The 72089-nt window shown below is 43.6% G+C and overlaps 1 protein-coding gene across 1 annotated transcript; it reads right to left on the bottom strand.

Moving 5' to 3' along the window:
• Positions 1-21535: 21535 nt before the first annotated feature.
• LOC131904047 (protein argonaute-1) lies at positions 21536-56316 on the bottom strand. Its single transcript, XM_059254968.1, has 19 exons — positions 56092-56316; positions 51248-51431; positions 49010-49130; positions 48412-48593; positions 47874-48010; positions 47504-47638; positions 47283-47370; positions 46535-46682; positions 40152-40271; positions 39665-39787; positions 39397-39530; positions 34631-34815; positions 29171-29330; positions 28900-28990; positions 27825-28019; positions 26030-26164; positions 25327-25428; positions 24842-25041; positions 21536-24634 (listed from the first exon to the last, which is right to left on the bottom strand). The coding sequence occupies exons 1-19, from the start codon at positions 56114-56116 to the stop codon at positions 24526-24528; spliced, it is 2574 nt and encodes an 857-aa protein (XP_059110951.1). The 5' UTR covers positions 56117-56316; the 3' UTR covers positions 21536-24525.
• Positions 56317-72089: the final 15773 nt, after the last annotated feature.

A 72089-nucleotide genomic window follows, 5' to 3' on the forward strand; every position in this document is an offset into this window, starting at 1 on the left:
CTGTCTCAGAAAATAAGGTGGAGGGCTTGGAGAGATGACTCAGTGGCTAAGAGCACTAGTTGGTCTTGTAGCAGACCCGGGTTCGGTTCCCAGCACCCACATGGTGGTTCACAATCATCTATAAATCTAGTTCTAGGGGATCTGACACCTTCTTCTGATCCCCTTGGGCATTAGCCATGCACATGGTGCACATACACACACACACACACACACACACACACACACACACACACTCACTCATACACACACAAAATAATCATTAAAAAAAAATAACCAGAGCTGGGTGGTAGTGGCACACATCTCTAATCCCAGCACTTGGGAGGTAGAGGCAGGTGGATCTCCGTGAGTTCAAGGCCAGCCTGGTCTACAGAGCAAATTCCAGGCTAGGCTCCAAAACTATACAGAGAAACCTTGTCACGAAAAACAAAACAAAACAAAACAAAAAGAGGGGCTAGAGAGATGGCTCAGAGGTTAAGAGCACTGGCTGTTCTTCCAGAGGTCCTGAGTTCAATTCCCAGCAACCACATGGTGGCTCACAACCATCTACAATGAGATATGGTGCCCTCTTCTGGCTTGCAGGCTGAACACTCACTGTATACATGATAAATAAATAAAATCTGGGGCTGGAGAGATGGCTCAGAGGTTAAGAGCACTGACTGCTCTTCCAGAGGTCCTGAGTTCAATTCCCAGCACCCACATGATGGCTCACAACCATCTGTAATGAGATCTGGCGCCCTCTTCTGTATACATAATAAATAAATAAATAGATAGATAGATAGATAGATAGATAGATAGATAGATAGATAAAAATAAAATCTTTATAAGAAAGAAAAAGAAAAAGCCAGGCAATAGTGGTACACGCCTTTAATCTCAGCACTTAAGGGAGAGGCAGGTGGATCTTTGTGAGTTCGAGGCCAGCCTGGTCTACAGAGTGGATTCTAGGACAACCAGGGCTCACAGTGAAAACCTGCCTATAAATAAATAAATAAATAAATAAATAAATAAATAAATAAATAAATAAAAAGGTAGAAAAGATACTGAGGAAAAACTTTCCAACATCAACTATTGGCCTCCACACACATAGGTGTGTTAACCTGCACAAACACATATACACATAAGCATAACATATACACACTAAAATGTAGGCTAGTTGGGGTGGCATATGACTGAAATCCCAACACTTAGGAAATAGAAACAGAAGGATCAGGAGTTCAAGGATCATCTTTGAATACACAGTGAGTTAAGAAGCTAGCTTGGTTTACATAAGAACTTATCTCAAAAAACAAAACAAAACAAAACAAAATGACAGAAAAAAGGAAGGAAATCAATCTATAATAATCAGATAACAAAATGATAAAAAATGAATCATTTGAAAAATCAACTGACAGTTTCTTTTTAAGTTTACTATATGCATGGATTTAGTATATATTAATTTGTATAGTGTGTGAGACAGTGTGAGGGCAAGCATGTGAAGGTCAGGGACAACTTCGTAGGAGTCGGTTGTCTTCTTCCACCACGTGGGTCCCAGGGATTGACTGAGGAGTTCTGGCTTGTCACCAAGCACTTCACTCAATCATTTCACTGACTTACTGCAAGTTCCAAGCATACCGACTTTATTCTAAATAAGAAAAAGACTTAAGTAACCAATGCCAGATTTTTTTTAAGGAATCACTAAAAGACATTACAAATATGACAATAAATTTGACAGAGTGATGAACGAGGCAAACTGCTAGGCAAACACAACTTGCTGACACACGATAGTATCTCAAATGCCAACAGTTCTCCGCTGGTAGGAATACAAAACGGCACAGTACAGTCATTCTGGAAAACAACACAGTGGTTCCTAAAATACCAGTAGAAAAGAGCTGGAGAGGTGGCTGGTTGGTTAAGAGCACTGGCTGCTCTTCCAGGGGACCCAGGTTTGACTCCCAGCAGCCACAAGGCAGCTCATAACTCTCTGTAACTCCTGTTCCAGGGGATCTGACACCCTCTTCTGGCCTCAGCAGGCACTGGGCACACACATGGTGCGCTGACACAGAGGCAAAACATCCATCCACATAAGAACAAACGAACAAGTAAACAGGAGACAAGAACTAGCGAAAGGGTGGGCTGGAGAGATGGCTAAGCTGTTAAGACAGACAGACTGCTCTTGAGCAGGATTCCAGTTCAGTTCCCAGTATGCATGGTATGTTGCTCACAACTCCTATAATCCCAGCTCCAGGGATCTGACGCCTTCTTCTGGCCTCTGTGGACACCTGTATTTACACTGTACATGCTGCCACACAGACATACACATAATTGAAAATAACTCTTAAAAATAACAGAAGTAGCATATGCTACAGTAAGTTTTCAATTTCTGTTTAGTTGAGAATCTTCTTCTATTTTTAGTTTGTATAGGGAAGGATGTACACATACTAGTCATAGGGCATGGGTGAAGGTCAGAGGACAGCTTAAGAGTCAGTTCTCTCCTTCCACCATGTGGGTCCCAGGGATTAAACCCAGATCCCCAGGCTTGCTGCCAAGTGCACATAATCTCACAGGCCCTGAGTCAGGCACTTGCTACAATATATAGCCCAAGTTGGCCTTGACAAGATCTCTTCCATCAACCTTCCAAATATTGGGATTATAAGACCCAGTAATTCTACTTTGGGGTAGGGAGGTGCATGAGTAAGTGTGTATGTGTGTGTGTGTGTGTGTGTGTGTGTGTGTGTGTGTGTGTGTGTTATTTAAAGGAGCCGGGTGGTGGTGGTGCACGTTTTAATCCCAGCACTCGGGAGGCAGAGGCAGGCGAATCTTTGTGAGTTCAAAGCCAGCCTGGTCTACAGAGAGAAATCCAGGAAAGGCGCAAAGCTATACGGAGAAATCGTGTCTCAAAAAAAAAAAAAAAAAGAATTTAAAGGAAAAAAAAAAACTTCAACAAGAGAACAAGAGATAATTTAACACCCATGTTTACAGGAGCATTATTTGCAACAGCAAAAAGATGAAAGCAACTTAAGTGTCTCTGGATGAATAGGTGTGGTAGATATACCTAATGGCAAAGTATTCGACCTTAGAAGAAATTCTTGAAACATGCTACAACCTAGATCAACTTTAAGGACATAATGTTAAATGAAATGGCCAGTTACAAAATGACACCATGTTACCACCTTATATGAGGTATGTAGTGTAAATAACTTCTATAAAGAAAAGGAAAGAGGGCCAGAAAGATGGATCAGTGGGTAAAGGTTCTCACCACTGAGGCTGACATCTGAGTTTGATCTTCAAGACCCACTGGTGGAAGGCCATAATTAACTCTATAAGTTGCCTCTTATGAGTGTCACGCTTACATTCTGCCCTGACACAAAGTAAAGAAATAAATGGTCTTTTGTTTTGTTTTGAAGACAGAAAAAAATACAGTTGTTAGGGGCTGTGGCAGGAGCCACTGGAGAGTTAGATTCCGTTTTCAAAGATGAAAAGAGTTCTAGCAACTGCTTGCACAACACTGTGAATGTATTTTAACACTAGTAACCTGTACATGTAAATGTTCAGATGATAAATGTAATGGCATGTACATTTTACCACAGTTGAAAAAAAAAGTGGTGGTGCACACCTTTGATCCCCACACTTGGGAGACAGAGGCAGGTGGATCTCAGTGAGTTCAAGGACAGCCTGGTCTACAAAGCTAAGTCTAGAACAGCTAAAGCTGTTACACAGTGAAACCCTGTCTCGAAAAACCAACAACCAAAAAAGAAAAGGAAAAAAAGGTCTAGCTGAGGATGGTAATACACATCTTGAATATTGGCATTAAGGTGTCTACCATCATGTGTAGTAATAATTTAATTTAAAATTTTTTCTTTTTGTAATTTAGTTGAATATATTTTGTGTTGTAATAGCATAAAATTTTACTTTTTTGTATTTATTTACTCTTTTCTGTGCATACCATGGCACATTTGTGGAGGTCAGAGACAACGTGTGGGAGTCATTTCTCTCCTTCCACCATGCAGAGTGCTGGAGATTGAACTCCAGCAAGCCCCTTTACCCGCTGAACCGTCTGTGATTGAACTCAGGTCACCGGTTTGTTGGCAAGCCCCTTTACCCACTGAGCCGTCTCACCAGTTTACCTGTGTATGTGTTTATGATTTCACTGATAATTTTTAAGTGTATATTGACAAAAGATACGAAAAAGGCAGGCCAATTATTCCCATTTGATAGATCAGGAAAGATTCAGAAATGTAAATATTGGATGAAGGTCAAAGGTTAGATAAACAGCAGAGCTAGAAATATGATGTCCTCAGAAGAGTATTTTTGTTGTTGTTGTTGTTGTTTTTACTATATGAGGGGGGTAGAGAGGACAATGGAAATTATGAAAATACAAAATACAGTTCTCTTACATGAAATTCTCAAAAACATTTTTAAGTTAAGAAATGACAGCAAATTTAAGACAAATGAATCAGGCAGTCCTTTACTGAAGTTTCATACACACTGAATAAAAATGTTTCTCTTGTGACATATGCAAATAAACAAATAAATAAATAAATGTAATTTGTAAAATACAAAAGCAGAAAAATTAGAAGGGATATGATTATACATAGGTTGAAGTTTGTATAGCTTTGGGTGGTAGGTACATGGGAGTTTATACTACAATTCTGCCTATTTATATTTATCCTAAATTCTCTATGATAAAATGTATTTAAGAACAGGAAGAGAGAAAGGTCATTTCCTTTTTATTCTTAATCTTTTAATTATCCTATTTGCACAAATAAGGAAATCAAGGTTGAAGGAGATTAAACATAAGAGTCCAAAGTCAAAGTTAGCTCTTTTAGTAGACTTTGTTTTTTAAAGCAGTTTTAGGCTCATAACAAAACTGATAGAAGTTTGGAGACTTTCCATATGACATTTGTCAACATATTCTAAGTCTATATTCTAAGTCTATGTTGGAATGTTAATAACCTGCACCTTTGTTACAATTGAACCCATAGTAGTAAGTCATTAAAAAGTCACAGTTAGGGCTGGTGTGGTGGCACACGCCTTTAACTCCAGCACTTAAAGGCAGAGGCAAGAAGATCTCCGAGTTTGAGGCCAGTCTTGTCTACAAAGCGAGTTCTGGGACAACCAGGGCTACACAGAAAAAAGAAAGGAAGGAAGGAAGGAAGGAAGGAAGGAAGGAAGGAAGGAAGGAAGGAAGGAAGGAAGGAAGGAAGGAAGGAAGGGAGAAGAACCAGAATCTTATCTCTAAAATTCATTCTTTTCATAATTTGTCATATTCCCCCAACATCTCCTTTATTTTTATCTTGCCTCATGCTTTTCATTCAATCTGAGAAAAACCAAAATTTTGTTTCCTGAGTAAGTAATTAACAGAATTCTACAGTGATTAGTGGACAAAACAGTTCTGTCAGTATAACAAATTGTACTTCCAATGAAGTATTTATTCACTTTTCTTTTTCTTCTTTTTTTTTTTTTTTTTTTTGGTTTTTCAAGACTCTTATATGTGTTAGGATTATAGGATTCACCACCATGTCAGACTAATAGTTTTATGTGGAGGTTAGGATAACACTATTATAAAATATTATTTTCATATTAATTTATACTTTGGCTTTTAAAAACAGTCAGTATGTACTTATTATTCTATAGTCAAAAAACATGTCTTTGTTTCAGGAAAGTAAATATAATAAGTTCATCTTCAAATTTAACATAATGAAACGCCCGTGACATCATACCTTTGAGCTCATGTGACTGACCAGTGCACATTAGTAAGGAACTTCTAGTAAGATCCTACTTGCTAACTCCAAATTCCATTTATTTATTCAGAAACTTGTCCAGTCAGCAGTTATAGTCATATTGCCTACACCTAAATAATCTCCTATGCGATATTAAACCTGTTAAGGGTTAACTGCCTCAGATGTTAATATAGGGAAGAATCTTTAAGGAATTGTCTCTCTTGAAAATAAAATCAAACATTAAGTAGCCCATTTTGCAATCTATTCATTAACTATTTTTAAAATTCAAACAAATATTATGCATAACTTATGCTATTAGAAGATTTAGAAATCAGTTAGAACAGAGTATCAAAAATAGTATTAAATAAAAATAAAATTGAAAATAGTATACATTTATTGTGAGATTTTTCTTATAAATTTTCTCCTAAAAATAAAATCTAAAAATGTCTTTTATTCATGTTTATATTCTATAAATATCTTCTGAATTCCCAAAAATTTGACAATTATGAAATGAATAAAAAGTGTTTGATATAAAATACTTCCAGATTATTTTATTAAACTGATAATCCAGACAAAAGTGTAAACCAAACCACAAAATCAATATAAATATAAACTAATTATATGTAAAAATAAACTAATATACATCAATACCAACTTATTAAGCAAACTTTGCCCAAAAAAATAAAAGGAAGCAGCACCTATTTATCTTTTCATTCATTTTAACTGTTTGTTAATCAAACTACAAAACTCCACATTTATAACATAAGAGAAAGCATTAATTGTGTGACTCCCAATAGTCTTTTTTTTTAGGCACTAGCTAGCCAAAGAAAGTCATTAATATTAACACAGATAATGCAGAAAACCACAGAAACTCCAAATACAGAAAGGCTGTTCATGTATCCTAACAGCATAATCATTATGGTTAGAAAACACACAATATTCTTTCTCACATCTGTTTTGTTAATGAGCCAAGAATGAGGGTCTATGAGTATCCCAGACAACTGAATAGAAAGTAGGAAGGTCTGGTAAGTGCTGTTTATCCCAACACTCTTTGACTAAACAGGTCTAGAAAAGGAGTCAGTTGCAAATAAATTATCTTTTTAGTTTTACTTTCCTGAAAACAGAACTATCACTCTGGTCTTTTTTCTCTTATATATTAACTACTTAAAATAAATTACCCTTTAAGATTTAAGTGTTGTAAAATAATGTTTTGTTAGATCAGCAAATACACCGACTTCAGTCTGTCTTTCAGGTAGAGTAAGTATTTTAAGAATTCAGAAACCAAATGAAACTAGATATCTATATTATAAAGTAAAATAATGTTCAAGTAGAATCCAAGAGCTAAAGACAATTTGGAAAGAATTTCCTCTGAGCTAGGGTTTTTCCATATACAAAAGAGAACTCTTCCAGGAACTATTCCCTTTACAGGGCCCCAGGCCTCTTCGCATACTGTCAGGCCAGGCCTACAGAAGCAAACAAATGCAGTGTTCCCACTGAAAAACATAGCTAATATATATTAATACCAACTTATTAGGCAAAATTTGCCTAAAGAATAAAAAGAAAAAGTATCTATCTATCTTTTTATTTATTTTAGCTGTTTTTTATTACTACAGCTTTGTTATAGTTGACTAGTTTCTAACTTTTAAAAGTAAAAATTGGTTGTATCATAATGACAGGCTCATGGTTGCTTTTAAATATCTTCATTTGTTTATAAAACTACATTTTAAGGTTAAATTTGTTTTGTTTCGTTTTCACCTGTTCTTTAAAGTCTTTAAAGTTTTTGAGACAGGGCCTCATTATATAGTCCTGGCTGACCTGAAACTCATTATGCAGACTAGGCTGTCGCAAACTCAGACAGCCTTCCTCCACCCTCCCACTGCTGGGGTTAAAGTGGCTTGTCACCACACTGGGCCCTAAATTCTTTCTTTAAGAGGAAAAAGGGGGCCGGGCAGTGGTGGCGCACACCTTTAATCCCAGCACTCGGGAGGCAGAGGCAGGTGGATCTTTGTGAGTTTGAGGCCAGCCTGGTCTACAGAGTGAGATCCAGGAAAGGAGCAAAGCTACAGAGAAACCCTGTCTCAAAAAACCAAAAAAAAAAGAGGAAAAAGGGGTGACCATAATCAAAGTACAGTATATGCATATATAAAAAGTTACAGTATAACCAACTATTTTCCATATTATAAACTTACAACTTCTTTAAAGGAAGAAAAACGATGCTTCTTATCCCTTCCAATATTCTCTCAGGGTCCCTATCATTGGTAGAAAAATTGAATTCTGAAACAATAATCAAAATAACCTTGTGTGTGTTTTGTAATTCAAGCCGCCAGTCTTAAATAGCAAATACTAAGATGTTAGAATAGCCATTTCAGGACAGCACGAACAAAATTTTAAGTGATGACACAGCAGGAAAAAAACTTTTAGTATTTCCAGATTCACAACTGCCACACAGCGGGGCAATATAACATTTTTTCCCTCAAAACAAATCATAAGTATAACCTTTTATATAACAATAAACACTTCCCAAAGTGATAGCTTGTTTTAAATACAAAACTAAGACTCTGATGGCACTGTGTATATTAGTTATTTTGAATCCATAACTCTCAACCTTCTCTTGCAATCCTCCCTTTTACTTTGAGACAGGGTCTCACTATGTTGCCCAGGCTGGCTTCATAGTCACAGTTCTCCTTTCTCAGCCTTCCACAGTGCTGAGATGACAGGAGCACCCCATCATGACAGCCCGAGTCTCAGTCTTGATTCAGTTCTAGCTTCCTTTACATCCAGCTTTTGTTCTTTTGAAATTTAGTCTCAGATGAGTTTTGTTTTTCCTGCACTTTATTTAGTGTGTGTGTGTGTGTGTGTGTGTGCGCGCGCGTGTGCGTGCGTGCGTGCGTGCGTGCGTGCGTGTGTGTGTGTGTGTGTGTGTGTGTGTGCATGTGTGCCGCCATGCCTGTATCTGTGTATGTCTGTATTGATGGGACAACTTTTAGGAATCAGTTCTCTCCTTCCACCATGTGAGACCTGGATCAACCTTGGTGGCAAGTTCTTTTACCTTTACCCAATAAGCCAGCCACCTTGCTGGCTTCCAACTGACTCAAGAAAAATTTTTATTAATAAAGAAATACAGGATTCTAGGACAACTATGTTCAGAGAGGAATTAAAAGTTTAACTTAAGGAGGCTAGAGAGATGGCTCAGCAGTTAGGAGAACTTCCTGCTTTTGCAGAGGACCCAGGTTCAGCTCCCAGCATCCACAAATGGCTGCTCACTACACCTGTAACCCAGTTCCTAGCTTCTGTGAGCACCAGGCACACACATGCTGTACATAATACACACATGCAGTCAAACACTCATAAGGTAAAAGCAAATAACTCTTTAAAAAGAAAGTTTAACTAAGATTTCCTTCCCCTTTTTGCAAGATTATATAAAACTACCAGCCATGACAAATCAACTTACATATTAGTAACTTATGATAAAAATAGATGCCTTCCCTCCATAGGCGTTTTCCCCACCAGTGCTGGGGATGGAATTCAGAGTATGCTAGGAAAGCAATCCACAATGGAAACTTCTAAGCTTCCCAAAGGTTACTAGAGGATATTTACATTTAAGTATAATTTCTTTCTGAACAACAGCTGGGCTTTACCTAAAAATATAAACTAGAGTACTAGATTTCAAAAAATAAGTAGCACTTAAATAATCATTTCCTGATCTTCTTGTTCTTTTTTTTTTTTTTTTTTGGAAACAAAGCACAATTGTTTTAGACTAGAAATTTAGCTCAATTGTAATTAGACCAGAAAAATAGTCTCATCAGAAGTACCCGTAAGGAATTATAAACATGAATGCTAAACTATTACTAAAAAATGAATTATGCCATTTTTTGATTAAATCGACATTTAGATGATATGATAGTTTGAATGAAAATGGCCCCATATGCTCATAGGGACTGGCACTATTGGGAGGTGTGGCCTTGTTGGAGGAAGTGTGTCACTAGGGGCAGCTTTGAGGTTTCAGATGCTGGAGCCACGCCTAGTGTCTCAGTTCTTTTCCTGTTGCCTGCTGATCAAGATGTAGACCTCTTAGCTCCTTCTCCAGCACCATGTCTGGCTGTATGCCACCATGCTTCCTGCCATGATGATAGTGGACTTAACCTTTGAAACTGTAAGCCAGCCCAATTAAGTGTTTTCCTTTATAAAAGGTACCATGGTCATGGTGTCTCGTCACAGCAATAGAAACCCTAACTAAGGCAGATGGTACTAAATTAGTGGGCTACATAAGAAAAACTGAAAAAATCCCCTACAAAGGTAGGCAAGGTGGCACACATTTTTTTTTTAAGATTTACTTATTTATTATGTATACAGTGTTCTATCTGCATGTGTGCCTATAGGCCAGAAGAGGACGCCAGATCTCATTACAGATGATTGTGAACTACCGCGTGGTTGCTGGGAATTGAACTCAGAACCTCTAAAAGAGGAGCCAGTGCTCTTAACTGCTGAGGCATCTCTCCTGCCCCCAGGGGCACACATCTTTAATCTATACAATGAAACCTAGTTTCAAAAATAAAATAAAATAAACCCTTGTAATATTTCATGTGAATAGGAAAGGAAGGATAAATATTTTTAGTGAGGAATGCTCCATCATGAAACCATCACATGATATTTGTATTTAATGTGCTCTATCGCACTAAATAAATTTAAGATTTCTGTGTATCGACATAACAAACAATCCATCAGTGATTCCTGCGAACCTCCATACAAAACAAAAACAGAATCTGAGAGCCAAAATTTTCAGTACTAACCTAATAGACTATTACAGAACGTCTATATCTAAATTTTTTAATATAAGATTTATTTTATTGTTTTATGTATATGAGTGTTTTGCCTGTATGTATGTATGTGCACCATATGAACGCCTGATGCCCTCAGATGTTAGGCGAGGGCATCAGATCCCTTAGAACTGGAGTTACAATTTTAAGCCACCACATAGTGCTAGAAACCAAACCTGGGTCCTCTACAAGAGCAACAAGTGCTCTTAATTGCAGACCCAACTCTCCAGCCCATATATCTAAAAAATTTTAAACCAAAATATGTACCTGTCAAATTCGGTTTTAAAACCTAGTTGTCCATTTTCCTAAGTATGCTTTCAAGGTCACATACCCAACACTTGGGAGGCAGAGCCAGGCGGATCTCTGTGAGTTCAAGGCCAGCCTGGTCTACAGAGCAAGCTCCAGGACAGGCACCAAAACTACACAGAGAAACCCTGTCTCGAAGAAACAAAGTAAGAACAGTACAAATAAAATGTAAAATTTAAGAACAAGGAAAGACAGTCTGGAAATACACAAATTGATAATAGGAGTCTAAAAACTTCACAGTCTAGACAAATTTTGTGCCAGATGGTGGTGGAGCACGGGAGGCAGAGCCAGGCAGATCTCTGTGAGTTCGAGGCCAGCCTGGTCTACAGAGTGAGTTCCAGGACAGGCACCAAAACAACACGGAGAAACCCTGTCTTGAAAAAAAAAAAATTGCTTTTTAAAAAATATGGAGAGGAGAAAAAATGGAACATAGAAGGAAAAAAAATGGTAGAAACTGAGTAGAAAGAAATTCCGTGTAATAAAGGAAATGCCTTTTTATATCCATTTGACAATCATGTCACTAGTTTCTTTTACATTCGTTTTTCTTATATTTGGGGACCTTTCAAATTGGCAAGGGGAGATATGAAATTCAGGACCTGTTATACCGTAGTAATAAGACAATCCCCAAAATATTATGGAAACTCTGTTACTGATCGTGGGGATAAGGAGAACTTTAAATTGAGGGAACAAGGGTGATTACTTGGTAGGCAAGCCGTTATGTAACACCTATTTCATGTTGCTCTATCATTACTTCAGAACCACTGGCTCCTTTTCCCTTTTTAAAGGCGAGTCCTGTCCAGGCTGGCTTCCTTCCTCAAGGCTGCCATTTTTCTCTCAAGAGACAAAACTGTTTTCCTAAATTCCGGCTGCCCGGGTCTATGACAACTGCTGCTGCAGGGGAACAGAAAATCGGGGGAAAGAGTGTCAGCATTCTGTAAGATCTACCTTCTCACAGCAGCAGTGATCCAAACCGAGAGGGCATCTCCCAGCTCCTCAGAAACTACACAGCACACTGCCGCAAACACTGAGAATCTGGGGATGGAAGATATGCCATCGGACGTTGCCCGGACACCAGTTTCAAACTTCATCCCTTCGGTTACCTCAGCATCCTCAAAGTACTTTCAGAGGCACACGAGGATGGCGACTGACTGTCCAGCCTACATGGGACACACGACCCGGTTAAAGGATAAACGCAGCCTTCCTAAGTCCAACTGGAATTACAGAAGCAAGGGCAAACTCCTCCATCTCCTCCGGGGAGAAGCACTCTGGGGGGGATGACATCGCCTAGATCGACCCAAACTTAAACCCTCCTGGTAGTTTTTGCCAACTCGGTGACCCCCAGGAGAGTAGCTGCGGGGCTGTGGAGAAGCCACGGGCGTTGGGCCCGAAAACCAGCTACTCCCTTAACGACGCACACTGACAGCACCTCAAGTGGAAGGAGCAAGGATGCTCAGGGGACAACGGTGGGGTAACGACCGCACCTGTCCGGCCCAGCAGCCCCGACTCACCTGCGGAGCCGATTTCCATTCATGGAGCTGGGGGGAGTGCTGCCCGAGAGAACGGTGCCGCCACCGAGGCGAGGAAGGGACGCCCTCCGACGACAGCTCGGGGGCAGGAGAGCCACTGTCGGGAGAGAGCCCCGCGGCCAGGCGAGAACAGAGAGAGGCGTGAGGCGAGGACGCTGAAGCCCGGTCCGGAACTTGCGTCGCCCACAGCTGCTGACGCGTGCACCGCTCCCCAACCCGCCGGCCGCCGCCGCCGCCCGCGCCGCCGCCCGCCGCCGCTCGCGATCCCTGCTCGCCCCCGGAAGCCCGCCCGCGTCAGTTCCGCTCCCCCGGCTCGTGCCCGGCTCGCAGGGTCCGCAACTCGCCTCCAGCCGGATCCGTGCGGGGACAACATCCATGCAGGCTCGGCCAGCGCGTGGGGGACTCTGGGGAGGTGTAGGCGGGCGGGCGGGCGGGCGGGCGGGCGGGCGGGCGGGCGAGCGGGGGCCCGGCCGGGGCGGAGCCGTGAGCCTGCGGCCGCCCTGCACCCGCTGTGCCTGACGGTGACAATCCCGAGCGAGAGGCCAGCCTCCTCCCCGTGACAGCCTCCCGGGCGGGCGGGGGATCAGCCGGGACAGCTGCCTGAGGCGACATCGCTGCCAGCCCTGAGGAGCTTACCTGAGGGACAGCCTACCTGCGAGTGGCCGGTGACCATCCAAGGATGTCATCCCTCCTAGCTTGGAGCCCGTGCCCTAGGCGGTAACCACGAGGGATTTCGCCAAGTACACAAGGTTGCTTTAACAACCTTTTTTTTTGAGATGGTTAAAAAAAAAAAAAAGTTCAATATAGTTTTAAAATAGATGATTGAGAAACGGGACATTACATGAGTACTATAGGAGGAATTATTTCTATGTGTAAACACTCTCCTAATCCCCTTGACGAACCTAAAACTCCTTTCTGGTGTTAAAACAACCTGGTTAAGGAGCCCGGGTCTTTTTCCTCAGGACTCCTCAAGACTGTTTTACAACTAAACTGGTCCGCTTCCAGTTTCCCCAAACCGGTCAGGTGCTTTTCTGCTGACTTGGGTTCCCTTGGCCAGGAATTCTCCCCTTCCCATCCCATGACAGACCTTCACTTGAGTCATCTCTGGTGGCCTTCCTGGACACCGATCTATGGTGGGCGACCCGGCTAATCTTCCCTAGGTAACCTTTCTCCCCATCTGTAGGTTGTGGACTACTTCATAACCTGCCTCCAACCCATCAGAATGTAATCTCAACTGGAGACTAGATCCAGAACATTATCACGCAAGCAGTATATCCTTAAAAAAATTGCTTGCCGTAGTGAAACCAGATACTGTTTTATGCAGGCTTAGCAATGATTCATTATTTTCCTTGTGTCCCAATGAATCAGTAATGTTTTGACTTTAAATACATAATATATATATATATATAAAGTATTTTTGAAAAGAAATTTAATTTTCACTATCCTTTCCCTCCCCATTATATGGGCTTTTGGACTAGTCACTTTATCTCTTTGGGCTTCAGTTTCCTCATCAGAATTGAAAGACCAACATGTACAATGCACGGTAAGCACAGAAAAACCCTCCTAAATGTTAATAACGAAAATATTTACTAGGGTTACAATTTAGAAGCGCTTGATGGATGTGCTTACTATATAATAAATGGAGGGGACTGACTCCAAGCCCCATCTGATACACCAATTCTGCCTCACTTTCTTCTTCCTGTTGACTGAAAAACACCCTTCCAAATTTTAAAATATCAAATCACCAGATGAATCAGCATATCTTAAAAGTCAATCCATACCTCAATAGCATGATCTAAGCCCGAGGAGTAAATCCCAAACTTGTGAAAGGACCTATCATATCCTCACCTCTTGATTCTGGAACTAGTTCCCTAAATGAATGTAAGCTTATCTAGCTTCTTCCAGAAAACATGATGTGGTCACAAACTGAGTGGTTTTTGTTTGTTTGTTTTATTTTGAATGTGTATGGGTCTTTGGTCTGCATATAACTCTATGCATGTGGGTGTCTGGTGTTCATGGAGGCCAGAAGAGGATGTCAGATCTTTGGGGCTGGACAGCTGTGAGCAGCCATGTGGGTGCTGGTAATCGAACCTGAGCCTTCTGGAACAGTAGCCAGTGCTCTTAACCACTAATCCATCTCTCTAGCACCAAGGTACTGTCTTTTTGAACACTGTAACAAGATTTGGGCCCTTAGATTCAATAAAATCCAATAAATGTCTATGATGTGTTCCTGTCTATTTTCGCTACTCAGATCCACACTTTTTTAGAGTAAGCCCGTGTGAAAGGTTCGTAAATTAAAATTTAAAGCAGGGAGGCAAAAAGGTCTTGGAGGTTCTTGCCAAGGCAAAGGTATATTAGTCTCTGCCCTGACCAAATACCATTTTGAGGTAACATACTTCCAAAGGACACAAAGTTTTGTGTCTCTTGTTAACTGCCACAGCTTCAGTGTCTAGAACAATTCTTATTGTTGTCATATAAGAGCACATTAAGTTTAAAGAAAAAGAAGACTATTTGGATAGATGAGTGGATGATGGATGCAATAGATGGATGGATGGACGGACGAATGGATGGGCTTCAAGGGCAGGGCTCAAGAAGCAGGCTTTATTCCTGATGGCACTGATTGTTCTCAGAAGAACTATAAAATACGAAGTCTCAGATGCAGAGAAGTCAGTGCCCACTGAGCACTGAGCACCTCAGCAGCCACCAGACAATGAAAGTTTTCTTTAACTACTATGCAAAAAGCATGAACTAGAAAAGTAAAAAAGCCAATAAATTTAATTTTAAATTAATAAATTGGACGTGAAAATGGAAAATTTTTCCTATTCAAAATGAAAAAGCAAGCCATGGATTAGGAAAAATTAATTGATATATATATATACTTACATATATATGTATATATGATATATAGACACACATATGTGTATATATGATATACAACAAAGAACTTGAATTTCATAAGCTTTTATAGCTCACTGAGATAATTCAAATTTAAAATGAGTAACATATAAGAACAACTTAAAGCTATCAGGATAGCAAATAGGTACATGGATACATGCTGAAAACCAGAGCAAAGCCCAGTGAAATACCAAATTCTCAGTACACTTAAAGGATAGAGTGCCCAACTACCTACTTTAATAAGTAGTAAGACCTTGTGGCTTACGAGTGAGACTCAGGGACTAAGAGTGCTCACTTTCTCCCCAATTGCCACTATTATTCTACTATCCTTAGCACGTCTATACTCTACTTCCCACGTTAGAGAAGACGCATCACTAGAAGACGACAGCCTCTTCCAGTAGTTTCTGCAGTCATGACTTGGCGCTTGCAGCAATCACAACATAAAGCTTGGGCTTTCGGAGGACACAGAGCCATGACTGAAGGCTGTCTGCTCCTCACCATAAACCAAGGTATCCACCCAATAGTCCTTACCTGCTTCTTCTTGTTAGACATAACTAACCTTCCTAATCCTTATGATTCAAAGGGTAACTCCCATGTAAGTCACATAAGGGATCATTTTTGCTTTGCCAGTGGCATGAGAAAATGAGCCACTGAGTCATGAAGCCTGAATTGCTAGGGCATCCAGGGGAAGAGTTCCTTGTTTTAGAATGAAACACTTGAGAGGGGCGTGGAAATAAGTCCTTCTAACTTCTGTTAGAAATTGTTTTGTCATTATTTCCTTCCTGGAATTACAGAAGCCATCCTTAGACCATTCTATGAGCCAACACTACAAAGGAGAGCAGAGCAAAAAATAAATAAATAAAAAGCAGCCATGTTTGCTGTGGGATGTTCTGTATGGCAAATGTGTTGCTAATTAGTCAATAAATAAAACACTGATTGGCCATTGGCTAGGCAGGAAGTGTAGGCCTAGGAGTGTAGGACAAGGAGGAGAATAAAGCTGGGAAGTGGAAGGCTGAGTCAGAGAGACACTGCCAGCCACCATGATGACAAACAGCATGTGAAGATGCCGGTAAGCCACGAGCCATGTGGCAAAGTATAGATTAATGGAAATGGATTAATTTAAGCTATAAGAACAGTTAGCAAGAAGCCTGCCACGGCCATACAGTTTGTAACCAATATAAGTCTCTGTGTTTACTTGGTCAGGTCTGAGTGGCTGTGGGACTGGCGGGTGACAGAGATTTGTCCTGACTGTGGGTCAGGCAGGAAAACTTAAGCTACACATGTTCTTCGGTGTTATGTAGCCACTTAACCAACCTAAATCAGAACTTCCTGCCATGTGAAGCTATTTTCCTTATCTACGTAATTCAGTTTTGTAAGATGCAGCTGACAGCTGACAGATGAAAATGATTACTATGAAGATGCAGTATATAATACCGTATAAAACGTGTCAAGTGCCGCAAAGTAGCCAAGCCCTCCGTTTGCAGGTCAGTCATATTAACAGTCCACGGAAAGACCTTTCCCCAGACCTCACTAGTTCTGTTTTTCTCTCTTAAGAGAGAAGCTGCCTGCTTTGGGAAGGTAAGAGTTCCTGAGGGCTCTGAAGAACAACCCCTAAAGATTCGCCAGGTCACAGTGAGGCTGCTGCAGTTCAGAACAACGTGACAGTGTGTTCCGAATAGGTAAAGCCACAAAGGCTTAAAAAGCTTTGCTGTTATTTCCTAGGGAAAGCAGTTGCCGGTTATAAGTGAAGAAGTTCCAAATGCACCCCATTCTTCAGCAACCCCACTTTTCCAGCTTCTCCCTCCTGACGTGGCTGCTTTGAAGGATTGCTTCTTTCATATCCTCTGTATATCTTTCCAAACTTATGAGCCTTCCGAAGGCTACAGCCAAGAGGGCCTGAAAAAATGAGGAACCATTTAATATTCTAACTCAACATCATTGAAGTAAGCCAGGAGGTGGTGGCACATGCCTTTAATTCCCGCTCCCAGGAGGCAGAGGCAGGCAGATCTCTGAGTTTGCAGCCAGCCCGATCAGGGTGAGTTCAAGACAGCCAGGGCTACACAGAGAAACCATGCCTCAAACAAAAACCCCAAACATTATTGAAGTAATACAGACAGCAGCCTGGGGACATATGTTGAGGTTTACAACTTCTAAGTACGGTTTTTCACTGTAACCTCCAAACCCATAAGATTCTAGGGTCTAAGGCAAGAGATATCCACAATGTCCATCCTTACTTTGCCTTAGGGTCCATGCTATATCATATTTTTGCTAATAAAGGCAGAGGGAAAGCTGCCCAACCAGTGCTTTAAAAAGGGGGTATCTAAAGATACACGAAAAGCCTTCAATCAAAACGTGGGGCTCCAGGACCAGTTCACGAAAGTTTGATAAGCAACCAACTGCCCAACTGTGAAGTCTTTCAAAATAGAAAAACAAAAAAACAAAAAACAAAACCCCCAAACACCCTTTTGTGTCTTCTTCATGGTCATACATTTATCTTATTTCAACCAGTAATATGTCGTTCAAGCTCAACCAACCTTTAAGCTTTGCGGTAGAAAGGGTCAGCGTGTCGAGGTGGCTGTATCCCACAGGAAGTGACAGGTGGTCACCCCAGGCTTAGTGTTGTAATCTGCAAAGTCGTAACATTTGGCCTCCAGAGGACTGGTAGACCTAGTATATGTACACTGTCTGCCAGTGAGGATTCTCCCTGGGCTCTCTGCCGGAACCCTTCTCTGAACCATCTCCCCCAGTGTTCAGAAACCACAATGCTCTAGTGGTACCAGGGAAGATGCCACACCATACAAGCTTGACAACCACGCCACCAGTGTACAAAACCAAGGAGTGTGTGCAGTTGGGGGTGAAAGTGTTGGGAAAGATAACACCCTGACACGAAGATATCTTTTTCTACTCTGCCTATCTGAAGATGCGGGCTTACCTAAAGGTTCAGGGTTGCTGATTCCATTTATTTTTATTTTTATTTATTTATATTTTTTGAGGCGGGGTCTTACTATGTAGCTCTGACCTGGAGATCACCATGTAGACCAGGCTGGCCTGTGAGCCAGAGGTCACCTGTCTCCCGAATGCTGAGGCTGAAAGTGTGCGCCACCACACCTATCTTAATATCATTTCTTGATTTTCCCCTCCATTCTCATGATCTCTGGCTCATTTCACTCATTCTCAAATATAACTCTCCTGGTATCTGCTATCGTCCAGAGATGACAGAATAGAATGTAGTTTGTTCCTAGAGGTTCACAGTCCTGGAGAAGACAAGTCCAGGAAGCTAGGTTCTGTCTGGTGCACCAGCACACAACCTCTGAAGCTGCTTAGGGACACAGGAAATTTATTTTTCTCCTAGGAACAAGAGGAATCTGAAAGTGATGGCGGTGTTATCTGATGGACAACTTGGAAGTCCTAACCTCAGACTTTATTTTTCCCCCAATAGTCATTTTTTGAGTACTAGAGAATGACCAGTTATATTGTGAGATCTGAGACAAGAGGGGGGGTGGGATGATAACAGGGGCCAGGGTGGCTGGGACTCCTCCTGTCCCTTTCCCCTTTATTAAAGCAGCCTGAAAATGTATCTGCTGGTAACTTGGCTGTCACCTCATTCCTGCCTCCTCCCCCTCCACAAGGCCATTGCTATTTTTCTAGGCTGTCTCCCTTGTGCCTGTGGCTCCACCTTCTACCCAGTGTGACTCCAGTATTTCTAACAGCAGTTTCCTATTTTGCCTAAGCAATCTTAGGGTGTGTCTATGGAAACTTTATTCCTACCTGAAATCTCAAAATCTGAGGCTGGCAGGGTGCTGTGGGCTTCAGATTCCAGTACACAGGAGGTGGAGCTCGGGAGGTTGTGAGGTTGAGGGTCACCAGGGATACAGAACAAGACCCTCAAAGAAAACTCTTTGCATACCAGGCTAATCATCATCTTTCATCAGGAGAAGTACCATATTCCTTCTATAGTCTCACCGATCCCATCTTGATGAGAATGTGTCAGTATACTCATGTTCAAGTAGAAACATAAGCTCTAGATTCTCCTCCTAAATTCTCCCATCAGTCATGATGTCCTACTAATTTTACATCCTGCTTCTCAAATCTGCCCTTACCTTTCCCTCTGCACTGCTACAGCTTTGGGCCAGCCACTTGTAATCGTTTGTACCGGAAGACTTTGTGACCAGTGATCTCCCCAAGAAACTTTTTTTTTTTTTTTTAATTTTTAAAATTTTTTCGAGACAGGGTTTCTCTATGTAGTTTTGGTGCCTGTTCTGGAACTCGTTCTGTAGACCAGGCTGGCCTCGAACTCACAGAGATCCGCCTGGCTCTGCCTCTCGTGCTGGGATTAAAGGCGTGTGCCACCACCGCCTGGCCCAAGAAACTTTAAAGACATCCTGTTTTTATCAGTTTTGAATTGTGCCCATCTTCTTCAACAATACTTCTGGCACAGAGTTTTGCATGTTTGTGAAATGAAGAATACAGAGACCCTGTGAAGTACGATTGCACGACAATCTATTATTCCATCCTAAAGCCTATTGGAGATGTAATTAATCTCAACAAGTTTATTTTGCTGGTAGGGAAAAAAAAAACAAAAACCAGAGACTGAACTTTAGAAATAAAAGCCACTGTTGTCTTTATAAAACACAGAATTGTGCTGCTGCTGTTGCTTGCTTGAGAAGGGACTGTACATTACAGCTGCTGGGGTAATTTCACAATGGACGGGACAAGGGACAGCTCAAAGCAGGACACGAACACAAGTCTCAATGGGAAACATCGCAAACAAGTACAGCCGTGGGGCTCCAGGGACTTCCCCATCCATGCTGGACTCGAGAGGAATAAAAAGTTTAGAAAATAAAGTGAAACCCAGAGTAGTCACACATGCCCACCACATGGCTGCTAAGTACAACATCATACACCAATCAGGCTGGACTGTGTGCACAGGAAGTCATTTCATTCTTCCTTATTGCTATGACACCAGAGGACTCAGTGCATTGAGACACATTGTCTTTACTTACACAATTCTTGGAGACTTTCTGATTTCCCTTTTTAAGGAAGGAAATCTGCCTTCCTTACATTATTCTGTTTTGTTTTGAGCCCATTCTTTCCATTCCCTTTCCTGGGCTATCGTACAGCAGCCAGAGGTTCTAAGTCAGTAGGAGCAGAGTAAGGGGAGAGCACCAACCCAGCCTCTCTCCTGGCTCAGGGAGAAGGCAAGTCCTAGTAAGTGGGTAGAAAGAGAAAACCAGAGAATCCCTCTTTCCCAGTCTGCTTAGAAGGCCAAGTAGCAAAGACTGCCTTGCATATCCCTGCCATGACCCCTGCCCAAGGAAGGCATCTTAACTACCATCCTGGGTTATCCAAAGCCCAGGAAATTAGAAAACAAAACAAAACCTTTCCTGACATAAATTTCCAAAACTGCCTTTTGGCTAGGTGAGAGGTGACTCTTCTACCCTGAAAGGGAAGAAATTTCATCCTCCTTTGTGATGCCTGATGCCAGGTCTACAACATTAAGCAGCCTTGTAGACATTCCATGGGCCAGCAAAGAAAACCGTGTCCCTGGCATCATTTCCACAATTCTGGTTAAAAAAGAAAACTGTCCAAAAACATTGCTGCTCAGCCAACGAGGAGGCCATAGAGAAACTATGCTACAGTTGAGAACTCGATTTTTGGAGTAGTTCCATACTTTTAGGTTAGTTATGTTCAACTGTAGTCATATTCCAAGCATACATTCCCAATCACAGTAGCTCCAGGCCTATCCCAGGTGGCCGGCACTAGCACCTCAACCGATGTTCACACTGGACTGAATACAAAGCAGCGCTCTCCTTTACCACCTCTTATCCAGACTCTCTCCATTCTCTTTTCACTCTCTTCCTCTAAATCCATCCTCTAGCCGGCTACTCTTTAATACCCAAGTAGTTCAACTCTAGGACAATCTCAGCAGAGAGAGGCCCCAGGTAGTGAGAAAAAGCAGCAGCGCTAGAAACGAGAGCAATCGGTTCCACAGAATGGAGAGGTGTTGAAACTGCCAGAAACCCTACTGATTTTGTCGGTTAGACAGGCCTGCTGGTCGGACCTACTGTAAGCTTGAGGACAGTGCAACCCACGGTTAACACCCTTGGGCATGAGAAACAGGTTTTTGGTCTTCTGTAGTCAATGAGCAAAGCCTGACCTTGCCAACTAACAGTGGGATCATTGCAGCCATGCAGAGAATTCATTATCACACAGGCAGACAGGCAGGCAGGCCAGCCAGCAAGCAAGCTGAGTGAAGAGGGAAAAGGAAGCCAGGGAAAGCCAGAAGAGGAAAAGGGAAGCCAACAGAGGGGTGAGGGAAAGGAGAGAGAGATCGAAGGTGAAGGTGGACTGACTCCTCCCAGTGCCTCCGTGGAGCTTGGCACCACGCACCACTCAAACCAAACCCAAACGAGCTGAGCCGTGCGGCCACACCACTTTTAATGTGTGCACACCGCCTCTGAATGAGGAGAACCCACATGGTCCGGAGCAGTTGAATCTGAAGGATTTGTTTTGTTTTGCTTTTTAATCACAGCAAGAAGTTGTATTACCCACGTTACTTTTCTCGATTTTCCTTTTTATTTTTTTCTGAGACATGGTTTTGCTATGTAGTGCACCCTGGCCTGGAATTCACTGAGCAGCCCAGGCTGACCCTGAACTTGCGAATCTTCTGCTTCAGCCTTATTGCTGAGATTATAGAATTACAGACATGGGCCATCATGCCCAGCATCCTCTTGCTTTGATTTCTTGAATGGCACATAAATACCAGAGGACTGAAACTGCTTTCCAATCCCTAGCTTGAAACCCACATGGAGAGAGTGAGGCAAAGAAAAAAGGAGAGAACAAAAACTTGTGGCTGGAGTTGTGACAGTCACCTGTTCCCTATGGGCATCTGCAAATGCTGGTGAATGATTGGACCCTCCAGGAATAGTGCCCTTATCCACGCCCCCAAATGTACCCCAGTTGACAGCACACGTCTGTGGAGAGCTCCCTCCCCTAAGGGTGACGGAACAAGAAGTAGACTGTATGTGAAGGCGATGGACAGGGCAGATGGAGTGTTGGCATCACTCTCTTTAGGCACTTGTGTAAGGAATGTAGGCTCTCCAGTGAGCTGCCTCTTCCCAGAGCCCTCTGTTCTGTTCTTCGGCTGGGATTGTGCCCATGGGGCACTCCATACTGTGCCAGCAGAAAACAAAGTACAGGAGGAACTACTAAACAGTCCTGGGCTTTTTCCACAAGGAATGTTTGTGCTACCTTTTGGGTAGTTACTAAGCCATGTAGCCAGCCACAACTGAACCTGGACTGTTTGCATAGCAAATCTGGGTCTGTACAAGGACTACTGGAGAGAGGTTTTGACTCCACAGGCCAGGATTCAGACCTTCCTTTCTCCAGCTGGCCTCTAAGCCTGGGCTAGATCTAAACTATCATGGCTTCATCCCCAGAGTACGGCAAACCTAAGCTCAGGCTCCTTAGAAGGGGACTCTGTACACCAAAGTTCAAATTCCCCATCCCAAGCAGTAGTGCAGGAAGGAAAGAAGAACAGTCAAGGAAAGAGGGTGCCTTGCTTCACGGTCAGCAAGGACAAAGCTAGAACCCACTTCTTTTCCAGTCCTGCAAGACAGCTGAACCCCAGTATCTCGAGAGAGGAGGAGAAAAAGAAAAGCCTATGCCACCCACTCACATGCCCTAGTGGGAAATAGGAAAAATTCATTTGTGTAAACAGAAGCAATAGGGAGCAGCAAAATTCTCCAGCCTGTCCAGAGGACATGCTAGAACCTCTGTTAGTCAAAGGATCAAAGGACAGTCCAGTCCAGAGACAGGGAAGATTCACTTACAGGAAAGAGTAAAGGGTGGGGCAGTGGAGGTACTGTCTGCAGAGAGGGAGGGCAGAGGCTGAGCCCCGCCTAGGGAGACAACCACCCCCTACTTAGCCAGGCCAGAATACAAGTCAGGGCCACAGTTCCTTCTGATGGCTCCATGCTTCTGGGATGCAAACTCATCCAGTATGAGAGGGATTTCCAGATTTTGGCAATAGACTCAAGTTATGGTATAAAAATAACATTTAGTTTTGTTTTCTTATTTTAGTCCTAAAGATCTTGTGTTATGAGACACCCCAGTTAAGAAATATTGAAACAAAAGAGACTTGATCATTGGGGGAAAGAAGCCAAGCATGAGGAACGCTACCACAGTAACTCTAGACCTGGCAGGGTGGGGGTGGGGCCAAGGAAAAGGGGGAGGAGCTAAAGGGGAAGGCCAAGGGCCAGTCATCTCAGCAGCTCGGAGACTTGTCATGTCTGAAAGTGCAAATGTCAATGGATTTTAACCATCTGAGGTTGTGACCTTTTCTTAAAAGCTCAATGAATATGGAAGTCAATTCCTTCAAATGAAAGATAGCTGGCATTCTAGCTGGAGGCTTGCTGGCGTTGGGATATTTCTTCCCTCCCTCCCGACCTCCTCTCCCCCCACCCCGTCCCACAAAGAAAGGTACAAAAGGTTGCAGTTCTGCAGCATTACCGTTACAGGGAAGGCACTGTTACCCACCAGCCGGCGGAAGGAAGACAGGGTCGTGTCACTTCAGAGCTAAGTGCCATAGTGCCTTAAGTGTTACTAGGGGCTGGATGTCTGTCAGGGAAGAGGCATATGGGGTAGAAAATATGGAGAGGAATAATTGGGGGGTGGGGGGGTGGCAGCTGGGGAGGAGCAACCCAAACCATTAGCATTAAAAATCTCCCTACAAACTGGATTCTGAACCCATGAAAACATCTAGTATCCTAAAATATTGATCTGAGTCTGTTTTCATTTTTCTTCTTAAACAAATCTAGACCTTTTCTGATTAAGGCTCCTAAAAATTCCTTCCCTCCTCCCACCCGTTTTCTCAAGCCCCTCACTTTCTCATCTAGAATTATCAAACCCAAACATACCAGCATTTGACCACAGGACTGCAGAGCCGACCCTAGCAGGCTGTCAAGCATGAGTCTTTAGCACTGTGAGCCACACGAGACAACTGTGTGTATGGTGGGCACTAATGCTGCCCTTTTGGTCCAGTGGGGTCAGATGTGACACGATGGGGAGGCGGGGAGGACATGAGGTTGCTATCAGATTCCTGGCTGGTAGTCTGTCCTGCTGGTCCTCTTCCCACCCTTAGATCCCCTCTGTAGATAGAAACAAGGTCTCCTATACGCCTCCCGACCCCACCTCCCTCTTCCTTGCTTCCTCTGGATTTGGGTGGTACAGCTCCCAGGGCTTGGAAAGCTTTCTTCTATCCAGTGAGGTAACAGCGTTCTGCCTTCAAGCGAAGTACATGGTGCGTAGAGTATCCTGGTGAACCTGCACAGCTTTGGCCAGGGCCTGGGGGTCTCGCCCATTGCTCTGCCCCGATATGTGGCTCCCCTCTCCACTGAAAAAGAAAAATACGGAAAGTCCTTCCAGGTAAACTGAACTGCTGCTAATTCCCCCACCCATCCCTACAGCGCCAATTCACATACCAAATTAAGAGAAAACACCAACCCAGGTTTAGGTAGGATAACATTCACTTCCTTCTTCCAACAGAAGTGGAAAGGGTCAGCGCGAGAGGCTGAAGCAAAAGGAAGCAGCCAGCCTTTACCTGTCATGCTCCTTGTCTACCAGGTGGTATCGTGCCCGGAAAGCCACCAAGCGGGCATAGTAGGCAGGTGCTGGGATGGAGACAGAGCGTGTGCATCGTACGTAAGTGTGGCACAGCTGGTATGTCAAGATCTGGAGTTCATCTGCTGTGAACCGGTTGTCATCCCACAGGACATAATAATGGGACGGTCGGCTGGTACCCTAGGAAAAAAAAGTGGGAAGTGGTCCGTGATTGGGCAAAGGGGATGGCCGCTGACAAAAGTGCAATACTAATTAAGAATGTGGCAGGCTGGATGACCACACCCTACCCCTCATGAAGACACAGACACAAAACTAGTATAAAGCGACCTGCAAGTGTCCTAGAGGCTTACTAACAATAGTCCCGCTTTTAATGTACAAGGCTGTAAGACATATTCTAGATGCAGCAGGGATAACCAACTAAGCCTTGACCCAACAAAAACCCCAGGACCCGTGCGGTCCAGCTACCTGGATGCCTGCATGGCTGCACAGATAGAAGTCAAACTCGAACGGGTGGGTGATGTTGGTGTCCACAGTGGTCCCAGCAGGGATGTTTCCACTCTTCCCAATCTGTAGAGACAAACACAACCAAGATCCCAAGACCTGCCTGGCCCTGACTAGGGCCTTAGCTGGATTCTACTTTCTCTCCGAAAAGTCCAAGAACAAAGAAGTTTCTATTCTCACAGGGAACTAGGTCTTGAGACAATAGGCTTCTAAAGTCAAGTGTCTGAATCCTGGTTTTGCTATTTACTAGCAAGTCATTTAACCTTTCTGAGGTTAAACGGAGATACTACTAGTACCTACCTCACAGAGCTGCTGTGAGGAAGATTCCTTGAACAGGGTCTGGCACATAGGAGAAGTTCAATAAATGGTAGTTCCCTTTCCCTTCTCTGGGAGTATATATATATATATATATATATATATATATATATATATATATGGTCTAGGCCAGGGAGCCAGGAGGAGGAGAGGAAGTATAAGGGAAGGAGGGGAGGAGGAGGCACTAAGGGAAAGAAAGTGGTAGAGGATGGGCCAAAAAGCCATGGGGACAACAGCCAGGGAGGACACACAGGAAAAAACACTAAATTCCCAGACGTTCTCTCAAGACTTCTCTCTCAAAGTAAAGGAGACAGGAGGAGGGTGTTGGTGGCCTCTACACTTCTTCACTCACTCGCTCATTCTTGTCAGCACAGAAAAGGCGGGTGTGATGGCGTTTCTGCACCACAATGTAAGTGATCCCAGGCTGGTAGTCTTTTTCCAGTTTGATGCAGGCATCTCGAATGGCAAGCAGCTCATAGTGAAGGATCTAGGCACAAGGTAAAGAGGGGGAAAAGGACACATGGTCCTTTGTGAGTTGAAAGGCACCACTGAACTAAAAACTTTACAACTTGTATATGGCTTTTTGCACATAAGCTTCATAAGCGGATGCTCAACAATTAGAAACGAGAGGTCCTGATACTCCTATTCATTTGATATGTTCCTAGAAAACCTAGGAGCCTTGGCCTCAGAAGACAGTACCTATCTGGTCTCCATGCAAAAGAGATCTTACAGAACTACATTAAGACGTGGAACTAGAAAGGTGTGGTGATGCACACCTTTAATCCTAGTGCTCAGGAGACAGAGGCAGGCAATTCTCTGAGTTTGTGGCCAGCCTGGTCTACATGGTGAATTCCAGGCCAAGCTACATAGTGAGTCCCTGTCTTGAAAGAAAGAAGGAAAAGAGGAAAAAAGAAAAAAGAAAAAAAAAGACACAGAACCAAAAATTACAGAGAAGATACCAAAAATTACAATATCCAAACTTAAGATGCCAGGAATGGTGGCACATGCCTTTGATCCCAGCACTTGGGAGGTGGAGGCAGGCAGACTCCATGAGTTTGAGGCCGGTCTGGTCTACAGAGTGAGTTTCAGGACAGCCAAGGCTATTATACGCAGAAACCTTGTCTTAAAAAACCAAATAAATAAATAATCCAAATTTAAGATCACGATTTCTAAGAGTAGACAGGGTTGAACTACCAGAGAGGAGTAGATGTATACAGTTCCAGAAGTGGATACAGAAGGGGATGAATATAAATTAAAAAATAAATACACCATATCAGGATTATAAGAAAATAGATATGCTACAATAGGCAATAGATACAGAAAGTCAAAACAGGTAGAGACTAGACTATAACTTAAAGCAAATCGTGTGCCTTGTATGCACGCAGCCTTGGGTTCCATCTCAAGGAACATAACAGAAAAAAACATTTATAAACTGGGCATAATGGTGCACACCTAGAACCCCAGCATGGACGAGGTAGAAGAAGGGGAATCATAAGCGTGTGGCCAATGTGGGCTACAGAGAAAAAGAATTATTTGTATGGTAGAAAATGATGAACTTTGAAATGAGCTAAAACCAGACTTCAACAAGTTTTTAACACCCCTAAGTCTCATTTTTACCATATCTATTGATTTTACTAATAAGAATTATCTCAGATGGCTACTATGATAACTGATAAGTAAAAAATTGAAGGCATAGAAGTCTCAGGAGCTTAATAGCTGCTGATTGCTTAGTGGAAACAGTTGAATTTTAACATAAGGCTATGTGAAACTAGGTTCCAGGTGATATTCAGGTATGTTAACACTGGTCTGGCTGCAAGTGGTGGCAGACACCTTTAATCCCAGCCTTCAGGAGGAAGACAGGGAATCTCTGTAGTTGAGGCCAGCTTGACCTACATAGTGAGTTCCAGGCCTGGCAGAGCTACTGGTGAGACCCTGTCTCGAAAGAAAAAGAACCACTAGTCTAAATGGTCTTCAACACTAACTACCAAAAGGCACTGAGAAATAGGGTTGAAACAAAAGTCTATAGATACTTACTACTCTACTCCTCAGTTGTGATTCACGGCCTCTCCCAGCACCCACTCCCATTAGCTTTGAAAAGCAGTCCTCTGGCCTCCACAAGAAAATGAACCAGCCACTAGGGACCATACCTGGGGGAGCTGGCCCTCAGGGACCCCATCTCGGTAGAAGATGATTCGGGTGGGCTTGAAGCGAGTGGACTTGTAGAACTGGATGAGCAGCTCACGCACCATATATGACAAGTCTTCAATGATCTCCTGCCGGGGGCGCTGCACACGCACGGTAGCACAGTAGCGGCTGGGGTGTGCGTCCATGCTGCCGACCACCTGACAACAAAGAGAAAGCAACAGCTTCTAAATACCCTCTTCTCGTGCTGTGACATAACGGGGGTGGGAAAGGACTGCTAGGTAAGAATGCTGCATAACTGGACGAGCTCATTTGATGTGTTCCTAGACCAGGAGTCTTGGCATCAGAGTACCTATCTGGTCTCCGTGCAAAGAGATTGAGAAGGGGTTAAGATCCAACAAACACTGGTTTCAGTCTGCTCTGCTACAAAAGCAGATTCCCTTAATATGTGGTAAGAATGATTGCTTTCAGTGCCCTTGCAATACACAGAAAATACCTACGCCCATCAGAATGACATGAGCCCTAAGAATGACCTTGAACTCCTGATCCACATTCATGCAGCTGCATTTTATATTGTTTTTTTTCTTCATTGTTCCTGTCAAATTAAGTGCCCTAGGGATGAGACTCTCTACTTCAGAGGTGAAATGCTTTCCTAGTAGACCAAGGTTCTGGGTCTGGCACCCACTATAAAAGGGAAAGGAAAAAAAAAACTAAGTGCTCCAGATACCATAAGGAGTAGAGACAGTTAATCTGCTTGATGGATCAATGGTCAAAGTGAAGTAGAAGTAAAAGAAAGGCCAATCCTGAAAGTAATTCCTTTAAAAGAGATTCCAGAGAAGAGATACATAGTCACTTCCTTACCCTCCCCAAAACTGGAGTGAAAAAGAAAAACAAAAATGTAAAGAAAGAGTGACTGAGAGACAAAGTTTCTGGCCACAGGCTATATTATCCCTACCCTAACTCCCAGATCCTCCTTCCTCCAGAAGGTGCCATTCAGAGTTAGGTTAATGGGTCACAGGGACGGTGCCCTGAGAGAGCAAGACTTGGGCATGGAACTCAGAGTTAAAAAGAATCACTCACCGCTGTGATAGACGGCTTCTTCCCGTCCCCAGCTGGGGGGTGTGTAACATCTGCTCCCAGGAAAATCACTGGCTGTTGAAAAACAGCAGAGCTGAGCAAAGAAAGAAAACAAAATGGTGAGGGACTGAGTCTTCCCTGGCTGGTACCACCCAGACCCCATTCTAGTCTCCTCCCTCTTCTGTTCCGGTCACTCTGTCTGGAGAGGGCTCCTGTCTTTTCACCAACCCACAGCAAGCTACCTTGACAAAAGCAAGTGAATAAGTGTTCATACCGCTGGTGTGGGACGAGGATGTTGTTAATGCCACCGAGTTTGACATTGATCTTGAGGCAGAGGTTGGACAGAGTCTGAGGTGAGGTCTTAACCACATTCTTCACCTGCACACACTGTGTTGCCATTCCCAAGAGTGTATCTCCAACACGTTTCACTTCAGCTATGGGCAGAGAGAAAACGGATCAGTGCATTCGGCAAATTTACTGAAAGTCTACTAGATGTCACACCTATGTGAAGTTCTAGGGAACACAATGACTAGAAATATAGGGTTCCTGGTCCTTATTCTTCTAGTGCTTAATATCTAATACTAATCTTTAAAACCACAAAAAATGTAACAGTGGTAAACAGAGCTATAAAAATGTGTAAGGGGGGTAATAAGGAGCATATGATAATTGAACTGAAATCTGGAAAGGAGGGGTTTCAAAGAGGGCAGTCCCAGCAGAGGGGAAACATAAATGATGGTTGACACTCATGACCCCAGCAACTGGGAACTGAAGCAGGAAGAGCATGACTTTAATGGTAGCCTGAGTTACAAAGTAAGAGTCTCAAAAGAAAACAACAACAACAAAAAGAGCAAACAACAGTCTATCTGAAAATAGTAAGGTATTTTTGAGTAATTCAGAGCCAAAAGAAAAGAATGTGACCCCGGTGCTGAGCTACAGAAAAGTAAGGGTAGCTTACTCAGATAGGTAGTTGAGGGGCAGGGGTCATAGGAAGTGGTACAGTGTGTGTTTTTAACACCAGTGAGTGGCTGGGTCAATCCCTAGCACAGAAAAAGGCAGCTGAGTTGTCGATAAGGAAACATGAGTTCAAGAGATATCTAAGAACTTGGTTATAAACTCTATGCATAAGGGAAATGAGCTTTTATGGATTATTTTATTAATAAATTTTCAGTCTAGTACAGAACAATGGGTTTCATTAGATATTTTCACACATATGCCTTGTTAATGGATTACTTTTAAGTCTTTAGTTTTCCTAACAGAAACAGATCATAAATTCTTTGAGTTTGAAGCATAGTATGGATATAACTAGGCAAACAGGATTGGTGGTTGGAAGCTTTTTTTTTTTTTCCCAGTTGCAAATTTGTGCAATACTGAAGTACAAGTAGTAATTGAAGGCATGCTCTTGGTGGGTCACTAACAAAGATGGAATTCAAAGAGAAGATAGTTTTAGAAGCTCCTGGGGCTAGGAAGCCAAAAAGTCAGCAGTTAAAAAAAGAAGAAAAAAAAAAGTTGAAGAAAACCTTGCATTTGCAGAACAAGCCAAAGAAGATGAGTCTGTAAAGGAGGAGAGTTCACCAGAGGTAGGGGGAAGACCAAGGCAGTGTAGTAGTATGAGTACCAAAGGAAAAGAAGAAACAAGTAATTAACAAAGTCAAATGCAGCTGAGAGAGCAGGTAAAATGAGAAACATTAACCTTCTTTGTATTTAGTGATACTGAAACAACAAAAAAAGTGTGTAGAAACAAGAATTGTTTTAGTGATATATAATACGAACATAGAGGAAGAGTTTGATATGTTTTCAATGGGAGCATATTTAAAAGACTAAAGAAATCCTTTTTACTTCTCTAAAAGAGAAGTGAGTTACAAATCTTTAGAAATCAACATTCAGAAAAGCCAGACAAAACATCTTTTTGAAGACAGCAGAGAAACGCTAACCACAACTCAAGAGACTGGAACTTCAGAGAGGGAGGAAATCTCACAGCCATGAACTATCGACATTCCGAAGATAATGTCCCCTGTACCCACTTGCTGACTCTAGGAGTGAACAGAAGGCTGAGATTCCAGCCTCGACAACAGCAGTGGACAACTGCCAGGGACAGAAAAGCGGTAGAATGTTTGCTCTCTTTACATTTAGATTATTTCCAAATGTGCAACATGAAAAACAAATTAAAGAAAACAAAATAGTATCTTCAAGCTGGACATGGTGATATATACACAACAGTAAGTTTGGTTCCAGCATCCACATCGAGCAACTCACAACTGCCTGTAACTCACATGCTCATAAACACAGGCACACATACACATACTTTAAAAATGCAAAAAAAAAAAAAAAAAAAAAAAAAAAAATCTTAAAAGAATTTCAAATGGCTGAAAGACATTTAAGGAAATGCTCAACGTCTTTAGTCATCAGAGAAATGCAAATCAAAACGACTATGAGATACCACCTTACACCTGTCAGAATGACTATGATCAAAAACACTAATGACAGTCTATGTTGGACAGGATGTGGAGCAAGCGGAACACTCCTCAACTGTTGGTGGGAATGCAAACTTGTACAACCACTGTCAAAATCAGTATGGCGGTTTCTCAGAAAATTGGTTATCAATCTACCTTAAGACCCAGCCATATCACTCTTGGGCATAAACCCAAGGAATGCTCAATCATACCACAAAGATACATGCTCAACTATGTTCATAGCAGCATTATTCATAATAGCCAGGAGCTGGAAACAACTTAGATGCCCATCAACTGAAGAATGGATTAAGAAAATGTGGTACATATACACAATGGAGTACTACTCAGCAGAGAAAAACAATGACAGCATGAAATTTGCAAGAAAATGGATGGAACTAGAAAATATCATCCTGAGTGAGGTAACCCAGATTCAGAAGGACACACATGGTATGTACTCACTCATAAGTGGATACTAGATATAAAGCAAAGGACAATCAGACTGCAACCCACAGATCCAGGGAGGCTACCTAGCAGGGGGGACCCTAGGATGACTGTGGCTTATAATAAGTTTTAGTTTTGCCCAATCACAGGGCAAGCTTTAGTGAAACATTTCACTATTAGGGTAAGAATTTGTAAGCCGGGCGGTGGTGGCGCACGCCTTTAATCCCAGCACTCGGGAGGCAGAGCCAGGCGGATCTCTGTGAGTTCGAGACCAGCCTGGGCTACCAAGTGAGTTCCAGGAAAGGCGCAAAGCTACACAGAGAAACCCTGTCTCAAAAAACAAAAAAAAAAAAACAAAAACAAAAAAAAAAACAACAAAAAAAAAGAATTTGTACTGTATCAAGCTGATGAAAGAAAATGCTGGCCATACTTTCAGGAGAGGCTAAAATCTTTTTAGATTATGGATTAGCCTATAGAAAAATGTCTGCCGTAAATCAGACAGTGAAAGGAAGATGAATAGGAATCTCACTTACACAATTTAAGTAAAATGTAGCCCTCTGAACAGACGAAGATAGGTCTCTTCTGTATCTCAGAATCTAATCAATATTTATATGTATAAGTCAGCTATCATTTGGCTTAAAAGGGCTTATTGGCAAATGTTATCATTTTTACTATTTTCTACAGAGAAAATATTGTACTGTTTAAAATAACCTGGACTTTTGAATTATAACCTGTTTTTATGTTCAAGCTATCTGTGTATTATTTCTCCTACAGTTGTACATAAAATGTTTTTACATTCAAAAAAAGGACAAATACTATAGAATTGTATTACATGAAATACATAGAATATACAAATTTATAGAGACAGAAGGATTAAAGATGTTATCTCAAGATGGAGAAGAAAGGAATATAGAGCAGTGATTTCCTAAGTACAGAATCTCTGTTTTTGTGATGGAAAAGTCCCACAAATGGACAGTAGTATCAGGACATAATATCATGAATATAATAAATCAATACAATTAATGTAATTAATGAATACCATAAATAAAACTATTCAATGAATACTGCAAATGTAATCAATGAATACCACAAATGTAATTAATGAGTATAATTAATGAATATCATGAGTGTAATTAAAAAATTAAATGATTAATTAATTAATTAATTAATTAATTAATTAATTAATTAATTTAAAAAAGGGGGGGAAAGCCAAGCATGATGGCACATGCCTTTAATCCCAGCATTTGGAAGGCAGAGGCAGGCGGATCTTTGGATGAGAGGCTATAGTAAATTACAGCCCATCCAAAAAAAACCAAAAAGCAAAACAAAAAAAGGACACATATATCCTCTAAGTAAAATGATGACAACAGAAAATAAGTATAATTTGAACTAGGTTTTGAAAGGTGGAGAAAATTTTATGGGTAAGATGGGCAAAGAGAACATTCAGACACTCCGTAAAGGGAAAATGATGGGAGCAAAACACACCAGAGAGGAAAGTACAATCACAGAGTGATCGTTTAAAGCGCCTGCTCTTGCCAAGGACTCCCAAGAAGTTGCTTTTACATAACCAACTCAGCAAGCCTCAAGCAGTTTGGCGATCTGCCTCAGCTGGTTGACTGGTATAGGAAGGACTAGGATTGGGATCTCATTTCAGAGCAAGTGACGTTACACTACGTTTGTTACATGAACAGTACAGGAAAAAGGTGAAAGGTTACACAACATCAGGACCAAAAGTCCTTTATGCAGTACCGAATGAGGACCAGTGAAGTTTGGGGGTTTTACTGTTTTTAAAAAGTCTGATCTTTCTTCCTATATATACATATATATATGTAGTTATATATATATACGTAGTTATATATATACATATACATGTAGTTATATATATACACACACACATATATATATTATCACATTACAGTAATAGGTAATGGCCAAAGCAACCAAAATGAGTGAGAATATCAATAAAAGACAGATAGAAGGAAAAGGAAAGAAAATTTTAGAATACCAGGCATTCCTGGTAATGACAAAAATAGAGACAGGAAATGTAACCAGAAGTCAAAGGAAGAAGAGAACAAAACCAGGTCTCAATCCCAGACCTGCCTGAGGAGAAAAGTAGACAAGACAGAGGGAAGCAAGCTAAGAAGTTAGAGCTGCTGAGGGAGTGTGCAGAGAACGTAAAAACAACTCTTTCAAAGGGAGAAAAGCAATGCGAAAAAATGCTAAAGACATTGCAAAATTGTTGCAGTGTACTTCAGGACAGTTAATCTGCAGATGTGTACAGGCTGAGAGGCATGAAGTCCCAAAGGTACCAAAACTGGATGGGAACAAAACCAGAAGTGAAGGAAAAGGACAGCACAGTTTCTGAAGCAGGCAGAGATAAGGGAGGAAAACGGAGTACGAGACTTACTGTCATTTGTAAAATGAGAAAGAGGAAACAAGGAGAAATGTTGCAAAAAGCCCAAGCTACTACGAGGCAGGACAGCAGCAGAAGCACCACATGTTCAACTTGAGCTCATAACGTCCTAATAAATAACACACTCCTAAGGGACAGCTACCCGGCCTGACCCATCTCTGTATTCCACTACCTCAGCCTGGCAGAAAGACCCTGTCACAGAGGGGCCTAGAATGGGATGGAGTGTAACAAGTAAGTAAAACCGAATGACTCAATTGTTCAGACAGAATATTTCTCTGATTTAAAAAAATAACAAACAAACAAAAAACTGACATTAGTGAACATCTCTGGCTAACACCAAAATCCTCCACTGACTCCTCCCTAGAAGCCCCTAGAGGGCTGCTGTGAAATGAATCCTATCACTATCATCACCGTCCCCGGAGAACTGTACCATACACTGGCGTCTTCCCCGGCAGGATGACGATGATGAGCTGCAGTCCCGAGTAGGTGTTCTTGAGATGTCGGAACATGGGCTCCACGCTGTCTGCACCTTGTGCATACTTGCAGAAACAAGGCTGACCCTGGATGGGCATCCCTGCATCCTTGGAAATCTTCCGCAGCTGGTCTGTGAAGTTCCTGTAGCACAAACATGGTCATGGCAGGGTGTGATAAACCCCACTGAATCTGATGGACCAAACGCCTCCATCTTGGGTGTTCAGCACTGTGAGATTCTAACATGAATGATCCAACCACAGCTGACGTAAAAAACTACATTTATAGTAGAGGAAAACAAGACAGAGCTTGCTCAACTAGAGAGAGCAATAAGGGAGCTGAAGAAAACAGACAAGGAACCTGTGGGAATTCTCAGGGCTCCTGTCTTTCTGTGTGAGTGAGACCTGTGGATATCTGTACTCCATTACGTGTCCACAGGGGAAAACACACACACACACACACACACACACACACACACACACACACACACACACACACAGATGCCTAAGTGCAAGGCTTTTGTGCCCAGAGTAAAGGAGAATCTACCAGTGATGAAGAACAGAAGGTGCTCAGGAAAAGATGAGCCCCCCTACTCGTTCACTAAGGCAAAGGGCCAATCATTAAGCAAGCCTCTTTCCTCTGGCTGTAGGCTTTGTCCTGAGAAAGGCGGCAGAGTTGGTAAAGTGGGTGGATGTAGTACAGTAAAATAACCAAGTCACATAAATATACAAAAATGAAAGGCAAGCAATTTAATTTGTAAAAACCTTATCATTTAAAGTAAAGCAATCAGCAGTGAAGTGCCTGTCTGGCATGTACAAAGCCTTGGATTCGCACTCAGCACTGAAAAATTAATTAATAGGAGCAGTAATCAAAAAAGAGAACAGAAATGAAAGTTTCAAAAATATATACCACATATGTATCAATGACAGTTCAGGATGTATTTTTCACATATTTAATAAAAATATGTAAGGTAGATACAGCATATTTTATGCAAATTTAAAATCACATATACATCCTTAAAAAAATGGGTAAGAAGATTATAATACCAGCAACCACGTCAGGAGAGAATGAAACTAGAATGCAGGGCATCAAAAAATGTCAAATTTATATTGTTTAAAAAGAATGAAGAGCCGGCAGTGGTGGCGCACGCCTTTAATCCCAGCACTCAGGAGGCAGAGCCAGGCGGATCCCTGTGAGTTCGAGGCCAGCCTGGTCTACAGAGTGAGATCCAGGACAGGCACCAAAGCTACACAGAGAAACCCTGTCTCGAAAAACCAAAAATAAAAAAAAAAATAAATAAAAAAGAATGAAGAAACATGATAAAACTATGAATGTGGACTATATTATTTCTACATTATTATTATTATTATTATTATTGTGCTGGCTAACTTTTCATAAACAACAAAAAGCTAGAGACATCTGAGAGGAGGCTCAATTTTCAATTGAGAAAATGCTTTCATAAGATTCATCTGTAGAGGGGCTGGAGAGATGGCTCAGTGGTTAAGAGCACTGGCTGCTCTTCCAGAGGACCCAGGTTCAATTCCCAGCAACCACATGGCAGCTCACAACTATCTGTAACTCCAGTTCCGAGGGATCTGACACAATCACACCAATGCACATAAAACAAAGTAAAAAATTAAAAAAAAAAAAAAAAAAGATTCATCTGTAGAAAAGCCTTTTGGGCATTTTCTCAATTAGTGAATAATGTGGAAGGGCCCAGGCCATGTGAGTGGTACTAGTCCTGGGCAAGTGGTCCTCTGGAGCATAAGAAAGCAGGGTGAGCAAGCCAGTAAGCAAAATAAACTCATTCCTCCCCAAGTTGTTTATGGTCATGGTGTTTTAGCACAGCAACAGAAACCCTAAGACAATTATTTTGGGTTTTTTTTATAGTTTTACTATGTAGGCCTGACTGGCCTGAAATTCACTATATGTAGCCCCAGATGGCCTCAAACATGAGGCAATTTTCTGTCTGTGCTGAGATTTTCAGTGCTTGGATTACAGGCAGGATGTATCATGTCCACTAGCTACATTATTTAAAAAAAAAATCTTTTAAACAAACAAAAACTAATAAATAATAACATTAAAAAACCCCAGGGAAGTCCTTGCCCTGGAGGAGGTGGGAAGGGGGATGGATTGGGGGGACAGGGGAATTGGTGGCTGATATGTAAAATTAAATTAATTATAAAATTAAAAAAAAAACAAAACCTATAATCTACAGGTCTCAAGGCACACATACACTCATAATCCCGACATTTGAGAGTGAGTCAGGATGACTGCCATGAGTTCGAGGCCAGCATGAGAGATACAGAGTAACAGTGTCGCAAGAATACTGTCTCAACACCTCCACTCAAAAATGGAATGAATGAATGAATGAATGAATAAATAACTCACTAAAAGCTAACCATTGCCTCCTGTAAATAAGAGGGCTTTAATGGTCTGCTAACAGCATTTCTTCCTTTACTCTGCTCCATACAACTGTAGTCTAGCTACCAAACATTAATCAGTTGTTTTCCCAGACTTCGTTACTGACTGTGATCAGGATACTATGTCTAATGCCAGGAACCAAAAAGTATTCAGATGATCTAGAATGTAGAAGACCATATCCTAACAGTGACCCAGCTACAATGATAAAGCAGACAAAATCAACAGACCTGACTATGTTCATCCATCACTGACCAATCTCCAACTCCGCAGGCCTCTGGCTCCCCCACTGTCTTCGTGAAAAGGACGCTTTTCTCTGCCGAGCCCTGTGCCCTCCTCTAGACTCAGGAGCCTCTGCTTCATTTACTTCCCAGGGTTGCTAAGGTCTAGTTCTAACTTCTACTTTCTTCCCATAGTCTCCCCAGAGTCTTCTCTGCATGTCATAGTTTTCATGGCTGGAAACTCAGGAATCTCTATCTTTGACCCAGCACCACGCATTAAATGAGGTACCACTGATCCAGATCCACAGTCACGTTTTTATGCCCTGCATGTAGAAGTCACTGAGAGAAAAGAGTGCTTGATGCACTGAACTCCTCCAAACCTGAGATCCTAGGTTCATCAGTTCCTGGTAAACCCAAGAGGCCAAAGCGATAGATTTAAAAACACAAACAACAAAACACCTAGACAAGGACAGGACAAAGGAGCAGAAAAGAGATAGAGCTACCAATGAGATTACTATGGCATACAGGCAAAGAGCTGGGAGCCCTTCCAGCACAGCTACAATGCCAGACCAAATACCAGACCAGCCTAGACTAAACCTAACGGATCCAGGAAAGGAGACTAAAAAACAAATAAGGAAACAAAAAATTCCAGTGAAGAGAAACGACAATTATGATGGTGGTGGCTACGCGTCTGTGTGAGGTACGGGGAAGGGAGGACAAGGGCCTGGAAGGTCTCGATCCAGCAGGAGCTGACAGAAGTAATTCTATCAAAGACACAAAGGGCACAAATCTCCATTACCCTTTGTCACAACCAAAATGGTTAGCTCCACTGACCTCCCCACTACCAGAATATGATGATCCAGTTCTCATCCACAGAGCCACCGCTTAAAAGACAGCAGAAACTGAACCGCACCTTTTTTGTATGTACACTTACTGGTATTTTAAGCTAACTCAATAAAAACTAAAGACTATAGGAAAAGTGTCAAGTGACATTTCTATTTATTTATTTACTCACTCAGGTCATTACTTCTGTAACCTGTTTCATTAAGACAGACAACTGTCTTTCTCTTCCTCACTGCCATCTACTCCCAGCCTCTCAAGGACGATGATGGGCCTCTCAATTCATGTGCACCTACTTCAGGTCACTTGGATCTCACTTAACTCTGTACTGATGAGCACAGCTCAGAGGACCAGCTGCTGGTCCTTGATAGAAAAAAAAAAAAAAAAAAAAAAGCTTCTAATTAGAAATGTAAGCTCTGAAGCTCAGATCTGATTGGATCGTAACTCTGACCCTTTCCTGACGCGCACACTTTGGACAAGTCATTTAACCTCTTCAGCCTCGGTCTCCTGAAATAGTACCACATGTGCTGGTTTGCATGAGAATGGCCCCCAGAGGCTCACAGGCTTGAATGCCTGGTCCCCAGTCGGGAAAACTGTTTGGGAAGGAGGAGTGGCCTTGTTAGAAGGTGGCTTTGAGGTCTCAAAAGCACATGCCATTCCTGTCGGCTCCCTCTCTTCCTCTCGCTTGACCAGATGTGAGCTCTCAGCTATTGCTCCAGCACCATGCCTGCCGGCCGGCCAGCAGCCATATCCCTGCCATGACTGGTCATAGACTCATCCTCTGGTACTGTAAGGCCCAATAAACTCTTATTTATAAGTTGCCCTGGTTGTGGTGTTTTATTATGGCAATAGAAAAGCAACTGAGACACCACCTACTCACTACCAAGATGAAAGAACATAAATTAGTCACTTAAGTGTAATGTTAGCATAAACATGATAGTTATTACTACTACTACTTATTACCAATTATGATAATTAGAACAATAAAATGACTCAGGCCTCCCTTAGGAGAGTCATATCCTAAAATTCATCTCTGATATAGATATGGCTCCTGAAGTCTTCTGACTACATTATGCACAGAAAAGGATAGGCAGAAATGAGAGTCAGAAAAAACAAAGTAAACAGAGTTAAAAGAGAAAAGGCAGATCGCAGATCAATCTTGACCCCTAGAGGTTATGGAATCAACAGCTCTGCAATCCTTCCCACCCACCCAACCCCAAACCCAACACTCTTCCATTCTTACTTGAGCACCTCTTCTCGACACTGTTTTTGGGGTGCGAAGCAGGCGATGGCCCAGACTTTGATCTCAATCCCATTGTAGAACTGTTTCCCACGCATGTCCCAGACACCTTGGTTGGGTGTGGCAATGGCCCGGTTCTAGGGACAGGCAGAGGGGGCGCCCGGGTGAGCCTCAGTAGAGCCATGTGAGGAGGGAGCAAAAGCCCCTAAGCTAGGCAGCCCAACTCCCCCCATATGCCCCAGAGATGTTGTCTGGCCCTGACCCTGCTCACCCGGCCGCCATATTGCAAGATGGGCGCCGGCAGCACTCGGCCCGTCACCTCCGTCATGTCATCCTTCACTTTGATTCCAAATTCCTGGATGTAGGGATCTAAGTTGTAGCTGGCATTCTTCATCTGCAGGGCAAAAGAAGGGGATCTCAGGAGACCAGCAGCTTGGCAATACTGCTCACGTTCTGGGTCCCAAGGAGAAAGCCCTGAAGAAAAGCTGAGGCTGCCAAAAATTAGCCCTAAAAAGGGGTGGAAGAAATAGAAAATGAAGGGAGTGGAAGTGCAAACGGGAGCTGAATTAGAACGGAGGGAAAAAGAGAAAGAAGTAGCTAAAGGATCAAGAGGCAAGAGGAGCCCTGCAAAGCCCTAGACAAGTCCAAACAGGTTTCCTGAAGGAAGGTCTTGGTGGACCGACCAGTAAAGCATCTATGCTCCCAAGGGCCCCAGAGGCTCAGTGAACAAGCATGCACTGCTCAGCAGTCCCACTGACCAGGCGACTGATCTCCTCCTGTCTGTCTGGGGCCGACCTAGCTGTGGCCTTTATCATGGTTGAGGTCTGGTTGTCAGTCAACTTCTTAATGCACCGCTGCCCGGCAACAATGTTACAGACCTGGGGAAATGAAGGGACAAATAGTCATGGCCTGAGCACAGCCTGTCCTTATCAAAAATGGGAAAAAGGGCTACAGTCGTTGATACAAATACATGAGACCAGGAGTTTGCGATCCAGGTCTGTGATCAGGTCTCATGTATTAAACGAGAATAATTAGAATCCCACAGGGTGTCCAGGGATTAAATAAAACACTTACAGAGCTGAGCACAGTTCTGGAACACTGCTCTCAGTACATTATAGCATACATTATTATTTACCCAAGGACTAAGTACACAGCTCTTTTGAATATTAAAAACCCAATATAATATAAGCAAATCAGAATCCTATGGCAGTTCTCCAGTGGTGGCAGGAAGTATGTTGCTCCGTCTGCAACCAACCAGGAGGAGCAAAAATAGCTAAAAGTTCCTGAGCCCCTGAGGTATAGAAAGTACAGGAACCATTATTTCCTTTTCTCTTTTGTGTGTGCTGGGGACACGGGGTGTGTGTGTGTGTGTGTGTGTGTGTGTGTGTGTGTGTGTGTGTGTGTGAGTGAGGTGGGTATGCTTAGAGACTGAACCCAGGGCTGCAAGCATCCAAAGGAAGTACTCTACTGACTGAATTGTTATCTCCTGCCACAGAAATCACTATTTCTATTGGCTGGCAGTGTTCTTTATTAGGATGAGGACCATTCTGCTACATGGCTCCTCTGTCTGTAGACAAGATGGAGATTAAAAACAATGCCTAGGGGCTGGAGAGATGGCTCAGCAGTAAAGAGCACTGGCTACTCTTCCAGATGACTGGGGTTCAATTCCCAGCACCCACAAGGCAGCTCACGACTGTAACTCCAGTTCCAAAGGATCTGACACCCTCACACAGAGTATATACATGCAAAAACACCAGTGCACATCAACTAAAGAAAGAAATCTTAAAAAAAAAAAAACAAAACAATGCCTAGTGACAAATAAAACTTGGACTTCTAATCAGGACACAGGGACAGGAAAGCTTATAATGGAGTAGAAAGGCAGCTGGTCTCAGGAGACTTGTTGAAGTGAAGCTCTGTACTTCTAAATGATGTTACCCTGGGCTTGTCTCTTAACTGCTCTGAGACTCAACTTCTTTCATCTCAGCTATGATTAAAAACAAATAAAAATCACTAGCTGTCTCAAGATGCTGTGAACTCAAGAAAATGTGTAACTTGTTCTGTATGGCTGATGTTCTGTATGGCTGATGTTCTGTGGGGCTGATGTTCTGTGGGGCTGATGTTCTGTGGGGCTGATGTTCTGTGGGGCTGATGTTCTGTGGGGCTGATGTTCTGTAGGGCTGATGTTCTGTAGGGCTGATGTTCTGTAGGGCTGATGTTCTGTAGGGCTGATGTTCTGTGGGGCTGATGTTCTGTGGGGCTGATGTTCTGTGGGGCTGATGTTCTGTGGGGCTGATGTTCTGTGGGGCTGATGTTCTGTGGGGCTGATGTTCTGTGGGGCTGATGTTCTGTGGGGCTGATGTTCTGTGGGGCTGATGTTCTGTGGGGCTGATGTTCTGTGGGGCTGATGTTCTGTGGGGCTGATGTTCTGTGGGGCTGATGTTCTGTGGGGCTGATGTTCTGTGGGGCTGATGTTCTGTGGGGCTGATGTTCTGTGGGGCTGATGTTCTGTGGGGCTGATGTTCTGTGGGGCTGATGTTCTGTGGGGCTGATGTTCTGTGGGGCTGATGTTCTGTGGGGCTGATGTTCTGTGGGGCTGATGTTCTGTGGGGCTGATGTTCTGTGGGGCTGATGTTCTGTGGGGCTGATGTTCTGTGGGGCTGATGTTCTGTGGGGCTGATGTTCTGTGGGGCTGATGTTCTGTAGGGCTGATGTTCTGTAGGGCTGATGTTCTGTAGGGCTGATGTTCTGTGGGCCTGATGTTCTGTGGGGCTGATGTTCTGTGGGGCTGATGTTCTGTGGGGCTGATGTTCTGTGGGGCTGATGTTCTGTAGGGCTGATGTTCTGTAGGGCTGATGTTCTGTACGGCTGATGTTCTGTACGGCTGATGTTCTGTACGGCTGATGTTCTGTGGGGCTGATGTTCTGTGGGGCTGATGTTCTGTGGGGCTGATGTTCTGTAGGGCTGATGTTCTGTACGGCTGATGTTCTGTAGGGCTGATGTTCTGTACGGCTGATGTTCTGTACGGCTGATGTTCTGTACGGCTGATGTTCTGTGGGGCTGATGTTCTGTGGGGCTGATGTTCTGTACGGCTGATGTTCTGTACGGCTGATGTTCTGTAGGGCTGATGTTCTGTAGGGCTGATGTTCTGTAGGGCTGATGTTCTGTAGGGCTGATGTTCTGTGGGGCTGATGCTCTGTATGCACTGGCTTTAGTCCTAGCTCCCAGAGTTCACACTAAAGGAAAGCCAGGTCAAGCGCACCTGCTTTTAAATTCCACATTTCAAAGCCTACACATGAGCACCTAGAATTGTTGAAATTGACTTTCCAAAAGATGCTTTCAATTGTGGCACTCCACAGGCAGTTCCAGCTTCAGAACCTACGCTGCCAAAAAGTAAAGCACTGCGGTGAAACTGGAACTCTGTGCAGTGCTGTGGGAATACAAAACAGAGACGCTGCTGTGGAAAATGGTACTGTGATTCCTCACATTAAATATATGATTACCATGGGAACCATCAGCTCCACTGCCGGTACATACTCGAGAAAGCAGAGTTGACAGGTGTTTGTACAGCTTTGTCCACAGCAGCGTTATTTATAGTTGCTACTCAAGTGTCCATCAGCATTAGAAAATATGAATCAAATATGGTATACACATATAGAAGTGTATTACATCTTAAAAAGGAAGAGAATCCTAACACACCACAACATGGATAACCCTGAGGACATCATGCTAAGTGAAATAAGCCAGTCAAAAGGATAAATACATGCGTATACTTGCATAAAGGACCTAGAGGAGTAGTCAATTCCTAGAAAGAGAAAGTAGAACAGGCTGAAAGGGGAGGTTGGTCTTTAAAGGATTTAGTTCCAGTTCCAGGTGAGGAACATTTTCTGGAGACAGACAGTGATGAGAGCCAAACAACAATGTGAATGTACTTAATGTCACAGAATTCTACACTCAGCGGTTAAATGGTAACTTTCATGTCATGCGCAGCTGACAATTTGAAAAAGAAAAGATTGATGCAGGAATGAGCTGACCTGAACGTGAACAAACAATTTTGCTGAGTCTCAGAGACCTGAATAACTGCTTAAGGAACACAAAGACCTGGGTTGGTGGCACTGGTTATTCTTAGCTCCTAGTCGTGGAACTTCAAATTATCCACATTTTCTTACTTAAACCTGCCATGGGTTCCCAAAATAATTAAAATAAACCTCTCCTGACTAGAAACTGGAATCCTCATTCACTGCTGACAGGGCTGCAAACAGGAGACAAATCTGGCAGTAGTGAGGACATTAACAGTTAGTGTAAGTTTACTATGACGTATGTATTCAAGAGAGATGAGAACATAATCAGAGAAACAAGTCAGCGAATGCTTACAGCAGTACTTCTTTTCTATCAGCCAAAAAGCGTAACACAAATGCCCGTCAATGATGAAGAAACAAAATGATGTAGCTACATAAAGGAACAACACCCTCATAGCAATGAGGGTGAATCTTGGAACAATTGTGCTAAATGAAAGAAACCATTCACAGCCAGGCATGGTAGTGCACACCTTTAATCCCAGCACTCGGGAGGCAGAGGCAGGCAGATCTCTGTGAGTTCGAGGCCAGCCTGGTCTACAGAGCAAGTCTCTGGACAGCCAGGGCTGCTACAGAGAGAAACCTTGTCTCAAAAAAAAAAAAAAGAAAGAAAAAAGAAAAGCGATTCACAAAAGGACATAGACTGTATGATTCTGTTTATATAGTTTGTCTCAAACAGGCAAATCCACAGAGATAGAAAATAGCTTAATGGTTACTAGGGACCATTAGGGAAAGAAATACAGGCTTTCTTCTGGGGGTGATAAAACATCCTGAAATTAAATAGTCATGATGTCTGCATAATTCTATGAATATACTAAGTACCACTGAATTATACATTATCACATTTTTATAATGTCAATTATGTCTTGATAAAGCTATTAAATCTTTTTATATCCTACATCCCTCTGTCCCTCAGAAAGACCCAGAATGTCTTGCTTTAGACATTTGGTAGCTGTTCCTACTGCCAGGAAAGCTTGTCCCTGCTATTATTACAAGGATGACAGCCATAATTTGGGGCTCAGATCAAATGTCTCCTAAAAGAGGCTACCTTTGACAACAATAACTCAATAGTTCCTTGACCTCCTCACATCCTTACTTCTGTCCCTTGACCTGCTTTATTACTTTTTCAGCACTCACTACCATTTGAAACTACATTCGTGTTTATCAATTTGTTGTCTTTCTAGAAGAATACAAGTTCCATGAGAGAAGGGACCCTTCCTGTCTACTTAATTTCTGTATTTCTAGTACCTAAATCTATATATAACATATATTATGAGCTTAATAAATATTTGTTAAATAAGCAACAATACAAGTCAAGGTATATAATTACATAAATGATTCACCTTGAAAACTATTGTTTCACATAAATAACATTGTTTAAAATTTCAGCTTGCAGCACATGTCAGTTTGGCTGGAACTGTCCCTACAGACCTCAGTTTATACCTCCGAGAACATACTGCCTTCACCCCCTTCCCGTGTATCAGCTGCTATTAAACAAGCCAGAGCTCTTGCTTTGCTTTCCTCTCCCTTCAGTCTCACTTTCTTAGATGAGGTTCTGGAACCCTAGTTCAAAAAAAGCTTGAGCTTTAAGTTTGTAGAAGATGCCTGGCAGTGGTGGCACACGACTTTAATCCCAGCACTCAGGAGACAGAGCCAGGAGGATCTCTGAGTTCAAGGCCAGCCTGGTCTACAGAGTGAGATCCATGACAGGCACCAAAACTACACAGAAAAACTCTGTCTCAAACAAACAAACAAACAAACAAAAAGTTCATAGAAGGCCCCCAAACCCCACTGCTGGAATAAGTGGGGAGTCTATGCATGTACATCTCCAACTCTACTGTATATATGACTCTGCTTTTAGATCTTCCTAAAAGACGGGTTCTGACTCAATAGGTACAGACAGAGATTCTGCGTGTTAAACAAGCTCAGGTGCCTATCCTATTGGCACCGCAGGATCACACACTGGACCAGAGGATGTGACAGTCAGAAATTCTTCATGAGGCTTTGCCTAGAGATTCAACACTGGTATTCTGTGACTTAAACAGTATTACTGTCTTCTTGTTGACTGCTATATGTCAAAGGTCTGTGAAGTACAGAGCCATGACAAGAGATTTAGGACTTTCCCAGAAGAGAGCATATTAACCACTAGGGAAATAAGATTTACATTACAGGGAATCTTTGTGTCCATTTTCTTCAGAATAAGATATAATTGTATTTCTAGGTAACTCACTATCCCTAATTGCAGACAGCAGGAAAGAGAAATTAAGAGATAACATATGTGTGAATATCTGAAATCTCTGTCCTGACCAATGACAAAACAATAAATGTAAGGCTAGGGACACAGCTCATTTGGCACAGTGCTTGCCTAGCATGACTAAAACCTTGGGTTCAATCCTCAACACTCCATAAACTGAGTGTGGTAGTATATGTCTAGAATCCCAGCCCCTGGGAGGTGGAGACAGAAGGATCAGAAGTTCAAGGTCATCCCTGTCTAAATATGAGTTCATGGCCAGCCTGGGCTGGAGACTTGTTTCAAATAAATGAATGAATGAATGAATAAAGAATGAATAAATGAATGAGTGAATGAATGAATACAGCTTGCCCTTCTGCCTAGCAGGGTTCAAGACTTGTCTCAAATAAATAAATGAATGAATGAATGAGTGAATGAATGAATACAACTTGCCCTTCTGCCTAGCAGCCCTGAAAGAACATGAGAGCAAAGCCGGGGATAAGAAAAGAATTTAGGCCAGGCGACAGTGGTGCTCGCCTTTAATCCCAGCACTCGAGAGGCAGAGGCAGGCGGATCTCTGTAAGTCTGAGGCCAGCCTGGTCTACAGAGTGAGATCCAGGACAGGCACCAAAGCTACACAGAGAAACCCTGTCTCGTAAAACCAAAAAAAAAAAAAAGGAAAGAATTTAGCAAGTAGGAAGTCTGTATGTCACATGAAAACAACCTTAAACCTTCCTAGAAATCATCTTTCCAAACTTTAAAATGGGCAGGGGAGACTATGACTGGCTCAACAGACCGGATGACCAGTGTCAGCCGGGCCATTCTCCGGTAGCCTTACCTCCAGGGGCAAATAGGTATGCTTCTGTTCTTGCCCGACTTGTAGGCAGGGCAGGTGGGGATACTTCAGCTGAAGGTTATATTTCTGCTTGAAATACTGTGCCACGGTGCACTCCACAGTCTGTCCACTCTCCAGCTGCAAGGGAAACCTGTTTGGAGGAAGAGAAGGAAGTATCATAATTCAGCATCCAACCCCACCTCTCTACAGCCCCAGGCGAAGGCTTCGGGCCTTACTGCACCCTCTTTGGTCACTGCCACTCATGGGAAAGCAAGCGAGTGCTACAAGGCTTCACTGGACAAGCCAAAGATCTGATGGACAAGTCTGCAGCAGTCAACCGTATCTGACTCAGCTGTACTTCTAAAGCCTGAACAGAATTGATACTAAAGATAAGAGTCCAACAGCCTGGCATCAAGAAAGGGGATGGCATCTGATGATGTTCCTACAGCTAACCCAGGGATCCTGACTTTAGCTTTTTTTTCAGGAGGAAGAATAAATTGAAATGTTCTCTATTTACAGACCCAACAGTATCGGTGGACCACACATGCTCTATAGTAAAGGTCCAAGGAGGAAACCAAGAGCTCAAGAAGGTGAAACTCATGGGGATAATCAAACAATCTGGGACTCTCATGGCTTCTCTCCAAGCACAGGCCAGTGCACGTCTTATTCTGAAGGACAACACAAGGGAGTGGGTTCCAGAGCTTAGCCCTCTGCTACCGGCTGACCGTGCTCAGCAATGCTGCCAACTTACGTCTGATGACTAGCAGGGCGGCGGGTAACATTACACACGCGGTATTTCCTCTTCATCTGTCCACAGTGGGTCACTTCCACCTTCAGGCCTGAGATACACACACTACTTGTCAAGGTTGAAAGGGGTTGTTCATGGTCCCTTGCTTGGCCTCTCCCAGGGAGATTTCCTCTTAGGGTCAGAGAAGGCAGCGCTTTCCCTTCCCCATGTGAGTGGGTCCTCACCTTTTATCTCCTTGGTGAAGCGAACACGCTGGGAATCCGTGAGGGGCTTGGGCTGTTCATCTATGTTCCTGATGTCTAGGACCTCACACATGAACTCAATCACTGGCTGTGCTTTGTAGAAGGCAGTGGCAGAGACTGTAGGGACAGGGGAGAGATAGATTGGCTCAGATTCTTCCAGAAAAAAAAAAAAAAAAAAAAGCAAGCATTACAATTTATACCCTCTTCTTTATGGGGTACCAGGATAGGGGCAGGGTTTGCCAGGGCTGCAGGAATTAGACTAGGAGTGTGGCTGCAGAGTTGGGAGGGATAAGGCTGGGACTGTGGTCACTGGATTTAGGGTGCCCCTGGCTCCATAGCTCTCCCAACTCACCATCAATGTTGAGCATCATCTTCCACATGGCAGGGCGCACAGACTGGTGAAAGCCGAACCAGACCTCGCGCCCACCCCCCAGCGGGTGGTAGTAGCCCTCAGGCGGTGAGAAGAAGGAGCGGCCCACAGGGGTGTACCTGGCAGGGACAGGCAGAGAACTGGTCCCTCGGGCACAGGCCCCCACCCTGTGAGGCATCCTGGGCACGGAGGAGCCCTGGCCTGGAAGGCAGGACACCAGGGCTTTAATGCCAGCTCTGTTCTTGGGCCAACAGTAAGACTGACCTTGTACAAGTTTCTACCTTTTCTCTGCCCTGCAGGGATAGATGGAGTGAGGCCATAATAGTATCTAAGGATAGGGCCAGGGATCTAACCATCTAAATGTACATATATATATACTTGCCTGACACATGGTACAGGGCCTCAGTTTCTTTTTCCCAGTGATACACTGTGGGACCTTAACACGTACTCACTCCCTCCCTCCTCCCCCAGCAGCACTTTTGCCAACACCTGTAGCCTAGGTAATAACTATACTCAGTACCTCATAGACGCCAGGTGCCTCATGGCCACATCCAGGGCTTGCACAGACTCCAAGGGCACAGGGATCTGGCCACTGACCAGGGCTTCATGCAGCATACGCCAGCTCACAATGGCTAGCCACTTGATGGAGACCTTAAAAATTCTATCTTTCCCTTCCCCAGGGATTGTCACCTCAAAGTCAACCTTCAGGATAGAAAGAAGAAAAGGGTCACTATCACATTCCCCCAGACGAGTCCTCCCGCCACACTCACTGTCTCCCACTCCACAGATCTGCCATAAGGCTTCCCTCAAGTCACCAGGGGCTCACAAACAGACCGCAGAGTAAAACACACACCCCTCTTTCCAAGGATGATGCGTCAGTGGTGGTGGCCCTCTCAACCCGGAAGAGAACCCTCTGGGTCTATTTAAGTCTGATCTTGGTCTGTTTGGGGACAGGCACACAGTACACTAAGTGTCAACCCTGAGCCATCATGCCCCCAAAACATACTTTCCAGCACAAAAGAACACAAGGCTCTCTGGACTGCCAGACTCTAGCAGGCTTCTATGAGCTCCGTTCCACAGCAGACCCATCCCAAGCCTGGCCTCATCCCTAGCCTTACCCTCTCATTGCCAATGGGCAGAGCTGTGACGGTGTAAATGTTCTTTTTTCCATCATACACAGGCTTGCGGTCCCCAAAGATCTGAGGCTTGAAATGCTGGACCATGTATTCCACCACCTCCCTATGGAAGACAGACGGGCATGGGGAAGCTGAGTGGAAGCTTCAGGCTTCTGGAAACAAGGTCAAGGCTCAGGCAATGTCCCGTCTACTGTGCTCACTCCTAACGTCTACTCTATGACAGTACTTCTCAAGCTTCAGCATGCCTAGGAGTCGCCAGGAGGTTTCATTAAAATCAGCTTCTGATTGGCAGGTCTACAATGTAGCTTGAAAACCCACATTCTGACATCCTAGGTGATGCTGCTGGTCCTCAGATCACCAAGACCCTCACAGACCTTCGAGGGGAGAAGGGCTCATTCCCAGGTCTATCCTGAACCTTCCCCAACCTCTAACTCCCAGTCTGTCAAGCAAAAACAAAAGGGGAAATATCTGAACTAGACGAGAAGTTAAATAAACTATAGAATGAGCTCATCTCTCCAGCTCTCTGGAGTTCCACAACTGTTTTCTCTCCATTATCATCTCTTCCCCAGTCTCACTTCTTGCGTTTTCCTATTTGGTTCCCACAGTCATATTTTCAAACTCTCAGCCACCCAACTATCTGACCATTCCAGTTTCTAAACCCAAACTCTTATGTACTGCTACAATATAAAACATACAGCGGTACATTAGAAACAATGGTAAAACACATGGTTTCAATTCCAACTAGGTCAGTGCTACTCAGAAATTCATCTTGGTTACTTACGTCCTTCATAGGCTGACTATATGAAACCTTTCCCAGGTTCTAACTGCCTTTTATCAAAAAGCAGCTCTAATATCAATGAAAAAAAGCACTGAACGGCAGCTAAGGCCACTTTGAGTTCCCAGACATAAACACAAACATGCTTATAGGCACCCATCCTTCTGCTAGCATTTGAAACACCCTTTTCATAGATTATACATGTGTTTATTATTATATACATTTCATAGATTATTATATACATAATACAACCCTGTTTAAATTCATTCATTAGAGAAATACAATTCAAAATTAGAACAAGATACAACTATCTACTTACCCATACACAAAAAAAGAAAAAGAATTGGCTATACTAGGTTAGTGTAAGTATATGCAATAGAACTTCTGAATTCTTGCAGGTTGGGTTGAATGAAAATTGGTTTTATTAAAATCAGCTTCTGATTTGCAGGTCTACAGTATAGCCTGAAAACCTACACTCTGACATCCCCGGTGATGCTACCTCTAAAAACTGACAATGTCTCAATTTAAACAGTCTTGTACCAGCTATCCACTACTAGGATTTTATCTCACAGATCTACTCACACTCAGTGAAAATGTGTATCTTTATATAATATTTAATAGTTTCAATATTGTAGCAAAAGTTTAGACTCTATGTAAATATCCCTCAATAAATCAAGCAAGTTACATGGCCATTCCATGGAATATGTACGGTGCTACACAAAAGAATGAGGCAGATCTTCACATGCTAGTACATTTTCCAAAGTATGTAGCTAAATAGAAAAATGGACAATACAGAACAAAGTATACAGGACTGTACATTAATATTGCATATGCATATGTTTATGCATGCACAGAAAAATATCTGAAAATACACTCAAGATTGTTTTAAAAATGTACTAGGGACAATAATTTTTCACTGCCAATTCTTAAGGTTTCTAACTGTGAATATGGTTTTCAAGCAATAATAAAACAGTTTGATCTGCTTCTTCTAAGACTAATCCCTCCAACTATGCATCCCCCAACATCCTCCTGCCTTAGTAAGAATACCCTGCTCTTATTCCTGCCATCTCTGACCTTGCCTTTTAACCTTTCCTTCTCTACTAGCTCCTTTACCCAATCTCGTTCTTAAAAGTTGTCTACTTAGCCGGGAGGTGGTGGTGCATTCCTTTAATCCCAGCACTTGGGAGGCAGGGGCAGGTGGAACTTTGTGAGTTTGAGGTCAGCTTGGTCTACAGAGCGAGATCCAGGACAGGCTCCAAAACTACACAGAGAAACCCTGTCTCTTAAAACCAAAAAAAAAAAAAAAGTTCTCTACTCATCCATTTCAACAAATGCTGGAATGTGCTAGGTACTATACTTCACTCTTATAGTGTTCTCTAGCCAACATGTTCCCTCTTTCCCTGTTTAATACATTGGATTTGGTGCCACCCATGTGCATCACTTACCGGTTGACTCTGCGAGGACACTTATCCGGCTTGATGTCCACCTCATAATGGTAAACGTCAATCTTAGGAATGTCCACCTCAAAGTAATTGGCCAGAAGCTTGATTGGTTTGCCCACAGTGCCAATGCCAGGCCGGCGAGGTGCCTGGAACACCTGCTGCAGGGGAGGCAGGTAGGCACCTGCAGCTATTAAGACAAAGAGGCCAGTGAGGACAGGGTCTGGCAATCTTCTAACTACTACAAGGCCTCTCAGACCCAGACCGACCAGGGAGTGTGGTCTCTTTCCAGTTTCTTAACCCAGCAGGGGCCTTCCTTCCACTAGCTCAGACATTCCCAGGCTCATTGGTTTTCCCGATGCTTTGCTCCATTTTGATTCTTGTTTTAAACCTTTCTTCAGTTAGGAAAATGTGTATCTTAAACCTCATCAAGTAAATGTGTAATGAGTTCCTATCACATGAAGGAGAAGAGACCAAATCTGGTTCCTAGTTCACAAAGCCCTTCCTTCTTTCTATGGTAGATTGAGACACCTATCTCTACCAGGTATCTGGCAGATTAGAACATTCTACTCTCTGCTAGGAGATGCTCATGTCACTCATCACCATCCAGAACACTGAATGGCATCAGGACTTTGTAACTACACCCTCTGTTAATGTGGATAGGAGAAAGACCTCGAGAAAGCCGGGCTGGGGATGGCAAGGCCAGTGCCTAGGACAGGGCTAAGATGTGGAGTGCGTGGAGCTGGAGGGAGATAAAAGAAGACTAGAGGGCTAGAGAGTATCTGGAGACTAAGAAAATGAAGAGAGGCTGGCCGGGGTGGGAGAAAAGGTCAGGTCTAGAGGTCACAAGAGAAACTGGTCAGAGAAAGGAGTGAGGGCTGCAGGTAGGGCTGGAGAGTTGAGGGAAAGGGAAGGAACTGTGGAGATGAAGGATGAAGAAGGAGCAAAAAAAAAAGCTTACATGAAGAAAGAGCTAGATGCTCTGGCAAGGAGGAATAGTAAGGAAGACACTGAGTCAGGAGAATAGAAGACACTTTCCATGCTTCACAAATCTTCCCACACAGAGGGTCCAAACAGCAGGAGGGGATTAATTTCAAGACACAAGGGACTCTTAGGAAAGGGCTAGGATAGGCCAGCATGACTGCTACTCCAGTCTTATTTTCTAGTTCTCTCTCTCTCTCTCTCTCTCTCTCTCTCTCTCTCTCTCTCTCTGTGTGTGTGTGTGTGTGTGTGTGTGTGTGTGTGTGTGTGTAAGTGAAGCCTTTGTCCTCAGCTACTATTGTTCTTGCCAGCAGAGGACCAGCCCAGGTGGAAGGAGAGGGAGAGGGATAAACTGGTCCAGAACCTCCTCCCTCAATAGATGGAAAAGACTCAGGGCTGGAAAGGGGCAGGAGGGCATGGAGCGCATCTTCAGTAAGGGTGTCAGAAAGAGGCCAGAACCAAGTGTGGGAGGTATATATTTCCCAAAGCTGAGGTGCTTGGTCTCCCTCTAGCCACCCATCAAGTCAGCCCCAGCCCCTTTCTGCAGAGGGAAATTCTAGTCCAACCCAAAGGCAAAGGGCCTTCAGAACCCAGCTACAAGGGAACTGAACTACTCACACCTATCCCAGAAAGAACTGAACAGGTACTGCAGACAAGCCCACGGGCTGACGACAAACACTCCTATCACAGACAACCTAGTCCTTTCAAGTCTACTACTGTTCTACACACACTCCTCCCCATCCTCTACTCAGTGTTTCAAAAGAAGGGGCCATGCCTGACTTGGTCACAAGCACAGGTATTCAGTACACTCATATGAAACAAATGAACAAACACACCCATAGGCATGCCACAGAGTACACAAACATGCTCACAACTGTCCCAAACAATCCTAAACCCTGTACAGGAGAAGCGGTTGACCCCTTTGCTAGGGGGATATCTTCCCCTCCCAAATTCTGGGGCTCCATTCGCCTTTTGTGTCTCCTCGACTGGGAGGCAAATCCTGGGAGAAAGACATCACTCCCCACCAGCCCCCCAGAACTAGGAGCTGAGCGGAAATGATAGGGAGTGGGACAGACACTCCCCTCAGAGCTTTCTCTTCCTCAGAAATGGACAGCACACCCGTGCCTCAGGGCACTCTCCTCCCCAGGATTCAGGGAAAAAGAGGCACGCACCTCCAGTTCATCCCCAAACTAGGAAGCAAGAAGGAGAGGACAACTACCTCTCTGCCATTCTCTCCCCTGGAAAGCCCCACAGCTGTACAGTCTCCACTCCCCCAACTCGCCCTGCCCCCAGCTTTTAGACCGAGAAAGGAAGACACTTCCCCTCAGACCCAGACAGGGACAGACGGCCACTTTGTGATGCAGATGAGGGCCCCAGCACAGAGGACAAAGCTCCAGCCTAGGGGGAAAGGGGCGGGGCCCTTCCCTGCAGACAAAAGCAAGAAGGGAGGGGCCCTGAAAATGACACTCCCCCTCCCCCATCCCCAAGCAGCACTGCGAAGGAAAAGTAACAGACCTCAAGGCCCAGGCTCAGGATTCCTCCCCAACAACTCAGAGGCTCACACCATCTAAAGAACCTGACTGACTACTCAAAGGGCATGCACCCTTGGTAAGTTAGGCGGTGAGTAAGAAAAGACTAAGAGACCAATCTCTCCAAAAATATTTGTCCACAAACATTACACACCCACATGCATAGACACAAATTACAGAATATGCACATGCGTTTAACCATATGTTCACACTTGAATGTGATCGAGTCAGTTAATAAACATGCACTCTGTGTCAGGGCCTCCATGCACCAGGCAACTGCTGCTGCCACGGAGAAGTCGGACGGTATCTCCACCCTCCATGCGCTTCCAGGCCAGTCCACATGCCTGAACACACCTGCACACGGAAGGCACATCTGGACATGAGCAACACTCCTTAGTTTTGGGCTTCTCAGAACAACACTTCAACATCTTCCAAGAGAACAGTGTTACTGCCCGGTCCCAGAAGGAAGCAGTTATGGAGTCTCCATCAGAGTTCCCAGCCTGAATTTCGATTACATCTTTTGATGAGGCAAACCCTATGCCACTAACATTTTCCCAATGATACAGCTGACTCCCATGCGCCAGCCCTTCACCTAGAAGCTCCTTTCTCGTAACAAACAAATCCATTTCCCCAAAACTCACTAGACAGTCATCAAAATCAAGTCATTAGTAACCTAGGTCCACGAATCTTCATCAGCGTGTCTGGACGTGGGTGGCCTAACCACCCTACTCGAGCCCACAGGTTGTTGGTAGCGGTCTCCAACCTAGAAAACTAGAATTTGCACTCTACCTTACAAGGCTGTTGTTTGTGTTTGGAGGAACACAGTCACTCCAACACATCACAGATCACTGAATCAGAGACTTGGCAGGAGTTTTAAGATCAATACAATTGGCCTGAAAAACAAAGATGTTTCCCACAATCTTTAAAAAGTAATCTAGACAAAAATCCTGGGGCCATCCCCACACCAGATGGAAGGAGGTAGTGAGAGATATCCTAAAGGATTCTGGGTCCAGATTGTCCTTTCTACTACAGGGTAAGAGACCTAGAACACCAAAGGTATCCTAAGTCTACAGTCCATCCTGAGGACTCCAGTCTTCTCTGGGCAGCCCTGCCTCAGTTTCTCCTCTATTCTTATCTACTTTTCTCCTGACTATAAATAGGAGAAAATAAGTTAGGGCTACTATCACGGTCAATACTGGAATCATGCCCCCACCCCCAACAACTTGTTTCTATCAGACAGACTAGCTTGGTAACCTTGGGTCTAATGACATGCCCCTGATATGGAAAAAGATCCACTGGGAAACAGGCGTCACAAAAATATAGAGAGATTACACTGTAACATAAAGAGCCAGTTCAAGGAAAAGGACGCTATCCTTGGGTTAAATCTCCATTTCTCCTCAGTAGTGGTCTAAAAACTTGAAAACCATGTGGGCCTGGTCTCTCAGTGACCAACACTTTTCTAAGGCCTATCTTCAGGGAGAACCAGCTCCCAAAGCATGGCTTCGGTCCCAGTCTTTCCTCGTGTGGCAGAAAAAGGCACTCTGGCAGTTTACCTCAGCCCATTCTTTGGCAAACTGCTACTGCGGGGCTTAAGGACCAAGTGTCAGAGACCCCAAGACAGAGATGAAGGCAATTTCCATTTGTACTCTGCCAACAGAGTCTAAGAGAATGCACACATCAGTGCGCTCCTTTTCCCAAGCCGAACAGGGCAGAGGAGGGGTAGGGGTATTCAAACAGCCACGCCCCCACTACATAGGGCAGCCCTTTAGGCTGGTACCTCCGCGCATGCTCCCGCGCCACCACTCAAGTCCCCAGCCTAAGGGGGAAATCCCTGGGCTAGATCCCCACCCACTGCCCCCTGACCCTCACCCCCGCTTCAGGCCCAGTCAGGGCGGAGCACAGAGCCCAGCTCTGGCGCCTTCTCCCTAGAGACATTAGCTTAGCCCAGCCCCACACGGCCGAGCCCCCGCCCCTGGCAGGCGGTAGTTCCAGGCCCATCTGTGTCGCCCCCCTCTTCTCCTGGACACCTGGAGCCCGCCCCCCTGCCACCTGCCGGGCCTCCCCATAGGCCTCCCTAGACCTCACGGAAGGACTCGGGTGCATTCAGGCCCTTCTCCCAGATTACTTCCCACCCTCGGGACTGCATACTGCTTCCTAGGACAAACAGCCCGGGTCCCCGATCTTCACATGGCTCTCCGCCGGAACTGCACACAGCCCCCTTCAAAATGGGGCCCCCCATCCCCTGAGAGCCCCTCTCCTCACTCTGGAACCATGCTTTTCCCGCGGGAGCCCCCCCGGGCTTTGGAACACACACCGCTCCCCGCTCCCCAGGGCCCTTACCTGCTCCCGAGGGTCCCGCTTCCATCCCATATACCCGTGTGGAGGACAGGCGGCCGGGAGACTGAGGAGTCCAGCGTGAGGGGCCTAGGTGCCTCGCACTTGCACTGCTCGGGCTCCCGGGCCGGGCTCGGCTCCCCCCCGAAGCCCGGCCGCTCGCGCCGTCGCCCCCGCAGCCTCCGTTGCCGCCGCCGCGGAGCCTGCAGCAGCTCCCCCTGCGAGCGCCGAGTAGCTGCCAGTGCGCAGGCGCGACCGATGGGCCCAGGGGGCGGACGGGAACGAGTCAAGCGGGGCGCTCGACGGCAACAAAGGCCAATGGAGAGGGGCGGGGGCGCGGGGCCCACGCAGCGGCCCCTGGCGGCCACCCGTGGCCGTGCAGCCTGGCGGGAGGGCTCCGGTGGCGGAACCGCGCAGTGGCGTAAGTGGGGCGGGGCCGGGCGACACCCCTTCCCCGGCTGCAGCCTGGGGCCCTGTCTTTTCCCTAAACAGGTCCCTGGGAACCTACCCGCAGCCCCTCGCCCTCGGCACAGAGCCTGGTTCCCACCTCACTCCCCGGCCCTCTTCCCCTCCAACTCCCCATCACCCGGGGGCCCTGCCTCCCACCTCTCCCAATCACCCTCATCCTTTAAGTCTTGACTGCCTCTGCGAAGTCAGTATTTCTGCGTCCCTAGTCGCTGATCTCACTGACGCCACCCTCTCTTCCAGGCCGCGTGCCGGGCGCCGAGACCATAGACGTGCTAGAGACCTTGCCCACTCTGGAAGATGTCACAGTTTCAACTCAAGTGTAGAAACAGAGCTCTCTATCTGCAGGACCCGGGAAGCACCTGCCTCCACTTTCTCATCTGCAGAATTTTGCTCTTACCAAATCACTTAAATGACGTTTTGTGTCAAAACCCAAAGGCTAATTTTCCATGATTTCTCTGCAGCATTTGACACTATGCATCTTTTATGTTTTAAGACTTTACTTGGCGTCTTCATTTTCTTAAATCTCCACATGCCTGTCCTGTACAGCTTTCTTTAATAACTCCTGTGGCTTTATTCACTGTAGTTCCAACCTGAGTTTTAGTCTACTCTCCCCTCTTCACGGCTTCATCCACGCTTAAAGCCCAAGTATCTATATCTAATCACGGAGCCGCTTCGTAGTCCCTGCTGTCTGCTGGACAGCTCCAGCAGGCTCTAACTCTTCACGTTTACGTCCAAACCTAACCCTTTCCTTTCTCCCACAAAACATACGTACTTGTCCTATCTCAATGAATGTATCTTCATGCCAAAAATGTCTCCCTTGCCCATTTGCCCTATTTAACTGTGTCTTGACATGCTTGCCTCCCGAAGCACTCTCAAAATCATTCTCTGTCATTCTCGTAGCACCCATACCTTGTGTGGGCACATGGGTACTCTCCATACCAGAAACATCACACCTACTTCCTTGGTAATCTCAAATATCATTGGGCATATCCTTCCCATTTGGTCTGCTGCATTCATAGGATAATTATAGTGAAACTCAGTTCAAACATCACACACACACACACACACACACACACACACACACACTTTTTTTTTTTTTTTTTTGAGACAAGATCTCACTATGTACCCTTGGCTGGCCTGAGACTTGTTATGTAGACCAGGCTGGCCTCCAAATCACAGTACCTAGTTTCCTCTGCCTCCCAAGTGCTGGGATAAAAGCTGTGTGCCTCCAGACCCAGCTCCTATGTATTTTCCAAGTCTGCTTTACACCAGATACTATGCAAAGGCCTAGGACTTAGGAGATGGACCATGCTGAGACCTTACCAGTAAGATGAACTTAGGACACCCATTTTTAGCACCCCTAGCTTCTCTTCAGCAGAGTTTTTCCAACAGGAATCGTCACAATCACCTGGAGGGCTTGTTAAAACACTGAGTGTTGTGCCCTGCCTCAAAGTGTGAGTCATGGGCCTTATGTTGGATAAAAGAATGTATGTTTCAACTAGGCAGGGTGGTACATTCCTTTAATCCCAGCACTGAGGAGGCAGAGGCTGGCGGATTTCTGTGAGTTCAAGGCCAGCCTGGTCTACTTAGTGAGTTCTGGGACAGCCAGAACTGTATAATGAGACCCTATCTCAAAAAACCGTGTGTGTGTGTGTGTGTGTGTGTGTGTGTGTGTGTGTGTGTGTAATAACTTTCCAGATAAGACTGCTGTGGCTGATCTGAGGGCCACACTGAGGACTACTGCTCTCCACTGGTTAAGAAGAAAGCTCTAGAGCTGTCTTGGTGTCAATCTTTGCCCTGCCATGCACTAGCTGTGTAACATTAGACAAACCATTTCGCTTCTCTGTATCTCGGTTTTCTCTTGTGTGTAATGGCGATGGTACAGTATTTACATCACCGGGCTGTTGTGAAGATTAAAAGAGTTAATAAGAAAGGCTTTTCAACAGTGCTTGGAGGACGCAAACATAGTAACAGCTGCTATCACTGTTGCTTATCCACCTCCCACACAGTAAGTTCCTTAAAGATGGATTGTATCAGATGCATTTCTGCCTCACTCAGGGTCTAGGGATATGTGCCTATAATGATCAGCAAATTTGGGTTTAGCTGAATCAAATAGAGCAATAAAAAAAAAAAAAACAACTTTCAGAGAATAGCAAGACCTTTGCCTGGTTAAATGAGTGGGAAGCATTCCCTAAGGGCCCAAGTTCCCTTTGGTTAAGACTCAGCCTTGTGCTTAATTTTAAGGAAAAGGACTGGTCACCACTCTGACTGACCTCCGAAGTGTACAGTGGAGTCAAGCACTGGCCCAGCTTTCAGGGTTCTGCAGACTGCCTCCATCAGTAGGAATTTCACTCTCAGCCAACAAAAGTGGTATAAGGAAAATTCAGAGAGCATTTTGTCTTTCAGGCTGATAAACTACTTTCAGGGCCTCTTTTTTTCTAATTATTAAATTACATTTTTGTTCTTTGTGTGTGCACACCATAGCATGTGGTGGAAATCATAGGACAATATAGGTCGCAGTTACCAAACTCAGGTCATCAGGCTTGGCAGCAGTTGCCTCTGCCACACTGAGCCATCTTGCTGGCCATTCAGTAACTCTATACGTTCCTGGAAATCTATTGGCTCATTCTCTCCAGTTCAATCCTTGCACTGTAGTCCACGGCTAACACAAGAAGGGGCTCTACCATCTGTGTAGTCCATGGCTAACACAAGAAGGGGCTCTGCCATCTATGTGGTCCACGGCTAACACACAGAAGGGGCTCTACCATCTGTGTGGTCCACTGCTAACACACAGAAGGGGCTCTACCATCTGTGTGGTCCACTGCTAACACACAGAAGGGGCTCTACCATCTGTGTGGTCCACTGCTAACACACAGAAGGGGCTCTACCATCTGTGTGGTCCACTGCTAACACACAGAAGGGGCTCTACCATCTGTGTGGTCCACTGCTAACACACAGAAGGGGCTCTACCATCTGTGTGGTCCATTGCTCACACACAGAAGGGGCTCTACCATCTGTGTGGTCCATTGCTCACACACAGAAGGGGCTCTACCATCTGTGTAGTCCATGGCTAACACACAGAAGGGGCTCTACCATCTGTGTGGTCCACTGCTAACACACAGAAGGGGCTCTACCATCTGTGTGGTCCACTGCTAACACACAGAAGGGGCTCTACCATCTGTGTAGTCCATGGCTAACACACAGAAGGGGCTCTACCATCTGTGTGGTCCATTGCTAACACACAGAAGGGGCTCTACCATCTGTGTGGTCTATTGCTCACACACAAAAGGGGCTGTACCATCTGTGTAGTCCATGGCTAACACAAGAAGGGGTTCTACCATCTGTGTGGTCTATTGCTCACACACAGAAGGGGCTCTACCATCTGTGTAGTCCACGGCTAACACACAGAAGGGGCTCTACCATCTGTGTGGTCCACTGCTAACACACAGAAGGGGCTCTACCATCTATGTGGTCCACGGCTAACACACAGAAGGGGCTCTACCATCTGTGTGGTCCACTGCTAACACACAGAAGGGGCTCTACCATCTGTGTAGTCCATGGCTAATACACAGAAGGGGCTCTACCATCTGTGTGGTCCACTGCTAACACACAGAAGGGGCTCTACCAACTGTGTGGTCCACTGCTAACACACAGAAGGGGCTCTACCATCTGTGTAGTCCATGGCTAACACACAGAAGGGGCTCTACCATCTGTGTCTATCAGTCTAATCACTTTTCCTCTTATAACTTTTTCTAACTGAAACAATAAGAATGGTAACAAAAAAAGCCTGTATCCTCATCTGTGCTTTCCTCTTCTGAACATTAAAAACATTGTGGAATACAGGCACAGTGATATATGCCCATAATCCCAGCACTCATGAGGCTGAGGATAGGAGAATCTGTTGAGCCCAAGAGTTTGCTACCATTCTGGGCAACACAGAAAGACCCCTCAAAAAAAGAGGTGGGAGGAGATGGGGAGAAGGGGAGAGAGAGAGAACACAAACAGAATGAGAACAAAGAAACCATTGTAAGTAAATGGGAAAATTCAAGGAAATAAGTAGCAACGTATAGCATTCATTAACTAGTGATAACTAATTAGGAACAATGATGATAAAATACAATTTGATTTAGAAATAAGCAGGGAGATGTTTGCTATTTGTATAAGAAAGTGTGTCTCGGGGTTGGAGATTTAGCTCAGTGGTAGAGCGCTTGCCTAGCAAGTGCAAAGCCCTGGGTTCGGTCCTCAGCTCCAGAAAAAAAAAGAAAGAAAGAAAGAAAGAAAGACAGAAAGAAAGAAAGAAAGAAAGAAAGAAAGAAAGAAAGAAAGAAAGAAAGAAAGAAAGAAAGAAAGAGTGTCTCATCTGATAAGAAGCCATACTCCCCCTGCCCAAAAAAAAATGAGGAAAGGAGAGAGACCAAGTTCCTCAATGTACACACAGTTATAGGACTACTGGGCTTGGTACTCCAGTCAAGGCCAAGTATCAGGCCTCCCCAGATCTTTGTACTCCTGACAAACAAAGATACAAGGATTGATTTCAGCTAATCCTACAACTAAAAAACAAAAACCAAACCAAACCAATAAAGATGGTAATTTCAGTGAAGCTTTGAGTATAATGACAGAAACACATGAGTGTTTTGTAAGAGCTATAAGGAACTGCGTCTAATCTAGCCTAGGATAATCAGGGTAAGTTTCCTAGACACATGGGAGAATGAGCAGAAATGAACCAGGCAAAGGAGAGATAAAAGAGAGGTGGACGGAGCCATGTTAGCAAAGGGAGCAAAGGTCAGACCCGGCACACAAGACTGGAACTATCAGGATTATTGGTGTTCTAACATAAAGACAGAAACAAAGCAGTGAGAAACCAGGCTAGAGAACCCCACATCCAAATCTCCCCACTCTCTCCCTAGCCCAAGCCAGGGGAGGGGCTGCAAAGGCATCAGGAGCTGTCCCTGGTTCTGACACCCAGGCTGGAGATAAAAGGACTCAGAACAAAACCATGGCTTCTGCAGCATACCTCCTCCCCCAAACCCTGGCTATCTGTCTTAACCCCATAGGAAATGTGAACTTAACTTCCTTTTCTTTTGTTCTTTCCTCTCTCTTCTCCCTATCTGTCCTGCCCTCTCTCCTCTGCTTTTGGTACTGGAGACTGAATCCATATGGCTTCCCACTTGCAAGTTCTCTACCACTGAGCTGTGTGACTATCCCATACAAGCCAACTCTCAACCCAGAGTCCACCTGAGTGTTACAAAGCTGTTGATGGGTGGTGAGGTTAAGTGCAAAATTAACTCCTATATTGTCCTTCGCCTCCATTAATACATGAAAGAAGCTCAATGGGAAAACATTCATAGTAAATATCACCTCAGTATACCAACAACCAAGGAAAAGGAAAGTCTACATTAACAGAACAATATGATTATCAATGATACAAAAGAAAGTCAGTATGGAGCTGGGCGATGGTGGCGCATACCTTTAATCCCAGCACTCAGGACACAGGTGGATCTTTGTGAGTTTGAGGCCAGCCTGGTCTACAGAGATAGTTCCAGGACAGCCAGGAATACATATTGAGAAACCTTGCCTCAAAAAACCAGAGAGGGGGCTGGAGAGATGGCTCAGTGGTTAAGAGCACCGACTGCTCTTCCAGAGGTCCTGAGTTCAATTCCCAGCAACCGCATGGTGGCTCACAACCACTTGTAATGAGATCTCGTGCCCTATTCTGGCCTGCAGGGACATATGCAGGCAGAATACTGTATACATAATAAATAAATAAATCTTAAAAAAAACAGAGAGAGAGAGAGAATGATTATGGAATAACTATATGTTCACTAATTTAAAAAAGAATGCTGCCATTGAGATCAGTATAATAGTCTAGAAAGCAATTTGATAGCATTCATCAACAGTCATAACAATTTTCCTACTCCTTGACTTAAAAGTGCTGCGGGCCACAGGAATATATCATAAGAACTCAGCTGGTTATAGCAAAGTCGCTACCTGGAGAGATCAAGGATTTCTTCAAGAGGAAGCCAAATTCCAAGGAGTTTTTGGTGTTACTTGGCTTGTTATATATCAGCTGGCTTCTGTTATGAAAATCATGTGTGACTTCATAGTTTTCCCAATTGACTTTTCCCTAAGAAGGGCTAACAGTGTGGACTGATCACTCTCTGGACATACACATTCCAGGTATTTGGAGAACAGCCTCAGGAAAGGCTTTCTCTGGAATCAGATATCTCCCTTGGCCACTTTCAAGGACTAGCAGTAATAACAGTCCACATGCAAGTCTCCTGATTTAAGATAAATTCCACAAGGAGACACCACCTAGGTTAGGTGGACGTTAAGTAATAGTTAAGTAATTAGCTCGGACCCAGCCTTACTAACTTTATAGACCTTTAACTCTTTACCTAACCACTTCTAGGAATATTTAGATAACTTTCTGTGCTGACAGCTATGCTCAGCCAGAACCCCAGTTCAAGCCTCCCTGTAATTATCATCATTGGCAGCATCCGGCCAGGTCCATCCCCAGATAGAGAAAAGCACCTTATCAGAGATACCTCTGTACTCTCTAAGAACAGACTTAAGCATCCAGGCTACCTGTTTGAGAAGGCCTGGTGGATGTGCCAATTAAGCTTTACTTCCTCCTTTCCCAAATCTTACCTCTGGTTCCAGATCTCCCTTTAACTATCACCAGAGGCATCTAGCTGTACACAGGTTGCCTAGCAACTGAGCACACTTTCCTCCACCCTGCAGAAAAATGGCAGATAGCTTGGACAGATAGGAGCCACAGGAAAAAAGAAGACAGTTTTATTTTCTCCCATTGACCTAGCAACTTAAAGATTCTTAACATTTTCTACTAATCACGTTTAAGACTATAGTTGAGCACATAAGATTCCCTCTTCTTAGATATTACCCGAATTCAGCCTTTAGTTAATTCATTTCCCCATTGGTCACTTCCCTTTGGGGTTGCAAATGATAATTAACAGTTATTGCCTCTCCATGTGATTCTTATCACCCCTCCGTTTGACCCTGGAAGACTGGCTTTGTATACCAGGACTTCGAGGGCAAGAGGTGGGAGAAGAGAAAAGAGAATGAAAGAACTAGACAGGTAAGAACTTGAGAGGAACAAACTGAGATGGGGAAGAACTAGGTTGACGGGCTAGAAGAGAGGACTAGAGGAATGAGATGGAAGATGAGGAAGAGCCAGATGGGAAAGTACTAGCTGGGTAAGAACAAGCTGAAGAAGACCTAGATGAGGCAGAATTAAAATGAGAGAATTAAGATAGACCTTAGAGGGAGCAATAGATAAGTATAGAGAGAAATCAGGCAAGAAAGGAGCTAGACATGAGAACAGAACTGAAGCTGTGTATAAAGGATGTTATGCCAGAGGAATTAAAGCAAGTGGACTATAGAGCTCGGTGTGCTGAGATTCTATTTCCTGAGAATAATCCTCGCTGTTAGTAGTTCTCTCTCCTGAGCCCCTGGGATGTATAATATTAAGGCTGGTCCAGCTAATATTATACAAGATAAAAGTCTACCTTGTACATACTAAAACACAAATATAGGTGTTTATAAAGGCAAATATAGGTAAAAATCTCAGACCTACCTCATGCAGATATGTGGCCCTGAGAAAACCATAGTCTTACCAAAAATTTTCATTTGTATAGTAGGCAAATATCAAGAAATACAGTTAAAAGTAGAAATACAATAGAGAAAATGGAAATAGAGCAAAAAAAAAAATAGGCAGAGGAGTTTCAAACCATTAGCCAAGATGACAAAAGAAACTGAGTCAGTAGGCAAGAATACACACCCAGACGCACATAGTACTGCGGTGAGTTCCACCAAGGGTTGGAAAAATAAGAGGTCACTGGACATATACTTTGGTATAAACTGTGTCAGAAAACAGTATAGTAGTTCCTAAGTCAGTACGGCCATCTCACCAAAGCCAATGAGTACTGCACAAGAAAGAACTATTACAGGCCAGTCTCACTCACTCACCAAGGTTGTAAAAATAAAAGGAGCCACATCTGGTACTGCATTTTGATTTTGGTTTTAAATCAGGGTCCACTAGGTAGCCCAGGTTGGCCTCAAACTTACAAGCTTCCTGCCTTAGCCTCCCACATCAGGGATTACAGATATAAATCACTACTCCTGTGATCAAGACGAAGCTTGTAGCTGAATGAAGTGGTACATGCCTATAACAGCAGCACTCGACAGGCAGAGACAGGGGGATCACAGCCAAGTTCAGGATAATCTGCTTTATATAGCAAGGTCTAGGCCAGTCAGGGCTATAAAGCAAGACCCTGATGAAAAATTTAAAAAGAATTTTTGTTTTGTTTTGTTTTTTCGAGGCAAGGTTTTTCTGAGTAGTTCTGGCTGTCTTGGGATTCCCTCTGTAGACCAGGCTGGCCTCGAACTAGATCTGCCTGCCTCTACCTCCTGAGTACTGGGATTAAAGGCATGGACAACCACACCCAGCTTTCTCTCTCTATTTTGAAACATACTTTTTAAAAATTTAAATAAATAAAACTTTACTAAATTTGATCTATCCCAAGAATATAAGGCTGATCTATTATTAGGCAATCTATAAAAGTCAGACTAAACAACAAGGTGGTCTACTCATAGAGAAGAATCAGTTAATAAAATTCAGTACCTACTCACAGACAAAAACTAGGAAACCAGGAGTTTCTTAAACTGGATATTTATCAAACCCCTATAGCAAATACTTTAAATTAATATTGTAAATAATAAATCAAACAAATACAAATGAACTAAAATTAATATTATATTGTGGAACTTGTCCAAGCGTGCACAAAATTGAAGTGACTGGTATACTGAACTCTCAGATCTTCATCATCTAGCTAGTAGAGGAATAAAACAGAAATTCAATTCCTTTTTTGTTTTGTTTTGAGACAAGGCTGTTCTTGAATTCATTATAGCCCAGGGTGGCCTTTAAGCAATCCTCCTGTCTCAGTTACCTGAGTGCTGAGACTACAGGTGTGAGCCACTGTGCCCAGTTTTAAACTTCTTTAAAATTGTGTGTGTGTGTGTGTGTGTGTGTGTGTGTAGGCCAAACAACCTTTGGAAGTCAGTTCTTTCCTTTTACCATGTGGATGGGTTCTGGGGACCAAACTCAAGTCAACAAGCTTGGAAGCAAGAGCTTACACATAAGTCATTTTGCTGGCCCTAAACTTTGTTCTTAACAATAAACATTAGAGTTGGGTGGTGGTGGCACACACCTTTAATCCCAGCACTTGGAAGGCAGAGGAAAGTGGATCCATAAGTTTGAGGCCAGCCTGGTCTACAGAGTGAGTTCCAGGATGGCCAGGGCTACACAGAGAAACCCTGTCTTGGAAAACCAAGAAAAAAAAAGTTTGAGACTTATCTGGTTGCACAATGGGACTGTCATAGATAGCATGGTACCTATAATCCCAGCATGAAGGAGGCAGAGGCAGGGGTAATCTCGCTAAGTTCCAGGCCAGCCTGGGCTATGTAATAAGACCCCCTCTCAAATAAATGAATGAATGAATGAATGAATAAACAGGGCTGGGGCTGTAGCTCAGCTGATAGGGTGCTCTGCCTAGAATTCACAAATCCTGAGCGTGATCCCAAGCACAGAATAAACTGGGCATGGTGACACATATCTACAATCCCAGCACTCAGGAAGTAAAGACAGGAGGATCAGAAGTTCAAAGTCATCCTCAAATACACTCAGAGTTTGCAGCCAGTCTGGAATCCACAAGACCCTGTCTCAAAACAAAAACCAAACAAACAAATGAACAAACAATAACAACAATTATAATGTACAATGGCAATATAATTAAGAAGGTATAAGGATATACAGAGATTTACTTTTTTTTTTTTTAACGTCCTCAGGATCTGGAGATACATAGCTCACTTGGTATACTGTTTGCCTAACAAGCATGAAACCCTAATCATGACACCCATCAATTCCTTAACCAGTAATCCCAGCACTTGGGAAGCAGAGGCAAAAGGATCAGGGGTTCAAATCCGGCGTGAGCTACACGAGACCCTATCTCCAAAAATAAAAAAAAGACATGAACCAGCTCCAGTAGCTCATCCTATAATTCTAAGTACTTGAGAAACTTCACAGGAGGATTAGAAGTTCAAGGCCAAAGAACAATTTCAAGACCAGCCTGGGCAGTTTAGTAAAACTTTGTGTCAAATTTTTAAAAAATCTTCGGAAGGGAGGAAGATTGGAGATGAGGCAGAGCATTTGGGAGAGGGTGGAGGCTCTACTGTTCACTGTTTCCCCATGTTCTGAGGGGGGCACCATGGAGGCAGAAGGGTTGTTTGGGAGAGCAGGACCTGCAGGAGTGCCTTTAAACAGGTCTCTGTTGCTGTAATAAACACATGACCAAATGAGCTTGTGGAGGAAAGGGTTTATTTTATCTTAGAACTCTCAGGTCATACTTCGTCACAGAGGGAAGTCAGGGCAGGAACACAGGCAGAACTGAAGCAGAAACCATGGAGGAGTATTGAGTCCGACTTGTTTCCTTTTCCTTCCTTCCTTCCTTCCTTCCTTCCTTCCTTCCTTCCTTTCTTCCTTCCTTCCTTCTTTTCCTTCCTTCCTTCCTTTCTTTCCTTTCCTTCCTTTCTTTCTTTCCTTCCTTCCTTCCTTGCTTGCTTTTTTAGTTTCTAGTTTTCTTGCTTTCTTTTTTGTTCTTTTGTTTTTCCATGCTGTCTTAGAACTCTCTCTGTAGACTAGGCTGACCTCGAACTCACAGAGATCTGCCTGCCTCTGCTTCCCGAGTGCTGGGATTAAAGACATGTGCCACCAAACCCGGCTAAACGGTCTGGTTTTTTTACACCAGTCAAAACCTGCCCAGGGATGGCACAGTCTCACCCATGAAATGGGCCTCCCAACAGCAATCGTTAGTCAAGACAGTGTCTTACCGACTTGCTTACAAGCCAATCTTACAGAGGCATTTTCAATTAAAATCCCCTCTTCCCAGCTATGTGTCAGGTTGACAAAAACCAGCTAGCACGAGACAGATAAAAAGGGACATAGGGGTGAATATGACAAAAGTACATAATATGCATGTATGACCATCTCAATATGGGGCCTGGAGATATGAGTAAGTGGTTAAGAGCACTTATTGTGCAGGGCAGTGGTGGCGCACGCCTTTAATCCCAGCACTTGGGAGGCAGAGCCAGGAGGATCTCTGTGAGTTCGAGGCCAGCCTGGTCTACAGGGCAAGATCCAGGACAGGCACCAAAACTACACAGAGAAACCCTGTCTCAAAAAACAAAAACAAAAACAAAAAAGCACTTACTGTTCTTACAGAGGTCCTAGGTTCCATTCACAGAACCCACCTGGCAGTTTGCAACCACCCTTAGCTCCAGTTCCAGGAGATCCAACACCCTCTTCTGATCTCTGAGGATACCAAGCACACATGGTACACAGACATACATGCAGACAAAACACTCATCATACACATAGAATAAATAAATGAAAATCTCATTATGAAATGCATTATTCTACACGATTAATATATGCTAATAAGATGTTTTTAAACAGCAGGAGAGATAAATTTGACAAAAGGTCTGCAATAACTCTATAAGAAATAATTATGAAAATTTTATTGAGAAACATTAAGGTACTAAATAAATGTTGAGAAAGACTGTTCTTCTAGGTAGGACATCTCATGACTGTATTCTGGAATTTGTCACTGAAACCATTATTAAGCCCCATTGTATTTATGTATACATAATGTGACAAGCCTTTTTATTTTTTATTTCTTTTGAGATGGAGCAGTTGTGACTCCAGGCATCTGCTCCTGCACCTGGCTGACAGTCCTATTGTAAAAGGTGTATAAACAACACTGAAGAGGTATATGGCTCCGTGGCTAAGAACACTGGCTGCTCTTCCAGGGTCCCCAAGTTCGGTTCCCAGCACCCCTGTCAGACAGTTCACGACTGCCTATAACTCCATCTCCATGGGAGTCATTGTTCTCTTCTGACTTCCACGGGCACACACACAAATAAAAGTAAAATTAAATCTTTTTTGAAAAAGCTATGGTGGCTCATGGCTGTGATCCCAGCAACTCGGGAGACTTAAGCAGCATAGTTATGAGTTCAAGGACAGTATGAACTACTTTGGGCTGCAGATGATGAGACTCTGTCAGGAAACAAACCAACCCCAAGATAATGCATATAGATGAACTAAAAATAGTAGAGACATGAAAAGAATAAGGCAGAGAAATTGGTCTAGTAGGCATCAAATCTTATTATATAACTATAGTATTAAGACAGTGGGTAGTAGCCTAAAGTTACATAAGATGGCTAGTACAATAAAATACATCAATTATCTCTTGCTCATATACTCTATTCATGGATGCCTGAAACTGCTCATAGAATTGAACTCCATACATATACTTTCCTCAATACATATATACCTTGGAAAAATATATAGTCATGGTAAGAGACAAAAAACAATAGCTAATAACATAAAACAATTTTAACAGTCTGATGTAACAAGTAATGCAAATGTGTTCTCTCTCATCTGTCCATGTTTTTTTGTTTTATTTTTTTGTTGTCATTGTTGTTTTTTGAGACAGGGTTTCTCTGTGTAGTTTTGGAGCCTTTCCTGGAACTCACTCTGTAGCCCAGGCTAGACTCGAACTCACAGAGATCCGCCTGCCTCTGCCTCCCGAGTGCTGGGATTAAAGGCGTGCACAACCACCATCCGTCTTATCTGTCCATTATACTTTACCTTTTCATATAAAGAAGCACTTTATGGCTCCCTGTGGTAGATCTGAATTGCCAGCATCACTACTTTGTACACTGGTCATTGCTAAGTAAAATAAATACAAGTATTCCAACACTACAATAGTCAATTTAATAACAGAAGGTCACCAGGTGATTAACTGGTAGGTAACATACACAGTATACATACATGGGTAGACAGGGCTAGACAAAGGAGATGTCCATGTTCCATGCTGAATACAGCAATTTCCATGTGAATGGTGTGCAATCTTTCTTTCTCTCTCTCTATTTTTTTCCTTTCTTCCATCTTTTCTTCCTTCCTTTTTTGTTTTCTTTTGTTTTTGTTTTTTTGAGACAGGGTTTCTCTAAGTAGCCTTGGCTGTCCTGGAACTCACTTTAGAGACCAGGCTGGTCTTGAACTCACAGAGACCCACCTGCCTCCTGAGTGCTGGGATTAAAGGCATGTGCCACCACTGCCTAGCCAAATGGTATGCAATTTAAAACCTATGAATTGTGTTTCTAGTTTGCGTGCTTGGTTGGCTGGGTTTTGCAGCATTGGGGATAGAACCCAGGGACTCAGGCATGTTGGGTAAGTGTTCTACCACTGAGCTACATTGCCAACTCTGCCTTTATTTATTAATTTTTCTTTCTGATGTAGAGTTCCAATAAACTGCCTGGGTTGGCCTACCCGTTCGTTACTCTGTTAACTTGTAATTTTTCTGTGTCAGCCTCCCCAGGATCTGGGCTTACAGGTCTCTGCCACCAGGCCCAGCTTGAGAACTCCAATTTAATATTTTCACGCTCTGGATGAGAGAAGGTTAACCAACACCATGGAAGATAAGACAGGGGTAAGGGAGACTATAGGTCAAAGTTGAGAAACAGACCTTATACAAGTAAAAACAGTACTGGTATGGCTGAAGTGGCAACGTGGACGCTAGGCAAGGGACAGACTAGCCAATAACAGAGTCAAGCAACTGTTTATTGATACAGAAATAATTAAATTAGAGTTCTACCTCATTTAACACAAAAACCAATTCCTGTAAAAAAAAAAAAAAAGTCTTGAAAACTGTGTGAAGACAAACACGTAAGGCACTTGAGGTGTGGAAGAATTCCTAAGCAAAAAGAGATAGTAACCATTCAAAAAGACTAGTGAGAGGCTGGGCAGATGGTTCAGAGATAGGTACTATAGAAAGAGCATAATATATATATATATATTTACATATATACATATACATAAATACACACATATGTGTATGTATGTATCTCACTAAAACAAGTCAAACATTGGTGGTGTAAGCCTTTAATCCCAGCACCCAGAGGCAGAGGCAGGTGGATCTGAGTTTGAGGCCAGCCTGGTCTACAGAGTGAGTTCCAGAACAGCCAGCACTACATAGAGAAACCCTGTCTTGAGAAACCAAACATGAAAAGGGGGGAAAAAAAACCTAAAACAAAACCCTGAATACTAATAATTGTGGGAGTCCAGCTCCCACCTTTTGAAGGGTTCTTAGGAGGAGGAGAGAGAGATAAGAAAATATTAGATAGAAAGGGAGACCTAGCCGGTAAGAAGAAAGACAGAAACATGGGATAGCTTCAAGAGGGCCTGGATCAATACCCAACAGCCTTGAAGTTTATTCAAAAAAGCTTTTTATAAAATGCCAATGGTAAAGGCAAAAGACCTCCTCCCCCTTGCTAGATAAAGCACACTGTACAGCCAAGTGTAGACCCTTCCAAACACTTGGTAAACATGTCCGTGGTCAAATCATCCCCTTATGCAGCCCTGCTGGGTAAAGCAAGCTCAGATTCTCTGACGCTAAGCTCTCACTAGGAAACCTCTGTGGGCTCCCACAGATAATGTTTCTCTGTAATAGATGTTTTAAAAATTCAAATTAAAAAGCTTATCACTAATTACACAAAACTCAAACATATCCAAAAGCAACCTATCTATTGGTTTTGTTTTGTGTTTTGAGACAGGATCTCTCCACAAAGACAGAAATCGGAGACAGGATCTCTCTACATAGGAACTCACTATGTAGAGCAGATTGGCCTCAAACTCACAGAGATCTGCTTGTCTGCCTCCCAAGTGCTGGGATTAAAGATGTGCAACACCATGCCTGGCTACATTTTTTAAAAATATTTTTATTTATATGTATGAAATGTTTTGCCTATATGCAGAGCTTGAAGAGAGTATCAGATCCCCTAGAAAGGGAGTTAAAGGACAGTTGTGAGCCAAAACGCAGCTACTGGGAATCAAACCCAGATCCTCTGCAGAAGTCAGCACTCTTAACTCCGGGGCTGTTTCTCCAGCTCAATAAATTCCTATGGTTTAAGGATACAAATGCATACATGCGATGTGACAGAGAAGCAAAGGGGGAAGCTGGAGAGTTGGCTCGGCTGTTTTTTGTTGTTGTTGTTGTTGTTGTTGTTGTTTTTGTTTGTTTGTTTAGCCCTGTCTGTCCTAGACCTCACCTTGTAGACCAGGCTAGCCTAAAACTCAGAGAGACCCGCCTGCCTCTGCCTCCTGAGTGCTGGGATTAAAGGTGTGCACCACCACTGCCTGGCTAAGTCAGTTCGGCTGTTAAGAGCACTTGCTGATCTTGTAGCGGACCCAGGTTTAGTTCCTAGTACCCTCATGGTGAGTCACAATTATCTGTAACTCCAGTTTTAGGGGCCTGATGCCCTCTTCCGACCTCTACAGGCACCACACACACACACACACACACACACACACACACACACACATGCACACATACATACATTCAGGTATGTGTGCAGGCAGAACATTCACATACAAAAAAAAAAAAAAAAAAAAAACAAAAAAA

Source organism: Peromyscus eremicus, chromosome 2, assembly GCF_949786415.1.
Source record: "Peromyscus eremicus chromosome 2, PerEre_H2_v1, whole genome shotgun sequence".
Lineage (NCBI taxonomy): Eukaryota > Metazoa > Chordata > Mammalia > Rodentia > Cricetidae > Peromyscus > Peromyscus eremicus.

Bases quoted from the DNA above. Each gene is read 5' to 3' on its own strand.
- LOC131904047 (XM_059254968.1), bottom strand. From the start codon at position 56,116: ATGGAAGCGGGACCCTCGGGAGCAG. The intron at 39,788-40,151 runs GTCAGTGGGACT...TTTGCCCTGCAG, and splicing joins AGGAGGAGATCAGTCGCCTG to ATGAAGAATGCCAGCTACAA. The intron at 29,331-34,630 runs GTACAGTTCTCC...CTCTGCCCATAG, and splicing joins GGGGAAGACGCCAGTGTATG to CTGAAGTGAAACGTGTTGGA.